This window comes from Cantharellus anzutake (assembly GCF_015039405.1).
Source record: "Cantharellus anzutake strain C23 chromosome Unknown EI90scaffold_53, whole genome shotgun sequence".
Classification (NCBI taxonomy): domain Eukaryota; kingdom Fungi; phylum Basidiomycota; class Agaricomycetes; order Cantharellales; family Hydnaceae; genus Cantharellus; species Cantharellus anzutake.
Genome location: NW_024067003.1, coordinates 247,158 through 317,769, shown reverse-complemented (window position 1 = coordinate 317,769; position 70,612 = coordinate 247,158). Strand labels below are relative to the sequence as shown.

The window sequence follows — 70,612 nt, the reverse complement described above, 5'->3', positions numbered from 1 at the left end:
CCCCCAGTGCTTGACAGATGACATCATATCACAATCTTGGAGATCGTGAATACTCTGAGGTCCACATTCCTGTGATGCTGGCATGTTCGCTATGCGAACACCAAGTAGCCATCCATCCATCATCTGTTCCCTCCCTCGTCAGTCATCGTATCATGATATCAACCCGCTACTGGTACGTTCGTGCTGCGAACGCCAAGTAACCGATGGCAGTTATATGAAGTTCTCACCCACCTCACGAGTCACGACTGTGCACATGGTACGCTCCATTGAGGAGTGCCAAGTACCCATGGCTGACCCGTCCATCCTGACGTCTCCGACTACCTGCCATCAATTCCTTAATAGCTCACTACATCACCAACCATGATCGATGGGAATTCGATCATCCACTCCCATGCAAGACTGGGATCACTCATTGATTACATATCCCATTATGGTACAGACTAAATACAACGTTCGTCATCCTGCTATAAGAACGGATTGAGGAATGGGGATTTCCCCCCATCCCCATAACATTGGTGCCCCAACCCCGGTGCGAGAAACTCGCACCATGCCACCAAAGACGGTGTCCCTGTTGGGAGACGAACCAGTCACCCCGGTCCAAGTGACACACAAATTGTATCCTCCTTCCTGCCCCACGAGGATCAGTCAGTCAGATTGTAGATTCAACTCAAGAGATACCTCGCCAGTAGGCGAAGATGTGCATTCCTTGCCCAGCGCATTCCTAAGACAACAAGCTCTCAGGCAAGTCATCGAAGCTCTTGGAGAGTTTGAAGGTGGAATTTTTGAGGATTCGAATAACTACATGAAACGTATACGAAATTGGTGTCATCTCGCTCCTGCTGATCTCGAGAAAGAGCCTGTTGGAGCCAGTCTTGAAGGAGAGCCTTTGAGATATCGACTAGGGACTGTCTGGCAGGTCAAGCTAACCAACCTGCTCATGAAAATTACCAAGTTCACCCAGCTAGCCACCAAGGCCAACTTAGCTGCAGGTGATTTCATAGTGGATCCCCGAGGCAACCTCACCCTGATATTCACCATAAGAGGATGGTCATCGCCCAAGGAGTTCAGCATTGCATGGAACTTCCTAGACCAGCGTTTCAACTCCTTCGAAAAACATTTCGATGCCATCAAGAAAGTTGCTTGTCCTTCATGGGAATTTGACGAGTCGTGCATGAGTGGACTCAGGTTGGCGAATGTCTTGCCTGCCAAGTTTACGGATCCTGGGCAAGTCAAGGAGGCATGGTCGACTGAAATGCGACCCACTCGTCAACCTGAAGCCCTCCCGTCAGGATGGACCACATTTGAGGATCTCATATCTCCCGCTGAAGAGACCACCTTCGTTCGTAAACGCACTCAACCGTCCAGAGCCTTCCCGGTGCCTAGACCTAGTATTAATGTCACTGCAGGGATGCTACCCAGAGACGAACCCTCAATGCCGTTCATCACAATTCGTCGAGAGACCAATGCTTTCGAGAACCCCAAGGAGAACGTGGGTTACACGGAATTTGTGAGAGGCTTGAAGGTCGGAAGGAAGACAGAGCTGGGACCTGTCGAGGAGAGACTTGATCCTGACAATCGTGGACCCGAACCCCCTTGTGTTCCTCACCATCCGGCGAATGAAGGACCCATTGGATCCAGAGATCCAGATCACGATCCAAGACAACCGCCTCTCGACCCCTGGCAGCCGCCACCACGAGGTGTGGGTCCACCACCCCCATCAGGACCACCACCTCCACCAGGACCACCTGGACCACCTCCTCCGCCCGGTGGGGCTCCATACCCGGGGCACATTCTACCCGTCAGATACACTGGGGCACCACCCCCTCCCCTGCCTCCCGGACCTGGAGCGTTGGCAGCGCCTCAGCAGAATCCTGGATACAGACCTCCCCCTCTCAACCACACGCAACCTTATGTGGATCGCAAATATACTACGTCAGACTTCCCTGAGTTCGATGGTTCGATCGACAGTTATATAATGTGGTGCAGTATATGTCGGAACCTGGCCAGGCACTCGCCTGCTTTCGCCCAACAAATGACCCGCATACTTCCTGATCATTTCAAGGGTGCTCTGGCAGACTGGTGGTCAACTGTACCGGTTGCCGACAAATTGTATTTTACCACCAATTGGGAAGATCTACACAGATATTTGCTACATTTCTTCTTAACACCCACCTTCCTTGACAAGATTCGAGATCGATTCCACGCCTGCAGGTACTGTAAGGGTGAAAGGTATTCTAAGGAGTCCCCACACGACTTCACGACATGCAAGCTACGACTTTTACGCATCTTATATCCACTTGCCAATGTTCCCAGACCAGAGGTCTTGAGGGGCAAGGCCCAAAGACTTCTAGAAGACATCCCAAAAGGATTGTGGGCCCATCTCAACATCGATCAGGTCAACACAGCCGAAGAACTCTTACGGCTGACTAAACTTAAGCATGACAAATTAGTAGCTAGTGACGAGTTCAGTATCGACGCTTTAGCAAACCGAGTCGCTGAAAGAGGGCTCGCGGCTCTCTATGCTGACACAGCTCGTGGGGGACAACTCTCCCTAAACTCTACTTTCTCCACTAAACTCGCTACATTCTCGATCCTTAACTCCGTGGTGAGTTCTCCGGGATTTCCGCAAGGTCCGGGCTCAGCGTCCACTACTCACTCGTTGTGAGCTAGATCACTGCCCTTATTCCTACTGTTGGAATTCCACACACTCACACCCTCTCTAGCGCGTCCTAGCACCTTAGAGAAAATGGGGGAGGGGAGAACTTCTATTCCAAAATCCGGTATGTACAGGATTATAAGAAATAATTATTTTTAGAAATAATAGATGGGGAATATTGGTACCATATGGCACCTGGATACCTTATTAGGCGAAATAATAGAAAAGGGTAACAGTATCAATAAAAGAATATCAATCAATAACTGAAATGATGGTGAAATATGAAAATAAGAGAAAATAAGCGATATCTCAATGGATTTACGGAATTAAGAGCCTAAATTGGAAATGTAGCCGGAGATAACTCTCACGCAGCCAATGAGCATTTTTACCAATTTATTAGACGCCGTGGGAACGAGTGAGGCTGGAATTCTGGGTTGCCGCTTGAGATTCCCATGCCTGCACATGCCCGTGACCTGCTGTGCCTAACTTGCCCAACATTGAACTCCGTCAAATCTCCACCGATTGGGACGTTCTTGGTATCGTCAGAATCGTACGAATTAGGACTATTTTTGGATACCAAATTCGTATCGAGTTGTCGCGTGAATGGAAGTGGTTTCTGAATGTTGGAAGCGGGTATCTGAGCCGGCTCTGTGCGTGGGCGATTATCCCACCTACATCGCCCGTATTAATATGGAGAGGAATAAATGCGGAGGAGACTGTGTCGAGACCAGAAGCGTCGCCATTGCGTCCGGGAGCCAGACCTACCCTATGAGCGACTTTAAGTCGCAGAAGAAACCGCCCAGACCTTGTCGACACTGTGGAAGTGCGAACCATTGGGACAACGACTGTCCCCCTAGGAAGGCTGATCGAGCCAGGAACGACCGTAAGGAGCGTGACAACTCGTCCAAGCTGGAAAGTACCTACCAACGGGCTTATGCTGCCTTAGTGGAAGGTCAGGAAGCAGAATTCGCAGTGGCCTACACAGAGTTTTGTACCCTGTCTGATTCTGAATCATTGGATGTACCTGACATAGATAATGCCGAAGATTCTTCCTTTTCTTACATTGCGGCCTGTACATGGAGGGAGATCCTGCCTGACGAGAGACTCATTGGGGCCGCCCTAGTCCTGGGTGAGATATATGAAGCCCATAAGATATTCGAGCGACCCCCAGATCAGCAGTCCTTAGGATCTGATGCTTGTTGGGTCCGTTGCCGCATCAACACAATAGACGGGATCGAGATAGAAGCATTGGCCAACTCTGGGGCAGCCTGCATGCTAATATCGACCGACTTGTACAACCATATTAAAGGAGAAGGTACCTGCATAAGGCAAGGATTGAAATTGAATTTGGTTCAGCTAACAGGGAAGGCTAAATCCCAAGGCTACACGACGATCGACTTATACCTGCCCTCACAACGAGGTCATGTCCTGTTGCGGGGGGTGGAGGCTTACATACTCAAGGGGATGACCATCCCTCTGTTGATAGCCGAAGACATGCAGACAGCGTTCCAGCTGCATACTTTGCATCCACCTGAACAAAATTCTGGCAAGTGGCAGACTCAGACCACCAGGTTCCACTCAAGAGCCAGATTCATCACGCACCCACCTATCCAGTTATAGCCGGTCCTTCTCATTCTCAAGAACCTAAACGAGTGAACGTCTCGGGTACAGGTCGACTAAAAATTATGGAGGATGTGACCTTAGAACTGTACACAGTCCGCCTGGTTGGGGTCACTGGTAACTTCGACCACAACTCGGGAGTATGCCTTGTCGAAGGATGGAAGATGGGATGGAAGCAGGGTGACTGTCTGCCACCTCCAACCATGCTCGTAAACACTGCCCATCCCCTTAGGCTTCCCTTGACCAATCTGAACCTGAACCCATACCCAATCAAAGTCCAGAGCAGGACAACGATAGCATCCATGTGCAATCCCAACAAGGATCTGGATGGCGCTGAACTAGACGAGCCTCAGATCCATGAATTCCAGAGTAAAGGACTATTAATACAGGCTGTTGCAGCGGGAGCCAATGCCCTGGGACAACCTGAAGAAGTCCCTGATATTGACGGCACTTTGGTCGGACCGAAGACAGCAGAGATGATACCCGGAGACGAAGTCCTCCCTGAAACCTTGGTGGATGTGGTAGACATAAACCCAGAGTTATCGCCCGAGGAAAAGGAACAGCTCCGAGCCTTGGTGCGGAAGCATGAGAAGGCCTTCACTATGGCTGGGAACCTGGGACGATATGATGCCCACATGCATATATCATTAAAAGAAGGTGTGAGACCCATCTCGCTTCCGCCATACCACGCCTCCCCTTTGAAGAGAGAGATCATCGATAAACAGTTAGATGCCTGGTTAGAGATGGGAGTGATCAGGCCATCCCAGAGTCCCTGGGGCACCCTGGCTATAATCGTCAGCCAAAGAGGGAAGAATAGGCTCCACGTGGATTGGCGAAAACTGAATGAGGTCACTATCCCTGTTACAAAAATGGGGCCGGAGACGCCCATTTTCGTCCGTTCTTGGCACAGGAAAGTGGAAAAGGGTAGAAGTTGAGCTCATATGATTTTACAATAGATATGGCAGGTGTTGTTATAGATGTTTTCACAGAGACATTACTCTCGGGTTTTTGGTTAATTATTGATTGGATGAACTATATTACTATATAAATCACGTGATACAGAACCCATAAGAGTCTAAAATGGAAATTCCCATTTCCATAACAATCCCGGACGAGTTCCCCATTCCAAGACAAACAAATATTCTACAGGCCCTTTCCGGCTCCCAATATATGTCAACCTTCAACATGCTATCAGGGTTTACGCAATTAGAGTTTGATCAAGAATCGAGAGATAAGATGGCCTTTTGTACCCATCGCAGATTGTTTCAATTTATGAGGATGCCCTTCGGGTGGCGAAACGGCCCACCCGTGTTCCAAAGAGTCATGCAGGAAGTCCTAGCTCCTTTCCTGTGGCAATTCGCCCTAGTGTACATCGATGGCATCGTAGTATACTCCACGTCCTTCGCCCAACACTTGGCACATATAGATCGAGTTCTTGACGCTATAAAAAGGGCTAACCTTACGCTTTTGCTGCCCAAGTGTCATTTAGGATACCAGAGTTTGTTGCTACTGGGTCAAAAGGTATCTCGCCTGGGGCTCTCCACTCACAGGGAAAAGGTGCAAGACTTACTGGAGATCGAAGAACCCCAAAACAGGAAGGCACTGCGCACCTTCCTTGGAATAGCGGTTTACTTCTCCTCGTTCATACCTCAATATTCACTCATTGCCAGACCCCTCTTCGATTTATTGAAAGATGGGGCTCCCTGGATCTGGCACGAGCTGTGCAAACAAGCCTTCTCATTGCTGAAATACACCCTAGCCACGGCTCCGGTCAGGGGACACCCCATGAAAGGGTTGGGTTATAGGCTCTATACTGACGCATCTGATGTAGCTTTGGCGGGTACATTACAGCAGATACAGCTGATGACTATTAAGGACCTCAAGGGGATGTGCGCCTACGAGAAGTTGAAACTCGCATATGATCGACAGGAGCAGGTCCCTGAGTTGGTAAAGAAGTTGAATGCCAGGCAAGATGATCGCCCCCTACCTGCACAGTGGGTGTCTGCTTTCGAAGAATCTACCGTCCAGGTGGAAAGAGTTGTCGTGTATTGGAGTTGAACGTGCAAGGGTCCTGAGACCCGATACTCGGCAACCGAGAGAGAAGCCTTAGCAGCTAAGGAATCATTAGTCAGGTTCATGCCGTTCATCGAAGGCGAGGACCTACTCCTAATCACAGACCACGCAGCACTGCAATGGGCGAGAACCTTTGAAAACTACAATCATCGCCTAGTGGCATGGGGTCTAGTCTTCGCAGCATTCCCGAAGATGACCATAGTCCACCGTCCAGGCCTTGCACATTCTAATGTAGACCCCTTATCTTGCCTGGCCCGGACCCCGGAAACGATATCCCCGAATGTGGAAAAGCTACTCAGTCTAGAAACCAGCCTGGCTCAGGGGGACCTTATCCAAAGTTGGAGCACATATCTGCGCAAGGACCCAGCGAAAGGAACCTTTGTGGTTACCAGAGCACGGTCTAACGCCATAGATAAGTTAGACCTATCGTGTAGCATAGACATAGTGGACAAAGATCAAGTGAAAGAGCACGACTAGTTTATGGTTGGGTTTAGCCCCAAGAACAGCCGAGGAATTCTGTCTGGCCTACTACACGGACAAGGAATTCAGGGACATATACCACAAAACTCTTGATGGCGGTGTAGCAGGAGGTGCCTACCAAGTGTCGGAGGAAGGGTTGCTACTTTGGGACGACCCGCAAACCAACTGATGCCTATGTGTCCCGAGAAGTCTGAGGACCACGATCCTCAAGGAAATTCATGACACCCCTCACAAGGCCGCTCACGCAGGTATAGAAAGGATGCTCAAGTGCCTGAAATCTAAGTGTCATTGGAAGGACCTTGGAAAGGATGCTCGACAGTATGTGGGAACTTGCGACATCTGCCAGAAGATCAAGCATGACAGCGGCAAAACACCGGGTCTGCTGAAGCCCTTGCCTGTCCCAGACTTGCCATACCACACGATAACCTTGGATTTTGTGACGGGATTACCCCCTCCTAAAGGAACCATGCAGCCAGATGCCATCTTGGTAGTGGTAGACAAGTTCACAAGATATGGGCATTTTATCCCATGCTCCTCCACCACAGATGCGATGGGCGCTGCAGACTTATTATGGCGCCATGTGATTAAACATGTGGGGTTGCCTGCAGTAATAGTCAGCGACTGGGATCCTCATTTTCTCTCGATGTTCTGGTCATCCTTAGTGCATCACTTTAACACTAAGCTGGCGATGTCTTCAGCTGCACACCTGCAAACAGACTGACAGACGGAGATAATGAACCAGCAATTGGAAGTCATGTTACGAGCTTATGTCGATAAGGACAGGGATGACTGGCATGAATTCTTGGAGTTTCTGATGTTAGCGTACAATAATAGTCCTCACACTACTATGGGAGAAGCTCCTGCTACACTACTGATGGGTTTCCGACCCCGTCTGCCCAGCTCATTCCTAGTTCCTGAGGAGTCCCTCAATGTCAAAGCAGAGGAAAGAGTGGACGTGTTGAACGTATGCAGAAGATGGGCATGAGAAGCGATCCATCTGGCACAACTGCATCAAGTTAGAGCGCACAACACCAAACACAGGAGAGTAACATACGAAGTGGGAGACTTAGTACTGATCGATCCTCATAAACTCAACCTCCTGGAAGTAAAGGGTACAGGGAGGAAGCCAATGCAGAGATGCATTGGACCATTCGAGGTGACAGAGGTGATAAACGAGAATGCCTACCGATTAAAACTTCCCGACTCCTACCCTATGCATAACGTGGTGAATGTAGCGCACCTGAGGCCTTATAGTTCACCTGGTGACGTCTCAAGACCGTTACTGTCCAACCCCAGGGATGATATAAAAGCCTTGGAAGAGTTTGAGGTAGAAGAGGTGGTGGGGCACAGGAAGCGGAAAGGGAAACTCCTGTACAGAGTGAGGTGGAAAGGATATGGGGCACAAGAAGACACCTGGGTAACCGAAAGAGACCTCTGAAACGCCCCTGAGATCCTCAGAAGGTACAGATCGAAGGCGGGCCTGAGCAGACGTGAATAAGCATCCACTTCCCAATCGGGTATTCACACGAAGTCGATTAACGGCACGTGATCAGGGTACACTTCGATCACCTTCCATCTCCATCGTTTTCCTCTTGCGATCCCATCAACGAACCTAACTGACAATGTCTCTCGGACTGGCAAGTATGAGCTGCAGGCCCACCCCATGTAACTCTGTTGTGATCACAGACGAACACAGACAGGACTGCCCAGGTCTCAAGGCAGCCAAAGTATCGTCCATGCCCTTCAAGAGAGCCCCATCCGACCCTATGTGGTTAAACAGGCAGCTGGGACCTCTCGACCCGACCTTCTTGTATGTCGCCTTGCACCACGTAAGACCTGGTGTTTGATCTCTGGATCGATTGTGGCTCTTGCTACCTGAGAATCACCACCTCAACGAGGCCGAAGTGCTGAGAGAAAATGGGAACCAGAACGTTCCACCTCAATCTCTAACCCCATTGCTGGAACACTGGGAGTCTTCAAAGGCTGCTGCGCTCAAGGCTGAGACCCTCACGAAATTGCGATTGCCTAACGAATTGAGGGAAGTGATATACAAAGTCGAGTCCAAGTCAGGCAGCAAGCACGAGTTAGACAGTCACATCTTTGCCTTCCAGTTCGCTCCCTGGCAACACCCCTTCACCATAATATCTTGATATACCTACATACTCCAGATCATTTCCCTCCTTACCACTTTCGTCAATTACACCCGGATCCATGAACACCTGATGGAAGTAGAAGTCCAAGAGGGACGTAAGATATCCTGGTTGGAACCCCCGAAAGGAATTTTTCTCAAAGAAAGTTCGACCAATGATCGATTGATGGCAAGTTCACCCGAGTTCGCTGTATACCTAGCTTGTCAGCTGCCATGTCATGTAATCAAGAATGGATTGTTCAAAGAACTGGACCTGAGCGAACATGCCAAGGCTGCTCGTAATTATCGACTCCTGTTGGCTCAAGGGACTGAAGTTCCTTGGTTCCTTGACTGGCCCAGATGGGAAGACGTGCCCAGACCATTGCAGACAGGGAGGCCTATGAATTCCGACTCATGTGGCCTGGCCCTCCCCCATCCAACAAGGACCCATCCACCCTCAAGTTGGTGGAGAAATGTCGTCTAAGCCGGACATTCTACTACCCAGATACCGGACGCTTCATGACTCGCGCCGAGGCACAAGAGGTGGTCATGGATGACGCTGAGCGACAACTGGCACAGCCAGATTCACCAACTCCCTTTGACGAGGGCTCAGACGAGCTGACATCAGGAACGTTGGGTTTAAACCTAGGAGGTGCTTCCATACTGCCTCCATCTCCCAACTGGCCAGGTGCAGGGAGTTCGGTCTTCCTACCCCCTCCAGATGTGGTGGTGCCGCAACCAAGCGTTCATCCTACCAACACCCCATCCACCCTTTCCACTGACAACTCTTCCGCCTCATCCTCTCCCTCAGGTTCGTTGAACCAAAACTGCTGGAGGAAATTGCCTCGAGAAGAGAGAAGGTCCCATCCATATCCTGGCTGAAGAGAGGGATCAGTCTTGGGTCATTCGGGACAGGCTCATTGGCAAATGGGGAACGAAACCCATCGAACCCGGATGGACTCATATCACCCCGAACCTAGTCGATCCAACTATGACAGGGATGTGGATAGAAGGTGGTCTTCTCGACTGACATCTCAGGATTCAATTGCTCAAAGGGACAGCCACCCTAACCCAAGAGACCCAAATCCTGATCCTTCCCCATCTAGTATGGTACCGTATAGCGCTGGAGGGCCACAGTCAATTCCGCGGATGCCAACTTTCGTGATGCCGGTCAATCCTATGTGGGTGGTGGATAGCAACACCAACACTGCCGTGCCTGCATTCATCATCAACCTGGCAGCTCCTCCAATGACTGTTCATCCTCCTTCTATGAGCCAGTCCTACCCCCTGCCCGTGCAGTACCCGGGATCGGACCCACACCCATCCTCCTCCTCCAGTGGAGCTCAGTATGAGACTCCCCCCATCCGGATTCCTATCACGAGCGTTTGAGAAGCTGGTCGCCCTGGAGAGATGACCCACAGAGATATGCCCCTTGGGGACCACGTCATGGTCGTTAGGAGACTGGGGGGTGATGTTACAGATACGGAGTCTCCAACGACCATATCCGTCGCATAGTCAAAGACTTCTCCTCTCTATCACTCCTCCTCTTTCTCCCTTTCGCCCTCTATCCCAATACCCTACCCTCCTTACTCGTTCTACCCCTTCCCCCCCCCTTGTGCAAAGCTTTCCCCATTGGGGTTTTGGTGCTGGCCAAGGTTACTTGTGTTTCACGGGATTTTCCACGACCCTTCCATTTGTAGATAGTCATGCGTCTTATATGGAAACCGCCAAAGGTGGTTCCCGCTAACTAACTACTACTCTCTACAACCATCTTGTGTGTTGTCTTCTGTAACAACCCTTTCCTGTGACTCAACTGAACCTGTGTGATTGGACAACTCACAACATGTCTTATAAGTCTGGTTATGTCAAGTCCTCTAGCGGTCCTTGCCATGAGAACTCGAGGTCACGAGTTGAAGACTCTTGACATGTATATCATCCTATGGAATCTGTACCCTATGGGACTTCATCACTCAGCTCTCCCCCCAGCGCTCGATGGATGACATCATATCACAATCTTGGAGATCATGAATACTCTGAGGTCCACATTCCCATGATGCCAGCATGTTCGCTATGCAAACACCAAGTAGCCGTCCATCCATCGTCTGTTCCCTCCCTCATCAGTCATTGTATTCCCCTGCCAACGGTACGTTCCCTTTGGGAATGCCAAGTCACCGAAGGCCCTGCTAGTCAATCCTCATTGCATGCTCATGATATCAACCCACTACCAGTATGTTTGTGCTGCAAACACCAAGTAACCAATGGCAGTTATACAAAGTTCTCACCCACCCCACGAGTTGCGACTGCACACATGGTACACTCCATTGAGGAGCGCCAAGTACCTGTGGCTGACCCATCCATCCTGACGTCTCCGACTACCTGCCATCAATTCCTTAATAGCTCACTACATCACCAACCACGATCGATGGGAATTTGATTGTCCACTCCCATGCAAGACTGGGATCACTCATCGATTACATATCCTGTTATGGTACAGACTAAATACAACGTTCGTCATCCTGCTATAAGAATGGATCGAGGAATGGGGATTTCCCCCCATCCCCATAACATGCAGAGCCCTGAAGGCTTCCAGAAAGCTCCAACGTCCACTAGCGCACTCCTGCCTACGCTGGGCAATACACTCACTTGCCCTGCAAGCCCACCTTTGGGCCTATCCCTCCTTTCCGTTTCTGGGTTATCGCCTACCATTCTGCTAACCCCGCAACCCGACTTGTTGGTAATATTCAATCAGCTAATGTTTAACCCTGTTAGCTCCACTCTGCTCGACCCCATTTTATGGGCCCACCCTCGCTGTAACTATATATACTTGACTTGTAAATAGGTTACACCTCAGTAATAAAATCAACTAGAGTTTACCCCCTTTAGTTCTGGTTGCCAGTTAGTAAGTTAGGGCACAGATGTGTTACTTGGCACAGCGCTCCTGGCATAAGTCGCTGAGGCTGAAGCCCTCCGCCACAGAGACACTCCTTCATCTCGATCTGGTCTCTAACACATCGGTTGCCTACCACTCTCCCTCTTCCCCTCAACATGGGTTTGCCCTTCTGAGGGGGGCCCTTATGCAACCCGGACAGGGTCGCCTGCCCATGGGGTGGTGGGATGTTGGTGCCCCAGCACCGTATCCCCTCCCCCTGACCTGGGAGGCCCCTGTCATGATGGGTTTGGCAGCGAGGTCTGCCAGTGCACGTGCCTCTTTGAGCTTGCATTTTAGTAATTCAATCTCCCTCTTTTGGAGATCGACCTCTCTCTCTGTGTCTTTCAGAGAGTTGAAGATGCCCTCAGCATCTCTTCGTGCTCTGTTGTATTTGCGCCTCCAATGGGTGCAATTGTCACAGGCATCATCTGATGCCCTCGAGTTATCAGACCGTGCCTGTTTGGACAGTCTGGATGAGGAGCCGCTGTCGCTCCCTCATCTCCCTCCTATGAGGGACTTCATCTCTTTCAGCTCCTGGAAGAGCTGACCTGTCTGAGCAGCTACCGCTGATGCGATAGCTGATTCCCAGCCTGCATTTGGCTGAGGTGTTGTTGAACCTGGGCCGAATCGGCCGATCCAGGGAAGTTCCCTGGGGAGTATGCCTGGGGCTGCAGCAGCAAATGCTGCCCCTGGAATGGCACTTGTTGCACCATCAGTGCAGTTTGCACCGTGTATGGTTGGAGGCCCCTTTGGGGAGGCTGTGGGTATGCAGTGCCTGTTGGCAACATGGATGGTTGTTGGTTTGCAGCACTCATTTGTGCCGCATGCATCGTGTAGTCCATGGTGCTTATCTGCACCTGGTGTTGTTGTTGTTCCAGGGAGCCTTGCTCCCCAGGTTGTCATATCTCAATGTCCAGTGGCTTGTTTGGGTCAAATCGAGGGTTGCCTCCCCCAAGAATGACATTTTGTCGTTTTGTTTCTCGTGGTGGTGGGAGGAGTTTAGGTTCTTGCATGCATGGGATTCGCTGCAAGTGTGTGTGGTTTTACATGTTGTAATGGGGATTTGCTGGTGTACCATAAACAAGCCAAATCCTGTGATTCTACCACCTTTAGCCAATGTTCTCTCCTGCATATTTCTTATTTTTCCTGATTCTTCTGATTCCATTTCTAGTCACTAGAGCCCGATGTTTCCCTTTCTTATTGTTCTTTCCTTATTTGTCATTTTCGGATTCTTCCGTGATACCGTGACCAGCTGTATAGTTAGCTAGACAGTGAGGAGTAGCGAAATCCACTCCCAGTCAATGAACCTGTGCATGCAACCACTCCAACCCTCCCCCTCTCTTCTGTCTCAAGTCTAGTGGTGATAGACCCATTACAACGTGAGCCTGTGGTTCACATGATCTGGGTAGGTTACTCCTAGCCCATGTGATGTCTAACACATGGTGTGGCTGTCCAGGCAAGTTGCTCACCCAGAATTTTCTGGCTGTGGGCAATCACCCCTTGGCTTTGCTTCTTCTGCCTCCATTTTTGGGGGTGTAGTGATGCTGAGAGTTCCTTATCTTCTTTGATGGGGAGGTTTTCTGGTTCCCTCACATTTTGTAATGTGAGGTACTCATCCAGGTGGACGAGGTTGTTGCAATTTCCTAGGGGTTCCCATGTGGTGTCCCCTAGCTCCCATTTAACCTTAAACCAGAGTTCGTTGTGAACCCACATGTGGTCTTCCCTGAAATCGTAAAATATGTTTACTTCCCTATTTGGGAAGGTTTCTTGGTCATTCAGCTTGTGAGGCGCGAGCTGGGATATGTGAAATCTTGGGTGGATTCCACATTGTTCAAGTTGTGGTGGCAACTTGAGGATGTAGTTTGACATCTCTGGGAATGTTTCCAGAATTTCATAAGGCCCTATATACAGGGGCTTTAGTTTGCCTTCCCTTTGGGTAGGTTCAGCTTATCTGTGGATAAGTATGCAAGCTCACCTTTTCTCAAAGGCGGGTCCAGGCATCTTTTCTTATTTGCCTGGATTATTTGAGCAACGTGATTGTGTATTATCGCGTTGTGTGCTGCCATAAGGTTTTCCTTCACCTTTTGGGCAAAGTTGTTTACTCCCAAGTCCGAGGGTGGTGCTGTTAGGCACATCTTTGGCATGTGGCCATAGATTAATTTGAATGGGTCAAATCCTGTTGATGTGTTCGAGCTCGCATTGATCGCGAATTCTGCCATCAACAGCTTCACTGCCCAGTCACATTGATCTGGTCTGACCATCGTGCATAGTATCTGTACTACTTTTTGTATCATTCTTTCTGCTTGGCCATTGCCTTGTGGGTGGAATGCAGTTGTGAATTTCAACTGCACACCGAGTATTCGGTGTAGTTCATGCCAAAATTTTGATGTGAATTTCAAGTCTCGATCTGATATGATTGAGTGTGGTAGACCATGAAGTCTTACAACTTCGCAAAGGAATACAAATGCTAGTTCTAGTGCGTTCGTTGTTGTTTTTATTGGAATTAGGTGGACGTTGGACATCAACCTGCAGATGATTCCCCAGAGGTAATCATATCCCAAGCTTGTTGGGAATGGACCTGTGAAGTCCATGGCTATTGATGACCATGGTGTTTCCAGGGTCGGGAGTGGGTGAAGCAGTCCGGGATTTCTCCTGGTGCTTTTCTTTGTTGTTTGACAAGTTCCACAAGACCTGCAGAACTTGTGGGTGTCCTTCCTCATTGACTTCCACCAGAAGTATCGATGGAGGGTTTCCACTGTTTTCTTGGATCCTAAGTGTCCAAGTGTTTTGTGGATGTTTTCAAGGATTATTCCTCAAATGGACTTCCTTACATAGTTCCCTTTCAGGACTACTATTTGGGTCGTTCCTCCTTCTCCAAGTCGGGTTATCAGTCCATCTTTTATGGAGAAGTTTTTGAAATTCCCTGGGTTCTCTAGGATTTCCCAGTGGATCTGGCTTTGTGAGTATCCAGATTCTATTGCCTCAATGAGGTCTTTTCCTTTGAATTGTTTTCAAAGGTTCTCTTCTGGAATTAGCTTCCAGGTTTTGGGCGCTCCCCCCTAGAGCTTCCTCTAGGGTATTTCTTGCATGTATTGCTGCGAGTCTCTTTTTCTCTGAGTTTTTGCTCAGGGTACTGCTTAGCAGCAGTTCTTCGTATTCCTTGATTCTGTCGGGGATAATATCTTCTGCATTTTTATCCAGATGGATATCCACTGACATGTAGTCATCGAAATGCAGATCCTCATCAGTTGATGAGTCATAGTACCGTGAAAGTGCATCTGCCACTTTGTTCTTGTGGCCTTCCACATATTTTATTTCGCAATTAAAGCTTGCGAAGAAGGCTTGCCATCTCAGGTGTCTACCTGAGTTGTTGTTTTTCGCTTTGAAATATTCCAAAGCTTTGTGGTCCATGATTACTGTGAATTCATGGCCTCCCATGAGATCGTCTTGCCATCTCATGAGTGCCTCAAGGACGCCCAGTGCCTCGAGCTCGTAGGCAAAGTACCTACATTGTGTGTTGGTGAACTTTTTGGACATGAATGTGGCCGGTGCCACTTTTCACCTTGTCCAATTAGTACACCCATTTCCGGTGGATTCCACTGGACAGGCTTCAGGATCAGAGCCCTGCATGCTAGATGTTTGATCTCGTCAAAGCATTTCCGGTGGAGTGGTGTCCACCTGAATGTCTGCTTGTTTGAGCAGATTGTTTGCAGTGGCCCTGTGTAGCCACTGACGTTCGGCATGAATATCGATAGATATTCTACCATTCCAAGGAATCTTAGGACTCCTGTGTGGTCTACTGGCTCTCGCTAGTTGCAGATTTTTTCCATTTTATCCACTTGAGCATGGATGCCTTGTTCGTCCATGCAGCTTCCTAGAATGTCTAGGATTGGAGCGAGTGGCTGGAATTTCTTCCAGCTTATATAAAACTTTGCCCCCTTGAGGCAAGTGAACAACCACAATAATGCTCCATTGTGGTTCTCCACCGAGCTTGTGCTGGTGAATATGTTGTCAAACCAGGCGTGTAGGCATCTGCCTACTTCTCCTCATAGTTCCCAGGTCAACATGTGCTGGAAAGTACAGGGAGTGTTGCAGTCTCCTTGCTGCATTGTGTTTGAGTTGTATGTCCTGTGGGGCATAGAGAATGTCGTCCTATGGATGTTGTCTGGATCTACATGTCAGAGACCAGACTCGAGACGAAGGAATGTCTCCGTAACGGAGGGCTTTGGCCTCAGCGACTTCTGCCAAGAGCGCTGTGCCTAGTGACACGTCCGTGCCCTAACTTACTGACTGGCACTTAGAACCTAGGGGGGTAACTCTAGTTGATTTTTCTACTGGGGCGTAACCTATGTACAAGTGGGAGATATATATATGGTTACAGCGGAGACAGTTCCGCAATTGGCGGAGCCAAATGGAGCGGAGCTAACGGGGTTAAAACATTAGCCGACTGAATATTACCAACGAGTCGGTTCGCGGGGTTAGCAGAAAGGCAGGCGTTAACCCAGAAACGGAAAGGAGGGATAGGCCCGAAGGTGGGCTCTGCAGGGCAGGCGAGTGTATTGCTCAGCAGAGGCGGGGGTGCGCTAGCGGACGTCAGAGCTGTCCGGAAGTCTTCGGGGCTCCGTACTTAGGGAGGCATAGGTAATAAATTGAAATGAGGGGGTGGTGGCCATCGAGGGGTACCGAGAGGTTTGCGGAATACGGGGGGCTCCGAGGTTGGTGAGAGAGGAGCGGAGTAGAACGGAGGGAACAGAGGGACCAGAAGTCGATGGCCGGGGATGGATATGACACTACACGTATTTGTTCATACACATCCAACATATCAATCTTGGATCAGTATGTTGCTCTGGTGACTGATTCTTAAATCAGTCACATGTCTGGCATTGGTGTGACATTGAGAATCGTGTTTGAATTACGGTTCCTTGCATCGATTACCATGTGCAGAGATCCATCTGCTTTGCAGATGCACAGTAGCAGGCATGCTCACTCACTGCTTGTGGGATACCACCATCCTGCTTTTACATAGCGATCTATTTTGGTCGCTAGTGCTTCCTGCAGTGCTGCAGGACATCTCGGGGTGTTTTCCCAAAATTTCTTGTTCAGATCCTTTAGTGGGATTCGATGGTTCACCTCCCTTAAGGGAGGCATCTCTAATGGCACTGGCACCATTACAGTTTCAAATTTCTCTCTCCACCACTCCCTGAGTATTTCAAACTCAGGGCTGTTCATGGAGAGTCCTTCCAGATGTGGTACATCTGGAAGTTCCAGTCCTTCTGGACTAGGATTGGGCCAACCTTCAGGGTACTTTCTTTTTATTACCCTGAGGTGTGTTTTTGTCTCGCCTCCCTGTCAGGGGGGCTTCTTTTTTGGCTGTTCTTGAGCTCTTGCTTGAGTTTTCCATCCATGTGATCTTGTCACATGGTCTTCACTGACTCCAAGGGTATCTATGTTACCCTTGTTTACCATTCTCACTTTGTGGGACCAGAAGTCTAAACCTGGTTTTTGTTTAACCAGGGGGTGCCAAATATGGTGTTGTATCTATCGATGTTAATTACATCGAAGTAGTGTTTTTCTATGTGGCCATTGATCTCAATGTCCATGTTTGTTCCAAACAGGATCTGTGATCTTGTTCCTTTCGTCCCCATTTGAAGGATGACTGGGACCTCCAATTGGAGAATTGGGATATGGACCGTGCAGACGAAGTCCGGTGATATAGCATCCATTTCAGCTCCACTGTCAAATGGCACATAGGCTTTTACCCCTGCTATTTTTATATGGGCCATCAGCATTCTCTTTGTTGAGAGTGGTCTGTTTGCGGGGTATTTTCCTGTGTCTTTGAGATGTGGAATTTCACATCAAACAAGGGGGTCTGGGTTTTGATGGACTTTTGGTCCTTCTTCCCTTTCTCCTTGTTTTCCTTGGGTACTTTGGTGTATTTCCCCAAGGCATCTCTTGGTGCTTCCACCAAGGCTTCAGCGACTTTCTCATCTGCCATGTTTTCTAACTTGCACGCTACAGCCAGTTTGATTTTATAATTTATGTCATTGTAATCGACAACTGACATTGGGCCCATCCTCATGGTCCCAACGTTAATTTCCTCACCCTCTGAGTTGGGTGAGTATTGAGGTCCCTTGTATGGGTCCTCCACTTCGAAGCTTGATGCTCCGGAGTCACCAGAGTTGTCCTCTGGTTTTGTGTCTGATGAGTCTTCCGATTCTTCTTCTGATGTGTTCGCGATCTCCATGGCAGCTATGTGCCTTGGTTTTTCATCGCTTGTTGCATTGTGTTTTGGCCCATCTTTTGTTTGCTGTATTTTGCCACATTTGCCACAAATTGGGACTCACTTTTGGTGAATTTTTCAAGGATGTATCCTCTTTCCATGGATTTTGGCTCTTCAGCCTTCTTTCCTGATGGGAGGGCTCTACCATGGCCTGTGGTTGCCATGGTGGTTGTTCGGGTATAATATCCCAATTTGTAGGCTGAAGACATCTTCAGCCCATTGATTATCTTGTCTACATGAGATATTGCTTGTAACATCTCCTCATTTGAGGAGAAGTCTGCTCTGATTCTGTCATGAGCGATCATTTCCCTCTTCCATTCGAGGGGAATGTTGTTTAGAAACCTGGCATTAAAAGATGCCTGGTCTGGCAGCATCACCATCTGGGACACTGCTTTAGACAGTTCTAAGTAGAACTGTTTTAAGCCTTTTTCCACTTCATATTTAACATTGCAGTACTTCTTTGTCATGTTCAACATGGCAGAGGCTTTGATGAAGGTTCTCATCAGTATGTTGAGAACTTTGAGGGACATCCCCTCATCTCCTCTGAGGAGAGTTTCATCTTGGAGTCTTATTCCGAGGTCAAATGCGGGTCCCCCTAATCTGCGAATCAGGCAGTCCAGATGGACTTTGTTGAATTGGGGACCTTTGCATCCTCATGAGGTGAGGAATCCCAGTAGTTCTGTGAACCACTGCCAGAACGATTCCATGTCGTTCTCCCCTGACCATTTCTTGTCAGGGAAAGCTGGTCCATTTTTTAGAGCTTCAGGCTTCACTCCCTCTGGGTAGGGAGTGAGTATTCTCACTTTGGCACCATTTCTCCAGGTACTCCTCTTGCTCCCCTGCCTTCACGGGGTCGCTGTTAGAACTGGGCGAGGGCAGACAATTCTGGAGGGGGACCGGAGACTTAGCAAGGAGGGACCTTGGCCTCAGCGACTCAAGCGGAGCACTGTGCCATTGCTGTTTGTCCATTTGGTCCTTAATTTCATAGGAGGCAAGCAGGAAGTCTCTAGGGGGCATTTCAAGTCGATTTTAGACTAAAGGCCTAAAACGAGTATGTACAAGTGCCGATATATATAATGGAGAGGGCAAAAGCACAAGGGAAACAAAGGGGGTCCGAATTGGAACAACGGCATCTGAACGGGAACAAAGGGATGACAGAAGTGGAGTGGTACCAAAGGTCATAGGGCAGAACCTGTGGTACAACCGAAAGGAGGTAAGCAGGGCGAAGCCCAGAGGGGCAGGAGGATGAGGGAAGTGGGGATGATGACTAACTGGCTAGAATGGGAAGAAGCAGCAGTCCAAATAGGGATGAGGGGAAAATGCGAAAGATACATTACAAGCAGCGAAAGTGCTGAAGATGATCCGTGGAGCTCAGAGGTTGTGGAGCTTACGGAGGTTATGGAGGCGGGGTTGAAAGTCTGAGGAATATTGGCAATGGTGTTTACGTAGTATGAGGTCACCAATGCAATGGACTAAAGCCGAGGTGGGGTCAAAGTCCGAGGTAGGAACTATGATGGAGTCTTGGAGTGAAGGTACTAGCGGTGTTTGAGTACAGGGTGCGGGACAGCGGTGGAAGATTGTAACATGGTGGAGGGTCGGCGGAAGAGGGTCAGAGGGAAGAGAGAGGAGAGAGGAAAGGGGTGAGGAGTGGAGGAGAGGAAAGGTGTCGGGTCCGAAGGTGAATATCGGAACAGACAGCAGTAGGGTAGGACTCCAGAGGTGGTGAAGATGGAGGTCCGGGAGTCGGTTCGGGATCGAGTATGTATGGATATGACAGTCACTATCCAATGGAGATCTCTCCTTTGGGGGGGTTTTCGCTGGGGGGAATCTTCCTTGCAGCATTTCTTTGGTTTCGGGTGAACTCGCCTGAAGTTGTATCTGGATTCTCTCATTGTTTTGAGAGAGTGTGGTTGTGTTACCTCTCTGTTTGAGGTTTGTTGAAGGTGGATGTTTGGCTGAACCTTTGGTACATGCCAATTCTCCTGATTTCTGAATGGTGCCTTCTTTCAGCATCATCTTCGGGTATTTTTTTGTTTCCTCACTATTTTGTGAGAAGTTTATCTCCTTCAGCAAGTCCGTCTGCTCACTGATTTTGTCAGTCAACGTGTTGATTGTGTTGGCCATTCTTTCTAGAGTTATCTCTGTCATATCCATCCCTGGCCATCGACTTCCACTCCCTCTGAGCCCTCCGGTCTACCTCCGCTCCTTCTTCACTAACCTCGGAGCTCCCGTATTCCGCAATCCCCTCGGTACCCCTCGATGGTCACCACCCCCTCCTTTCAATTTATTACCTATGCCTCCCTAAGTACAGAGCCCCGAAGGCTTCCAGACAGCTCCGATGTCCACTAGCACACTCCCACCTCCGCTGGGCAATACACTCACTTGCCCTGCAAGCCCACCTTCAGGCCTATCCCTCCATTCTGTTTTGGGTTAACACCTACCATTCCATTAAACCCATAACCTGACTCATCAGTAATATTCAATTGGCTAATGTCTAACCTGTTAGCTCCACTCTGCCATTTGCAGGCCCGCCCTCATTGTAACTATATATACCCAACTTGTACATAGGTTACACCTCAGTGATAAAATCAACTAGAGTTTACCCCCCTTCAGTTCTGGTTGCCAGTTTAGTAAGTTAGGGCACGGACGTGTTACTTGGCACAGCACTCCTGGCATAAGTCGCTGAGGCCGAAGCCCTCCGCCACAGAGACACTCCTTCATCTCAACCTGGTCTGTGACAGTATTTTATTACTCCCTGACTAGTACATGTCTTGTATGGCACCAAAAGCCCCTCGCACTCGTTCGCAACTATGCACATTAGTTCCCAACTCTGCCTCACCATCCCCAGAACCCTCACAGCCTGGTCCTAGTCGATTGGCAAGAAACCCAGTTGAGTTTTGTAGCTTTTCTAATCTAGAAACCCCTCTCCCATCGACTCCGATCATGTGTCCCATTAGGAATCGATCACCAGTTGCAGATTCCGACTTCGGAGACACCATGGAACAACCCATAGACCCCATTCACTTCTTTGGACTCGGTTCCGAGGTCCCCGACTTCGTCGACCCTCCTCCTGCTGATCCTCCCATCCCCACTGTCCCAACCACCGACGATGCCAAACCCATCCCCAACGTGGCTATTGCACAATTAGCCCAAGCCATCGCCAGCTTGGCTCATCACACCAGACGTCGTAGGCAGGCACAGCCGGTACTGCACAAACGAACCGAATATCGCGATTTCCCCATCCCTGCACACCCCCACTTCACGAAACACATCACACACGTCTTCATATACCATTCCTACTCTTTCACGATTTTTCCCCATTTTTCAGACACATTTCCAGTCCCCACAGACCAAATTCCCATGCCCACCCAGCAGCGTGGCCACACTCACACTGGATTTCACTTATCTCAGCAACCACTGCACCGATTTGGACGATATTGGTACCGTTGGAAACGCGTCATTTAGGAGTATTAGGATCCATGATTAGCGGGAGTTCATTGGCGATGGATAGAGTTGGATATTTTTTGGCTGGAAATCATTTATTGCTTTATTGTTTTCTTGATTATTGTTTTCCCTTCTTTTTTCCGATATTGTTTGTTGCCCATATGATCCACCTAAGCACATGGGGCACATCGGATATTTTTTATCATTTTTATTTGATCATTTCTCATATATACCTGTACATGAGGATGTATCTACTTTTCCCCTTGGACTAGAAACCACCGAGTTTGCCCCTCCCAAGCTAGTAGGGAGTAGTACAACATAGAAGACGACTAAGAAGACCTCTGGATCAGTCCTCGCCTTAGTGTCACCCAGAGAGGTGGGGTGAGAGATTGATTGGAGTACACCACGCACCGTACCACACCGGACCATACCAAATTACCATTACCACCTTTTCCCTGACCTGCTGGATACCAATCCGGTCCCTGTCCTTTCCTGTTTTCCTAGTGGGTTAGATCCCTAGCCCGCTTACAACGTCCACCATCACCACCATCCTCTGCTGTCCGGACCAAGGTCCGTGAGCCCGAACAGTTCGATGGGAAAGATCCCCGAGAACTCCGAGTATTTCTGGTCCAATGCGAACTCAATTTCCAGGACCGTCCCCTCGCTTGTGCTAGTGACCATGCTAAGGTCATCTTCACGCAGTCCTACCTCAAGGGGATGGCCCTCAATTGGTTTGAGCTGGATCTATTATTCGATCAAAATTCTACACTTCATCCACGATGGATGAATAACTATCAAGAGTTCGTCAATGAACTTCAAACCAACTTCGGTCCTCATGATCCTGTGGGTGATGCCGAAGTTCAACTAATGACCCTGGACATGAAGGATGTCATATCAGTGCATACCAGATCCCGACCTGACTTCCAGACCTCCTCCTTCACCACCTCCGGAGTCCTACCCTACCACTGTCCATTCCGATATTCACCTTCGGTCCTGGCACCACACCTCCCTTCACCTCCCATGCCACCTCCACTCCTCCATCACTCTCCTGTCCTATCTCCATCTGCTCCAATACCCACCTCGGACCGAACACCACCCCTCTCGCCACCCTCCTACTACTCCTCCTCCTACTCCTCCGCTCCCTCCTCACAACACCTCCACCCTTCCGTCATCCTCCTACTCTTCTGCCGTCCACTCCGATACTCACCTTCGGACCTGACACCTCACCTCTCCTCCTTCCTTGTGAGGTCTCTGGGTAGCTCAGCACACAGGGCCATTGTCATATCCATCCCCGGCCATCGACTTCCAGTTCCTCCGATCCCTCCAGTCTAACTCCGCTCCTCCCTCACTAACCTCGGAGCCCCTGTATTCTGCAATCCTCTCGGTACCCCTCGATGGTCACCACCCCCTCATTTCAATTTATTACCTATGCCTCCCTAAGTATGGAGCCCCGAAGACTTCCGGACAGCTCCGACATCCGCTAGCGCACCCCCGCCTCCGCTGGGCAATACACTCGCCTGCCCTGCAGAGCCCACCTTCGGGCCTATCCCTCCTTTCCGTTTCTGGGTTAACGCCTGCCTTTCCACTAACCCCGCGACCCGACTCGTCGGTAATATTCAGTCGGCTAATGTTTAAACTCCGTTAGCTCCGCTCCGTTCGGCTCCGCCAATTGCGGACCCGTCTTCGCTGTAACCATATATATATCCCACTTGTACATAGGTTACACCCCAGTAGTAAAATCAACTAGAGTTACCCCCCCTAGGTTCTAATTGCCAGTCAGTAAGTTAGGGCATGGACGTGTCACTAGGCACAGCGCTCTTGGCAGAAGTCGCTGAGGCCGAAGCCCTCCGCTACGGAGACATTCCTTCGTCTCGAATCTGGTCTCTGACAGCCATAAGTGATACAAGTATGTGTATTTTATGGTGGTGTGTAAGCAGTTACCCGGAGGTTCCCGCTTACCCATGTGACTGTTAAAACGTGTGGATTCGGACGACTTCGGAGTGGAATCGGAGACTTAGCATGGAAGGACCTCGGCCTCAGCGACTCAGGTGGAGCGCTGTGCCATTGCTGGTTGTCCTAGGGGTCCCTAATTTCGGATCTAGCAGAGGGAAAGTCTCTTGGGGGAGTTCATGTCGATTTCGGACTAAACCAAAACAAGTATGTACAAGCGCCGATATATATAATGGAAGGGGCAAAAGCACAAGGAGAACAAAGGGTAACTGAATCGGAATGAAGACGTCCGAACGGGAACAAAGGGTAGAAGGAGCGGAGCGGTACCGAAGGTCATAAGGCAGGACCTGTGATACATCTGAAAGGAGGTAGGAAGGGCGAGGCCCAGAGGGGCAGGAGGATGAGGGGAAGTGGGGATGATGACTAACTGGCTAGAATAGGAAGAAGCAGTAGTCCAAATAGGGGTGAGGGGAAAACGCGAGAAATACATTACAAGCGGCGAGAGTGCCGAAGGCAATCCGTGAAGCTCGGGGGTTGCGGAGCTTATGGAGGTTACAGAGGCGGGGTTGAAAGTCTGAGGGATATTGGCAATGGTGTTTACGTAGTATGAGGTTACCAATGCAATGGACTAAGACCGAGGTGGAGTCAAAGTCCAAGGTAGGGACTATGACAGAGGCTCGGAGTAAGGTACGAGCGGTGTCCGAGTGCGAAGTATGGAACAGCAGTGGAAGGTCGTAACTTGGCGGAAGGGTGGTGGAGGAGTAACAGAGGGAGGAGAGAGGGGAAGGGTAAGGAAGAAGGAGTGGCGGAAAGGAGAGTAGTCAGGTCTAAAGGTGAGTATCAGAACGGACGGGGGAAGCGTAGGGGATGACGGGAGGGTGGAGGTGTTGTGAAGGGGGAGCGGAGTAGTAGGAGGGTGGTGTGAGGGGCGGTGTTCGGTCCGAGATGAGTATCGGAGCGGACAGAGGTAAGGTCGGAGAGGTAAGGAGGAGGTGTGTTGCCCGGACCGAAGGTGAGTATCGGAACGGCAGCGGTAGGTTATGACTCCGGAGGTGAAGAGGGTGGAGGTCCGGAAGTCGGGTCGGGGTCGGGTATGCACGGATATGACAGTGACTATATGTATCTAATTACATGTGGCTTGGGGTTCAGGGCTATTGCCCTGACATTCCTCCTCCCTCTCTCTTCCCTCTGGCCCTCTTCTGTTGGCCTCCTGCCTAGTTACGACCTTCTGCCACTGTCCCATACCCTGTACTCGGACACCGCTCATACTTTAGCCCTGAGACTCCGTCATAGCTCCTACCTCAGACTGTGACTCCACCTCGGTCTTAGTCCATTGCATTGGTGACCTCATACTACATAAACACCATTGCCAATATTCCTCGGACTTTCAACCCTGCCTCCGTAACCTCCGCAACCTCCGAGCTTCATGGATCATCTTCGGCACTTTCGCCACTTGTAATGTATCTCTCACGTTTTCCCCTCACCCCTATTTGGACTGCTGCTTCTTCCCATTCTAGCCGGTTGGTCATCATCCCCACTTCCCCTCATCCTCCTGCCCCTCTGGGCCTCGCCCTCCTTACCTCCTTTCGGACATATCACAGGTTCTGCCTTATGACCTTCGGTACCACTCCACTTCTGTCATCCCTTTGTTCCCATTCGGATGCCTTCGTTCCAATTCAGTTCCCCTTTATTTCCTTGTGCTTTCGCCCCCTCCATTATATATATCGGCGCTTGTACATACTCGTTGGAGGCTTAGTCCGAAACCGACCTGAAATGCCCCCTAGAGACTTCCTGCTCGCCTACTGTGAAATTAAGGACCAAATGGACAAACAGCAATGGCACAGCACTCCACCTGAGTTGCTGAGGCCGAGGTCCTCCCATGATAAGTCTCCGATTCCACTCCGGAGTCGTCCGAATCTGCCTGTTCTAACACAGGATGGACACCACATCAATAAGTATGTCATCGAGTTCAACCAACATGCCTCTCAACTTCATGGTTATGGGGAAGCTGTGCTCCATCATTTGTTCTATAATGGATTGCCAGAATGTATCAAGGACGATATTGCCAGAGTAGGTAAACCTTCTACTCTTTCAGAACTTCACACCTTGTCGCAAACTTTCAATGCACACTATTGGGAGCGTAAATCCGAAGTGACATGTCACGCGAAACCCTCCTCCTCTAATGTTTTCGACAAGTCCACCACCGCTTCTCGTTCCGACCCCATTCCTTCCTCCTCCTCTTTCAACTCCACTTCTGTTAGCAAGCCTCCAAAGGACAATAAGAAGTCTGAGGCCAGCTCCAAGGTTAGTGGAGAAGGAGCGGAGGTACACCAGAGGGATTGGAGGGATCGGAAGTCAATGGCCAGGGATGGATCCCTCCATCTTTGCATTGACTTCTGAGGGCTGAACAAGATCACCAAAAAGGATCACTACCCACTTCCCCACATTTCAGACCTCCTTGATGCCCCTAGCCATGCCACAGTCTATACCAGACTCAACCTCCGGCATGCTTACCACCTGGTTCACATTGCAGCAGGTGACGAATGGGAGACTTCCTTCTGCATGCGCTATGGTTCTTACAAGTGGCTCGTCATGCCATTCGGTCTCATGAATGCACCTGCAGCCTTCCAGCGATTTGTCAACACGATCTTTGCCGACCTCTTGGACGTTTCTGTGGTAGTCTACCTAGACGACATCCTTACCTACTTGGAAGACATGGCTTCACATCAGGAGCATGTCCAAGAAGTTCTTAGGAGACTCCGCAAACACAGCCTATACACCAATCCGAAGAAATGTGAATTTCATACGGACACCACAGAATATCTCGGATACTGCCTTTCTCCCTCCGGACTCACCATGTCCATCGAGAAGGTTAAAGCCATCCAAGATTGGCCTGAGCCTCGTAAAGTCAAGGATGTCCAGTCCTTCCTTGGCTTCACTAACTTCTATTGGTGTTTCATCCACCAATACTCCGACATCGTGGTCCCCTTGACACACCTTACATGCAAAGGAGCCCCCTGGCTATTCTCTGACGACTGTCGCTCTGCTTTCAACACCTTGAAAGAAGCCTTCACTTCTGCTCCTACCCTGACTCACTGGGTACCCGATGCCCCCCTCATTGTCGAAACTGACACCTCCAATTACGCAATCTCCGGAATCCTGTCCATCTGTTGTGATGACAGAGAGATTCGCCCCATCACTTTCCACTCTAGAACACTCTCGGTGCTGGAGCTCAATTACGACACCCATGATAAGGAACTGCTTGCCATCCACGATGCATTCCAATTGTGGCATCACTACCTTGAAGGTTCAGGGACTCCAATCAACATCGTTACTGACCACAAGAACCTCAAGTATTTTTCCACCACCAAACTCTTGACCCAGCGGCAAGCCCACTGGTCAGAGTTCCTCTCCCAGTTCCACATGACTGTCCAATTCCGTCCCAGAAGACTCAGAGTGAAACCAGATGCGTTGACTAGATGCTGGGACATCTATCCCAAAGAAGGAGATATGGACTACGCTTGCATCAATCCACAGAACTTCTGACCGGTCTTCACTTTGGAGCAGCTCACTGTGTCCTTACGAGCCACATTTCTAGCTGCCACAGCAGCTGTACTCGTTGACACAGAGGCTCTCCATCAGGACATTCTAGCCTCCCTCTCCTCTGATACCACAATCTCTTCTCATCTCACTTCCCCCAACCTCCCCAATTCCCGCTGGTCCATTGATGCCGAAGGCCTGTTAAGGCTGGACAACCGCATCTATGTTCCGGATTCCAATGATCTTCATCTCCGCATTTTGCGAGACAAACACGACCACCAACTTTCTGGACACTTGGTCAAAACCAGACTCTGGATCTAGTACGTCATGAGTATACCTGGCCAGGCATCCATAACTTCGTCAAGAGCTACATCTCCTCCTGTACTTCTTGTGCCTGTGCCAAAGTCCCCCGTCATAAGCCTTACAGCTTACTCAAACAACTCCCCATCCCTGAATGTCCTTGGAACTCCATCTCCATGGATTTCATTGAACAGCTACCCTCCTCTTCCGGATTCACTTCCATCTTGGTCATCATGGACCACCTGTCCAAACAGTGCATTTTCATTCCTACCCACGATACCATCACCTCTCCAGAACTGGCCAAGCTCTTCCTCCTCCATGTGTTCTCCAAGCACAGGGTTCCTTCCCACATCACCTCCCACAGGGGTCCGGAGTTTGTTTCTCATTTCTTCCATTCACTTGGTAAGGCCCTTGACATCCACCTCCACTTCACCTCCAGTTATCATCCAGAAGGAGACAGACAGACCAAACGGATGAACCAGACACTCGAGCAGTACCTGTGCATCTACAGTAACTACCAGCAGGACAATTGGTCCAGACCCCTACCTCTCGTGGAGTTCGCATACAACAATGCTCCGAATGCCACCACAGGTGTCTCTCCATTCTTCGCCAACAAAGGCTACCATCCAAACATCACCGTTCACCTGGAGCGAGACCTAACATCAGTACATGCCCAGGAGTACTCTGTAGATCTCAACTCCCTCCATCACTTCCTCTGCAAGGAAATGCACCTTGCTCAGATCCGTTATCAGGGCCCGGCAGACTCCCATTGGAGTCCTGCCCCAGCTTTTGGGGTAGGAACTTCAGTCTATGTAAAGGCCAAGTATTTCTGCTCCACCCAACCTTCCAAAAAGCTCTCTGAAAAAAAACCTCGGCCCATTCAAGATCATTGCCCACATTGGAACCCACTCCCTCACTCTCCACCTGCTGGAAAACATGTGAGCCATTCACCCAGTATTCCATGTCTCGCAGATCAAACCCTCCATCCCAAACGTCATTCCGAACCGCCACCAGCTGCCTCTGCCTCCCATAGAAATCGAAGGCGAGTTCGAGTTCAAGATCGAAGAGATACTCAACTCCAAGATCGACCGACATAGATGCAACAAGTTGCTCTACCCGGTCAAGTGGCTAGGCTATAAAGGGACCGATGAGGAGACACAATGGCTCCTTTCCGGCGAACTCAATCACACCTCCAACCTCGTCAAAGCATTCCACTCTCGGTACCCAGACAAGCCTGGTCCCAAAGCTCCTTAGGAACCCCAATTCCTCTCCTATCTCTCCCTTTCTCTCCACTCCTCACTTCCGTTTTCATTTTTCTTCTTTCTGTAAGTACAGCTCCCCTCACCTTACTAATTCTGGGCCTTCAAGGGTTCAGGCCTAAGAAGGGGATACTGTCATATTCATCCACAGCCCCATCAACTTCCACTACCTCCAATCTCTCCGGACTACCTCTGCTCCTTCACTAACCTTGGAGCTCCCATATTCCACAATCACCTCGGTATCCCTGATGGTCACCACCCCCTCTTTTCAATTTATTACCTACACCTCCCTAAGTACAGAGCCCCGAAGGCTTCCAGACAGCTCCGACGTCTGCTAGCACACTCCCACCTCCACTGGGCAATTCACTCGCTTGCCCTGCAAGCCCACCTTCGGGCCTATCCCTCCTTTCCATTTCTGGGTTATTGCTTGCCATTCCACTAACCCCATAACCTGACTTTTCGGTAATATTCAATCAGCTAATGTTTAACTCCGTCAGCTCCACTCCGCTCGGCCCTGCCATTTATGGGCCCACCCTCGCTGTAACTATATATACTCAACTGTACATAGGTTACACCTCAGTAATAAAATTGACTAGAGTTGACCCCCTTTAGTTCTCGTTGCCAGTAAGTAAATTAGGGCACAGACGTGTAACTTGGCACAGCGCTCCTGGCATAAGTCGCTGAGGCCGAAGCCCTCCGCCATGGAGACATTCCTTCATCTCGATCTGGTCTCTGACACGTACCCTCTCCTTCATCATCCATCTCAACCTCAACCTCACTCGCACTCTCATCCCTGCTTCCTTCTCGATCTACCATGTGCATTGCAGGGTCCCCATCAGGGACCTCAAATGTGACATGCTCAGAATCCTTGCCCACTTGCTCAAAGAAGTGGACATCACAAGATTCCAAATTTTTTCGGGTTGTAGATGAGGAAGGCTTTCTTACCAATCGCTTGGCCAAGGTGTATGCCAGCAGTGGACTGACTCTCCAGCTTGTTGCATTGTCTCTTGGGAATGGCTACTGAGGCTTTGCAGCCAAAAGTGCAGATAGTGGATATGGACAGCTTGTTACCAGTCCAGAGTTCATGAGGGGATACGCCATCGGGTAACATGGAGTGGGGAATGATGTTTTTAATGAGGGTAGAATGACGGAGTGCATACAGCCACATGGTACGTCCCACCAGAGACTTGACACCTTCCAACATCGCAATCAACATGGTTACTAATTGTCAGGGCACATACCCTGACTTAGCCCGGACCCAGACCCGCATCCGGACCCACTCCACTTCCCACACACTTCCTGCACCGCACGCTCTGCGTGCTGCATGATCCGACCCCGGATCCCACCTCATGTGACTTCCGGGTATCCCCGGAAGTTTTCGCCATATTGGGGCCACTGTGGGAAAGTGAGAAGTTAACCTTCTTCTCACTTTCTTACCCACAGTAGGCAAGTGTATCTACTTGCCCCTTTGTTTATATCACTTTCTTACCCACAGTAGCTATGCCCTGAGATGGGCTGTGTTTACAGGCCAGACTGTGGACTGTAGAGAGGAGTCATGGGGACCCGGGGTCCGTCCCCTGACACTAATGTCCTATTCAGCCACACTGTTCTGTGTATGGGGGTTTGTCTTCTTGTGCAAGATTCTTTTACAAATTGGATGAATTCTGAGGAGAAGTATTTGCCACCACAAATGTTGAACGCTGTGCTGTCAGACTCTTCAAACTAACAATATGAGGGAGAAGTGATCCTGTTTTACAATGCCCAATGTTGTAAACACACGCCAAATGCCTCTAAGAGAATAAGGCTGAAAAGGAGGGTTGAACAAGAAAACTCAGTCATTCAATGACAATGTCAAAGACGTGGCCGAGAATCCCTGAAATGAAGGCCTAGAACAAAGCTGCAATGATAGTCTGAAATATGGCTTAGCACATCCTTAGTGATGATGCTGCAGCTTGCATACCTTGTTCAACCAAGCCAGTGTGATGTGGAATGATGTGGAAACATTCTTGGCACTGAACTAAACAAATATGCACAAACATGATTGCCAAGAATGGAAGGAAATTTATGTATAATAAAAAACAGGATTACATGCCCAAAGGTCTCAAGAACTCGCCAACAGAGCACTCAGCATCAATCTGCAAAGTCCAAATTCCTTTTTTGAATCGAAGCTCCTCTTTCTCCGATCCATGACTGCCAATAGTGACCTCTGTATGATATTCCCTCACCATGTAGCAATACACTGAATGAGAGCATTCATTTCACCACTTTCAACCAGCCAAATTTCTGCCACAAAGTTGATGCTGCCGAATGTGTTACGATCAATAGCAGCACTGTAGTACAACTGAATAGCGCAACATATCATCTCAAAACGCCGGAGCTGGATTGTCTGCTGTTCATTTGGCAACGTGGCAATGCACTCTGAAAGCCATGGCATGTGAATGAATAAGATTGAAGTGTCTGCCTCTGAAGGACTTGATGAGGACTGGCAGCAATGGGTGGGTAGCTCCAATAGTCCAGCAAGACATCGGGGATCACCTCATGACGAAGTGGAGGAGGGGCTAATTGATGAAGTAGAGCTAGCTCATATTTGTCAACAGCATGCTTGAAGGCACACGAGGTGCAGACCAAGTCGTCAATGGAAGCGAAAGCTGCGATCCCCTTCACATCCAGGAGAGGTATGCTGCTGGTGTGATCATCAAAGAAATGGCCTGTGGCGAAAATAAACTGCTTGAAAGAATCCATGAGGATGGATTCCTTCAGCAAGAACATGTGTCTCCACACATGAGTAGTGCTATTCCCTTGCAAATCCTTCCTAAAGGAAGGTCTAAGAATGTTTGCTTTAATGCCCCAAACACTATGCAACCAATACTGAGCAGCAAGGCTTGCTGGCTCGAGGTGATGCAGCAGTGTTGCAACCCAGCATTGAGTGGAGATTTCAATCTTGTACCACTTGTGTGTGGGAATCTGTACAAAGGGGGCCAAGGAAGGCAACCCACTAGTGAATTGCTGCTCCTGTGGATGCCTTGCTGGACTGCTGTGGGGGTGGGGGCTAGAACATGGGCGAGCACGAGACTGAGACCTGCATGGAGGCTGGGAACCAGAAAAAGAATGAGGACGAGAGCGAGGACTAGGGTGAGAACGAGAACGAGAGCAAGAGCGATGGTGTGCGCTGAGAGAAAAGAATCCATGATAAAGTCAGGTTAAATGTGGACAGAGTTTTCCCCATAAACCAGGAGTTTATCTTGACCCCAAGCATTCATAAATCTCCGTTTTGTCACCAATTTGACCAGAATCATGGCCAAAAATCCTGACTTGCTGGGGATTTAATCAATTTATCTGTATAAATTCACGATTGGGTCCTCAATACATCAACCCAGAAGTGGACTAATCCCCAGATCGAATCATTAACTACAGCAAACATAATCGGATTGAGCTTGGTATGAGTGCTACAATATTGTTTGTGGGATATGAAACGAATGAAAGGTGGAGAGCAACTTCTGGTAGCAGAGGATCGAGATAATGAACAAATGGTACAAGAAAATCATAAGCAGAAAAGAAAAGCCATGATGTTGGCCGAGATCACGATGTGAAGAAGCATGAAGTCTGTTAACCTGGGAGACCTGGAGTGAGTCAGGCACAATGAAGTGACCAATGGTTGGCATTACCTCATCTCTCACTGGAGCTCCTCAGGCTCGCACATCTGCACTTTCCCTGTTCCTCATCGCCTCCTTTCACACCCAAGCTCCTCAGACTCATGCATCTACCACTGTGTAGTGGATCATCCCTATGAGTACCTGGAAATTATTCATGAGCATTGAGTCAAGAAGGAAAAGCTTGAATGCCTCTTTTCCCAGTTTGGCATGAGTGCAATTGCTGTCCAATCGGTTACCATGGATTTGCAAGCGAGTGCTGTTGGGTTCCACTCTGTTCTCCCCAACGATAGGTGTGGTTCTTTTCAGAAGGGCACGAGCTATTCGAAATGAGTGTGCTGAACGAGTGGGTGAAAAATTTACTTGCTGTCAGGGCACACCCCACCTGACCCAGCACCGCGCCACCCTACTCCACTCCCCCCGCTACCATGCCTCATTCCTCCTCTCCCTTTTTCCTTCTTTGTCTCTATTTCTATTCCACGGTCGATTTCCCTTTTCTCTACACCTAATACCACTCCCCTGATCGCTGCACCCACCATGCACATCCCCACCTACAGAGCGGCACACCTTCAGGATCTCCTGTGGAGACACCCAGAGAGGTCCAGCTGTGTGCAGAGATGATGTGGCTCCCCCCATGTGACCCTGACCGCATGTATATAATAGCACCTGGGGTGGGAACAGAAGAAGCAGCCTTCTTCTCAACTTCCCACTTCAGGCTAAGTGGTCGGGGACACTCCCCCATGATGGGATCACCGCTACACACAGCCGACATCTGTCCCATCAGGTCCCTCATGCCAGGACTTTGCCGCTTTCAGAGCTGTCCCTGACACTTGCATTTTGGTCGCTGCACTACAATGAGAGTTGGCGAACTGCAGATGGAAAGAAGACCAATGACTTACTTTTGGCTTGAAGTGCGATAGATGTAGGCATGTCCTCAGTCTCATCTCCACTATGTGTACTTTGTTGACCATTATCATCATTGTTGCTGCCATTGTTGTCCTCGCTGTTGTTGTCATCAATGTTGTTGCTGTGATGGCTTATGCGACGATGGCCTATCCATCCCAAAAGAGTCTGAGTTAGTCATCGAACACAAACAGGCATTACTTGCGCTTAGGAAGAGTGTCAGAGACCGGATTGAGATGAAGGATTGTCTCCATGGCAGAGGGCTTCGGCCTCAGCAACTCAAGCCAGGAGCGCTGTGCCAAGTTACACGTCTGTGCCCTAATTTACTTACTGGCAACGAGAACTAAAAGGGGGTCAACTCCAGTCGATTTTATTACTGAGGTGTAACCTATGTACAAGTTGAGTATATATAGTTACAGCAAGGGTGGGCCTGTAAATGGCGGGGCTGAGCAGAGCAGAGCTAATGGAGTTAATTAGCTGATTGAATATTACCAACAAGTCGGGTTACGGGGTTAGCAGAATGGTAGGCAATAACCCAGAAATGGAAAGGAGGGATAGGCCCAAAGGTGGGCTTGCAGGGCAAGTGAGTGAATTGCCCAGCAGAGGCAGGAGTGTGCTAGCAGATGTCAGAGCTGTCTGGAAGCCTTCAGGGCTCTGTACTTAGGGAGGCATAGGTAATATATTGAAAAGAGGGGTGGTGACCATCGAGGGAAGTGGAGGTGATTGTGGAATACAGGAGCTCCGAGGTTAGTGAAGAAGGAGCAGAGGTAGTCCAGAGGGACCAGAGGTAGTGAAGGACAATGGCTGTGGATGGATATGACAAAGAGGATCGATGTCTACAAGATGTTAGAAATTGCAACAAATTGAGAACAAGTCAACTTCGCTCACCTTCATCCATGAGAGCATCATCAATGTATTTGTTCTTTGAAGGGAGATGCAAGCGGATTCTTGATGGAATTTTGCATTCTGAACAAAGGTGTTAGCATGGACATCGTGAATGCATTGATTGATCAAGGAAATACTCTTGGCCTGATGGTTGTCTTGGGTGCGATGTCTCATCAGACTGGTCATGGATGACCCTATCCTTGTCATCCCTATTTGGTTTGCTGCATGAATGCCAGATAAAGAGGAAATGTTGGTGATACTCACCTTTCCCTCACACTTTTCCAGTAATCCCTTGGTTTCCCACACCCTTAGCATGGTAATCATCTGATTCAATTTGGTCATCATCTGATTCAGTGTGGCCCCCATCAAATTTAGTGCAGCTGTCATCTGATTCTTCGTCTGATTTGGTGGGGTCATTTCCGCAGTTGCCCAGTTCAGTGTCACTCTTGATGGCGACATTATCTATGGCAGTATTATTCTGGGAGACATGATGAGCTATGCGCTGTAGTCCTGGGATCCATTTAACATTTTCACCTGCATGGGACAGCGGAATAGTTGTTTAGCATTGGTCCAGCAAGCGTATTGATCACCTTTTTGTTTGGCCTTTTGTCGAAGAACTGTTTTACAATTCTCTATTGCTGTCTTGATTAGTGCTGGAATAGGCCAGCTTTCTTCATAATTCTGTTTGATCCAGGCATGCTTGATAAGGATCTGCATGATGCAAATAATCAGTGTGCTATAATGATGAGGAAAGTGGATTAAATAGGCTCACTTCATCTTGAATTATTTTGAGCATTTCAATGTCAATGGCATTGTATCTTATCGTGCCTTTAAGGTATGGCCCCCCAATATTTGTGCATAGGGCAGATTGAATGGATTCCTGATATTTGGTTGTCACACTGCAGTATCACGTGAATTAGAAGGCCTCAGTACTCACTCGTACAGTGTTCATATCTTCTTTCATAATGCTCAGTTCCTCCATCAGACAGAAGCCACAATTAAGACGATCCGTGTGACCCTGTGGCCATGGAATTTGCTCTTGGACATGGTTTTGACACACTGAGTGCAACAAAATATATCAGAGTAGCCAATGCAGAGAGGCTACTGCACTTACACGTGTCAGCATCCTTCTGGAGGCCTGGAGGACACGGTCGTAGATCGATGCATTTGAATGTGAAAATAGAGGGAGACTTGCCTTCTAGCACCTTCTCGAGCTGTTCTTTTTCACATCTGAGGGAAGAAATCATGCGTTTTTGAGTTACAGAATGGCATGAGAAATGGTGCGATGGTGGAGCATAAGAGGCTGGTCACCTGGGCAGATTGTGTTTGGTCCAAGTTGAATTCGTTCTCATCTCAAACAGAACCAAATATGCCAAAATAACATGTCTCAAGCGCCTGCAGCTTCCATTGGTGTAATTTCCCCTCTCACTCAACCGTTTAGCTCTCTGAGAGGTGGGACACATCTGGGTACTTTGATCAAACATTTTGAGACTGCCTTAAGCTATGGTTTGCGATTGCCACACAAGTGACACAACCAAAGCTTGGAAGCCAAGGTACTCGACTAGCATGGCTCGCAGACACCATGAAGTCAAAAGGTCACATCTTTTTGGATGTCCGGCTCCCCATAGCTATTACAAAAGGCAAAAAGGAACTCTCAATCCTGCTATGGAATCAGAACTCAACACAATGGGGAATTCACCATGGGAAGATCCATTCAAATATGAGCACTGGGCCTCAGAAGTGGAAATGGCACACTTTGACGATGATTGCAAAATTTTGTATGCTTCCAGTCAGCTATGAATACAGTTTGGTGCTAACATCTGCTCCTAATGCTAATGGAAGCAATGATCGGAATGATGATGGATCCCAGAGTGATGATGGATCGGGGGAATTCTCAGGGCCTAACCAGGCATCTCTGGAAGAGTGGATGGAGGCTGTTGAGGAATATAAAGCAGGCATGAACTTACGGCGCTATAACCAATTTTGTGTGTCGTAATTTCTCTCACTTTGTCATCAGCTAACCTACAAATGCAGACAACCAGCCCCTTTCCAGTGTAGACTACACAAACCTGAAGATGTTCAACATTATGATTCGCAGCAATATGTCTGGTTTGACATATAGCATTATTCAGTCACGCTTTGAAGACCTTCAACTGAAGTCGCTTCATCAACTTCACTCATACATCTCCAGGCTTTCCCATGTCATAGAGCATTCATATGACTGCTGCATTAACAGCTGCTGCTGTTTTTCTGGTGAACTTGCCAATCTCAATACTTGTCCATACTGCAAGCAATCACACTTCAAACCAAATTGTCGTCGTCCCTTCAAGACCTTCCATTATCTCCCAATGGGACCTCGCCTCAAAGCGCTCTACACAAACAAGAGCTTTGCTGAACATCTAAAATACCGTGGGGCTCTATACTGGGACTATTGACGATGTCTTTCATGGAATCCACTACCATCATCTACAGCAACAACAAGTTTGTCTTGATGGGCAGCGATATCAGCACTATTTATTCGGTGATCACTGGGACATTGCACTGGGGATCATGATGGATGGATTTCAGATCTTTAAATGCCAACACGATGGCAGCATGACTTACTGGCCCATTATCACAATCAACTTCAACCTGCCACCCAAGGAACGTACTAAACTATCAAATATAATCCCACTTGCTATAATCCAGGGGCCAAAGGCACCAAAAGACTTCAATTCCTTCTTGCAGACAGTTGTTGATGACTGCAAGCAGCTGGCTCTGGGAGAATGGGTATTGGATATAACTTCAAATGAAACTTTCAAGCTTCAAGCTTATCTGATTTCTTTTCATGGCGATATGGTTGCTGTGAAGCACATATTGAATTTTAAGGGTCCTAATGGGATTTCCCCATGCTCAGTCTGCCACATTAAGGGAATTAGGAATCTTGATGGTGCGACAACATACTATGCCCTCACACACCTCCTCTTGACCAGCCCAAAACATGTGATACATACTGGGATATTCGGGACAACTTGCTCCGTTCCAAATCTGATTATCAACACACACTCTCAGAGGTCGCTTCCCTCCTAGGCAGTTCCAGAGGCTCAAAATCGAAGCTTTCTAAAATCCAACAACAGTCTGGGATCAAGGGAAACTGTGTGCTCACTGAACTTCCATCCATTTCAATTACTAGGTCTTTCCCCCATGATTGGATGCATCTTTGCCTAGAAAATCACTCAAAAAATCTGGTTGCACTATGGCAAGGTAAATATAAAGGCTTGGATGAGGGGAAGGAAAGCTATCAGCTTTCCGAAGCTCTCTGGGAAAGAATCGGACAAGAAACTGCTCAAGCTGGGGACACGGTACCCTCATCCTTCAGATGTCATACCCCAAACATTTGGATGGAAAAGCACATCTTCACAGCTGAAGATTGGGCTTTCTGGATGATTCACATAGTGCCGTATGTTCTCAGGAACAGGTTCAACCGCCCCAAATATTACAAACATTTCATGAAATTCAATTCAATCCTCAAATGCACCATTCAATATTCTTTCACAGAGAAAGACCTGGATGAGTTGGAGCAAGATATCGTTGATTATGTGAAAGAATATGAAATGTGAGTTCATTTTATCACTTGAGTTTTGTGTGTGAAACAATATATTGCGTGGCTTTTCTAGTATTTACTACCAGTTTTCGGCTCAGCATTTATCTGCATGCCCCCTCACTGTGCATGCACTCCTTCATATCCCATATGACATTCGAAACAATGGGCCACCATGTAACAATTGGACCTTCATCATGGAGCGTTGGTGTGGTTCGCTTTTACCCACCATCAAATCTCGGAAACAACCATTCACGTGCCTCGTATCAGGCAGCACAATTATTTGAGGTTGTAAACCGCTACAACGTAACTCAGCTGATGCCACTGAGACATGATATGAATGCAACCCCGTCAAACACAACCATACTCCTGACCTGACAATTCGAAAGAAGATTGCAAAACATTTGACGACATCTTTCGGTGGCTCGATCAGAGCCTGGTTGGACATCCTTCCACAAATAATGGAGCGCTGGGCGAAAGTTCGCATTGGTAATGGGGGCGATCTTATTCGAGGGGCCATTGCGCAGATGAGCAGTCGGCAGAGTTTCCGCGATGCCTCTTTTGTCCGTGTGAGTGATCGCAATTCTGGTTTACATAATCCAATATGTTATTTGATAGTATGAGTTGATTGCTGACGCGAATGCACACCGCCCACGAGCCAAAGAAGATTTTGTTCGTACTGTCTACTATGGGCGGCTCGAGTATATCCTTCACTGCACCATCCCATCAAACGTCATATCCGAGCCCGAAACCATTCTTTTTGGTGTTAATACCACTTGTGATACCCAGGGACACGATGCTACACTAGAGCTGACCTATTTTAGAAGTTTGACGTCGTACATTGAAATCGTGGACTTGGCTGCAATCTGCGCAGTGGTGGGTCGCATCCAAATTGGCACCACGAATCCTCAATGGGCGATTGTTGACCGGAGCGGTTCCTGGGCCCGCACCGCCTTCACGGATGACTCACTGACTGTAGACGCTCCCCAACAAGACGAACTCTGACAAAAATCCATTGTGTATGCTTAGGATACCTAGCTACGAATCAAATTTACATCTAGCTTCCGAATTGCGACTTTGTCTGGTCTACCATGAGATAAAAATCCGGCTCTGTTCCGCCTCCAGCAAACAGTGAAACCGGTCTGTAAAAGATCAGGATAAAAATCCTATTCCACTGGGCCTGAAGGTAGCAGTCCGCGAAGTTACATGATAACGGACAACGTCTTGTTTCCAATAATCGCACAATGGTCAGGACTTTTCGCAAAATCTTGGCCTATCACGTTACAATATCATGGAATCGCTTCTCTCAGTGCGTGAAGGAGAGTAGGAACGAGGACGAGGACGAGAACGAGAACGAGAACGAGAACGAGAACGAGAACGAGGGCGAGGGCGAGGGCGAGAGCGAGAGCGAGGACGAGAACGAAGGCGGGAGTGGGAATAAGAAGGGGAGCGAGAACGGAGAGGATAACGGGAATGAGAGCAAAAACGCATTCCCATGGGCGAGCGCGAGTGCAGACTTCTGGAAGGGGAAGGCGAACGGGAACGAGAACGCGAACGGGAACGAGAACGCGAACGCAATGGTGAACGTCCACGAACAGGCAACACTGGGCGACGTGGTGCTCGTGCCCGACGTGGATATGGAAGTTCCCCTCTCGGATGAGGCCGTGCGGAGGCAGGGTGACTCGAAAAAGTCCCTCTACGGCCTCTTCCACGTTCCAGCGCTGTGGCCCCCACCCCACCCAGGCCACGCCCAGTCCCCAGCACATTCATTTCTCCTTCGTCCTGAGAAATACTCAGCCCCGAGGTGAGACGTGCGGACAATGAAATCCTTACCGGATTTAACCGCTCAAGCAATGACTTCGAACCTGACGGGCCAATCTTGGAGACGGGTGTAGGGGGCGATGTAGGCGACCGAACTGCAGGCCGAGGGCGCTTCATGAAGCTCGATGGCGGCGGCGTCTGAGGCCTCTCCGAAGCACCGCCTACCTGGACCTTGCTTGATGGCTGAGGTTCAACAAGATCCATAGGGATTACTTCAGCCTCCATCGTATTTGGCGGCTCCATGTCCAATCCCGATCGAGTTCGTTGTTCCCCACCACCTAGATGCGGATCCGACTCCTTTTCGCCCAACCTCACCCCCTTCGCCATCGAGCTGCCCATAGAGGGCTCTGCGATGCTTGGGGTTGTCGAAGGTACCACCTCCATCGGCCCCGTTAGCCCCCCTGGCTCCATCATACCTCCTGGTGCATCAATCTCCATCGCAGGCGGCCGTGAGACGCCAAGCTCAGACAGAACATCTGGGGGCAGGTCCTCAAAGTTAGTCTTTGAGTCCCGAAGTATAGCTAAGCTACCCTGCCGACACTGTTTTAACTGGATTTCGGACATCCTCGCTCGTCGCTTTGCTGGGCCACGAGCTGTCAAGATACAGACGTAGAGTAGTTGTCCGTACCCCTCTGCCAGCTTTGTTTCCCAATGTCGGCTTTGCTTGCTCCTCCGATATCCGCTTTAGGCAGATCTCGCTCCCGAGGTACGCACCAGCTATCAACAGTCGCCCCTCCGGATGATTACGTGTTTCTTCCACTCGTTGAAGCTCTTTGTAGATTCGCCTCGAATAGTCCCGCCTGCTTTCATTCTGCCGTTGGGGATATTTCTGCTGCATCGCCATGGTTTTATCTATATCAAGTTCGCACCCACTGTCCGAACTGCTGGAGCTGCTGTCGGAAACTGAAGGGGCACTTGAGGCAGGAGGCGCTGGAATGGGGGGAGAGAACGTGGGTAACGGAACGCTGGAGTTGTGGTCGTGGAGCTACACTTCCTACGATCAATGGAGGCGCGGGTGGCGGGGGAAAAGGTGGAGGATGACGAGGAAGGTCAGTCGAGGGCTGAGCGCGGAAACCTCTTGGTTGATGGACAGCGTCCGACTTCGCGACAGCTTCAACATTAACGCCTCTACCAAAGCATTTTTCGAGCACCATGAACGTATTTTCAGGGAGGGCAATGGGTCGAGGGTGTGTGCACAGGCCCAGCTCATTTGCAACAATCCACGTAAGGCTTTGCTTCATTTTCATCTCTGTCAACGGATAGACAATCCAGGGGAAAGCCCGACGGATACTTGATGTGCTTTCCTCGAGGAAGAGATTGACTCTAACATCCTGCCCCACCCCGACTAGGGGGCTTGTTGCGGCGTGTGCGTATATTTGAGATGAGGGTCTGTGTGCTGTTTTCTGACCGTCCCACACCCGTACCTGGAAAATAGGGACGCCATGACGATGAAGAGTCGATATGTTGGGATCAGACAAATCAAGGTCATCGAAGAAGGTGGCGCCAATCATATTTTCGTCGACTGGATGATGCAACAGTGGCCGGGTGACAGATCGATGAACTACGTCAAGCATGGTAAACATAACGTATGTACACCAAGCTCTCATTTCATATATGCCACAGCAGAAGTTCGCAAGAAGGAGGGGATCTGGATTATGGCCTTCATGGGCACGAAAGGGATAGAGAGCCGCAAATTGATGGGACGGTATAGGCCAGTAAGGCTTAAAGGAGACAATTTGGGTGTAGCATACAAGGTGATGCCAGGCCAAGTATAATTCGAAGACGGACTCGAACCAATCATCAAGCTTCTGGCGAAGGCCCGGACTCAGCATCCATGGGTCGATATTACGACGATCGTCTTGTATTATATGGTGATAATCGAGAGGGGGGTCATCAGCATAGCGTGTCAGGTAGGGATAGTGGGGACGGTTCAGATGGTAGATGACGGAGTTCTCGACAAAATCATTTGGATCAATCCTGGGGTATTTCCATGAATGGCCATCATCGAGGGGGCGAGCACCTTCCCGATCATATGGATCCGCAGCTGAGAAACCTTTTGGGTACCCCTGAAAGCGATATACTTTCGCCTTCATACTGTTCGACGCAATCAATCGCCAATTTGTAACACAGTATAAGTCGACAGACACTAAGGAACGATCCAAAAAATGCCAACAAATAGATGAGCAACGCGACATAAGAAAAGACGAACACAAACGCACCGGAAAGTCTATTCTCCTCCTTAATCATGTCCTCGAGATGATTTAGTCGAGATTCAGTCATGGGCCACTGATCTTGCAGCCAACGGACTGTAGTACGCTGTAAATGACCAGAGACACGATCATAATTAAAAGGATCGAGAACAGGATGTTGTTCCGAATGCGTCGAAGGCGCTGGAGTGCTACCTTCAAATTCAACCATAACCCACCCGGGTCGATTGGGCAAGGAGGGTCGTTGCACTCCGTCACAAGCAGCAAACCCATGATCAGGGGCGTCTGGGACAACCACTGGCTAATGGGAGAGGCTAGGCTGAAGAGCTGAGCCTGACAAAGTACCGGCGGCGGATGACGTCGTCTTTTTAGTAAAACCCAAGTTACGAGGTATTGGCTGTGAACGATGAACATTGAGAACCAAGTTCGACGCGCGAGGTTATGGTAAAAACACGCCAACCTTATTGATTGAGGGGCCAGGCAAGGCGGCAGATTCATCCGTAGCTCGTTTCTGCGCCGTGACCTCAGCTGCGCCAGAAAGGAGAGACGGGGGTGGGACGCGACGTTGAGGTTGTCGTCTCCAACACTCCCACTGCCCTTGAATGCACTGGAAGCCCGAGCACCCTCAGCAGCCCCACGGTTCATGGAAGGGTGATTTTTTTGCGACATGGTCTTGGGGAGTAAACAACGATGAGCTAACGAAAATGAGTTGGTCCAAGTGTCAGACAGGTTCGCGGTGTGAGCCGAAAAATGGCCAACTGCGAACTAATCTCACGGGTTCCGGAAACTCTCGGACGGTGCAAACGAACGACAGTCCTCTTCTATGAGTGTCATGGGACAAGAGAATAACAAGGATTTCATGAAGGACGAGTGGTTCGTCGAATTTCCATGTTATGGTACATGTATATTCCACCATATTATAATACAATAGATATTGAGCATCAAGGTTCACGGCTTGTGGTAGAATAAGAATTAGTGTTCGCGAGTTAAGTACACTAGGGCAAGCTAATTAGTGCTATCACTGGTCAACGATTCACGTTTCATATCACCGGGAATATATGACATGGACGCTATTGCGATAATTTCCATACTTAAATTTCTCTTGAGCTTTTAGTTTAGTGATAGATGGGTAGGCAAACAAGCTTGGCTTCGCGTGGGAAATAAAGCCTTTCAACCCACCTGGAATAAGTACATCAGGCATTGAATAATGCGTACAGATGACGGCAAACCTAGCAAAGGGCACGGCAGATACCCCAAGAACGACTGAGACGCTGAGGCCAGCGTATAAGACGAAATGTCGGACTAGCGATGTTGTCGCTCAGTCCGCTATGCGTGAGCTTGAAATATATTGGAAATATTCACCTAGCGATGTTGTCGCTGGTGTACGAATATTAGATACAAGTTGTTAAACACATAAGTGAAGGAGAAAACTTAGACTCACCTCAGTCCGCTATGCGTGAACTGAGGAGAAGTCGTAAGGTCCAAAAATTGGTGTTTTATAGTCAGGCGCTATCAATGCGCACTGACTTTAGTAACAACTGATCCAAAAAAAGGAAACAAAGTAAATCTTAGCGCTGCAAGACTCAACATCAACAACGTGAGTTGGCCTCAGCGTACGCTTGTATCCCAAGAAATTTAACACAGCGCACATTAATCTCGTGCCTCCATTACAGCAAGGTGCAAAACAAACGGCGCAACAGATTTGGATGAATGGTCGATCAGATCATGTGACCAACCCTATTTAGGAAACTGCAAGTCGATCATCATTTATTTTCTGCCATTTGTGGATAATCACATGACCTGCACGGACATTCATTCACATTGGGCGCGTCGATTTTTTTGCACCTTGCTGTAAGCGTAGCAGTTCACAAAGTCCCGAGTCACGACCATAATCGAAAGTTCAACCTGGCCCTGCTGAGTAACCGTAGTACTGTGTTTGTCGCATTCCCATTTTCCTCGTTTGTCTTCGATGGCTTCGGTTGACGTCTGGGACCATGACTGGGTGCCTCCACAACTTTCCCAAATCAAACTGTACTTAGAAAGCCATCGAAATGTCTCATTCCCTCCACTGGAAGAGCTAACCGCCGGAATCGTCCATGCTTGCGAATCCGGAATCCATGAGTGGCAGGAATATTGCACGCACCTTACAGAGAAGAAAGACAAAGAATATGCTGGGATGTCCGAACGCTCTCCGTCCCTCGAATCATCCAACAGGTTCCGAGGAACTCCTGCACGGATGATGTTCCACGCTGTCTTCTTCGGACTCCTTAAGACTCGCTTGGCAGTGATGTGGATGCAGCACTCACCTAGAGGCGCATACCCCACCCCAATCACCATGCCCATTAGTCCACAAGAAAACTCTTTGGCTGATGAACATAAGCGCAACATCTCCTATTGGAAGCTGCGGTCCCGTCTCGCGTTCTTCGATGACTCGCTTGAAAATGACATCCAGAGCTCGGTCCCTGCTCAGACAGCGCAGGAACCATCCAGCAGCAGCAATGCTGCGAGTCTTCTAAAGGAGGCAGAATCGCGTCAGGATGCCTCCAGATGGCATCAAATTGCAGCCAACGTTCTCTATGCTGCATGGGGCCTCCGTCGCATTCTGGACTCCTCGGAATTTCTGGTAAGTCTCTCTCTGGCTGCTATCATTTCCGTTTTCTCAGAGATGACGGTTTCCTAGAATGAAAGTATCACATGGGAGAAAAAATCCTCTGGGTAAGGAGGGCATTTGCCACCTGCCACTCTCTAACTCACAAAGTGCCTGCAGTTCTGCCATAATCGGACCGTTGGCCCTTGCCGTCTGCATTTCCCCCCTCACCCTTTTAATCGGCACAACGATGACGAAACCTGGCTGTCTGCCAACATGGACGTCGTTAGCCAACCACATCTGCAAGGGGGCCAGCTTCCCTTCCATGTCTGATGCAGAGGTGGTGATGGAAAGTGCCATCCTTCACGTGGTAGTGGAGACGTGTAAGCGAGGTCAGCTAGTGTTACAGGATTTCGAAGTCCTCAAACATGCACGGATGCATGTCAAGATCGCTGCAAGTCCTCCCCCATCCTCCCCCATTCCCAATCCTCATCAACAGACTGCTGCAGAACTGGGCCCAAGATCCTGCAAGCGTTCCCAGCAGCAGCAGTCCAGCAAGCAGAGCAAAAAGCCCAGGACAGCGAACAAACACCGCACTGGGAAAGGGAAGGGGAAACACTCGACTGGCGGGGAAGGCCCTGAGGGGGGGAGCTCTATTCCGGAACCGGAGGGTGACGGTGATTTGCGCAACTTCATATCTGAGTTCCGCATCCCTGATCTTGAGGACCTCCAAGAACACTGGCCTAAACTCATCGCTCCGCCTTCCTCTTCCTCTCTCTCCCCCTCCTACCATTCTCCCTCCTTTTCCTCCCCTTCCCCCTCCTACAACCTTCCCCCACGACTGAAGGTGCGTCTAGCATCCCACTGATTCCTCTCTCGTTCTCATCATACATCTAAAGGCCCTCAACACAATGTGTCTCCCATGCACCTCCACTGAAAGTCACAACACATACAAATGGGTATTGGACGACTTCGGCTTCCCCCACTATCCTGATTCGGTGAGTTTAAAACATCTCCCCCTTTGGTTGGCCAACTATCAGCCCTTATATTCCCAGGAGCCCATCAAGAAACTCTCACGTTTACTGGAGTCTGAGGCATTGGATACCGACTGGCGCCCACGCACTATGATGGAGGCTGAAGCCTTCACCATGCCTTCAAGTACTTTCCAATCCATCGTCAACAACGAGGGCCTGGTTCTGATGGTTGGCCCCCCTGGAAATACGCCCAAGTTGGATCTCTACGACCTCCTCTCCCTCAAGAGCAAAGGTGGGGTTGTCGAATGCTTCAGTAAGTTACTTTTACTTTTACCAGATCATGCCGGCACTGTCAACCCTCCAGATTCGGATCACTCTCGAACCGGTGAGGACGACGAGAAGACCACATGGGAGCCACTGGACAAAGTTGTACATGAAATCTCCAATTGGAAGACGTCCCGGCCATTGGTGGTGCATCACCTTAAGGGGGTTATACGTCTTCCAGTGGAAAGGTAGGGAGGTGCCTGCCTTGTGTACTTATTTCTCATTTCAAATTCTCAGCCTCCTCAACACTTTTGACGACCTCATGTTCAACAGCATGGATGAGGGACATCTTCCAGAAGATTACCCGACTTGGAGGACTCCGATGTTGGCCGCAGCGGGATCTTATACAGCACCCCATCAAGATCCGGATGGGGTTGGCACAATCCTGCACTGCTATGCAGGGTACAAGCTCCTTTTCTTCCCAGTGAATATGCATCCAGATCCCTTGATCGTGAAGTTCGACGACATCGACTTTGGAGGAGCCATCGGTTTGGAGTACCTATTCCACCTCCCATATCGGTATGGGTATTTCGTTCTTTGTCCAGGACAAACGCTGTAAGGCTCTCTTCCCCCTTGGACGATCTCACATTCCTGACGTCTGGCGATAGCATTATGGCTCCAGGTCAAATTCATTTCGTGTTCACGCTCTCGAAATGCGAAGTGCACGAGGAGCCAAGCATTGGGGCACTCATGCATGGATCGTTTTTCCTCTCCTCTCGGTGCATGACACGGTCTTTCCACTCCAGTTGGGTGGATCGCCTCCTCCAGTCGCAACGGGAAGGAGCCTCTGATAGGTGCGACACAGTGGCCGCTCTGCTTTCGGCGTTCGTGCACGACTCGCAAGAACGTGTGCACTCTGGGCATCCAATAAGGGGAGACCCCGAGCCCAAAGAAATCTTTTCCGCGATGTTCATGGCGTTGATGTACCACCCACGTCCAGATAGAAAGGACACAGCAGGTGTTGCGAAGTCCATCATCCTGCATTATGCAGAGACTCACCGCAAGGAGTTCGAAGACTTCCGGAATGATTTTAACAAGGTGCAGGCTGCAAACTTGGCCAATCCTGCGTGTTATCCCGGAGAGGTGGCAGAGCTTCGTCGTCGCATGAAGTTGGCAGTCCAGAGCCTAATCAGTAGTATGGAACCCAGCCAGCATTGAGAGTAGCTTGTTTCGTACATTTATTTATCATTTCCAGTACAAATAAATAATCCTAGTTCTCAGACCAATGGCTTCCTAACGACTGCATCATGGATGCTTATCACTCGGTAGTGCTTGAACTCGCCTGCCACTCAGACCCGGGCATGTATTACTTGTAATCCATGTCGATCGTCCATCATTCGCCTGCTCTAGAACCAACGGACCAGCATGAAAGTCCTTCAACTTTGACGTAGACAGAGGCCCGCCAGATGGTCTAATACTATGAACCTGAGTGATGAATGGAACGGCGGATAATAGAGGGAAGCGCAGAATCCGAAACTCAGTTGCTACTGACAGTATTAAGTGCGGTCCCAATCATGTTTCAACGCGAGTTGAGGGCTTTGCTGCTTCAGGTAGACCACTTGCTGACATTCACTGACGAATACAACCGTTATACACGCGTCAGTTTTACGAAGTCGAAAGATGAGACCCCAGAGCTCTTCCGGAGGTGGAAAGCCGAGCTGAGAAGATTGGCCGAAAACCCAAAGTGTTCCGGACCAACGGTGGCAGAAAGTACGAGTCCAAAGCGTTTGAGGAACTCTTTGCCGAAGAAGGGATCAAACATAAAATCGTGAACACGCATTCCGCAAAAGACGGTGTTGCGGAGTGAGCAAGCCGCACTTTGGACAATCGCACCCGATCCATGCTCGAAGATGCCAGAGTAGCGCTGAAAGGCAAGTAACTTTCGCAAAACCTCTGGAATTTCGCCATCCGACATGCAGCCTGGATCAAGAACCGAGTCCTGACCCGTGCTCCTGAGGGAGAAAAGACCCCACGTAGGGTCTACTTCAGAAAGAGGCCAACTTTGCGTCTCTCCGACTTTTCGAATACACCGTGCATGCCCGCGTCCCGGAAAAATTCCAGGAAAGGATGGGAGCGCTGCCCGGAGAGGGAGTTCACATCGGGTTCACAGACGAGGAGCTTGGGTTCTCTGTGACCAGGAGAAGTGCCACCTTATGGAATCGCGCGAGGTCGAGTTTATTGAGGCCGACAATAGCGAGCGAGTTTGGGGAGATGTGGGTGATAGGAGGGGACAAAGGTGCGAAAGTGGAAAGAATAAGGCAAGCGCACCGAAAATCACCAAATCGGCCTATCCAACTCCAAATCCACCGAAATTGACGTCAAGGGCTCGCACGGAGCGGCCCGTCACCACATAACTCATTCCTCACCGATCGAATCGCTCAAACGCCAGTGAATCGTCCATTGGCTCGGATGAAGTCCCAGGTATCGCGCAATCAAATGTGACAACTCAGGGTCCACCGAGATCGCCTGAACCCCATGCTAGGTGGGCTTCAAAGCGGGGCATTTCAAATGACTGGGGCCGTTTTTGGTCCAGCGCCACAGCGTCGGCCGAAACATCTGTCTTACGCGAGCGAGTTCCACCAACCCCAGATCCGATTAAGCCACACACACCTAGACAGCGAGAAAGCTTGATCACGAGGACGAAGACCGTATGCTGCGAGAGCGTCTAAGGAAGATATGCGGCTAAATGGAATTACAAGAGTTTCCTGCAAACACACCTAAAACAGAACCGTCGGATTACCGAACAGGGCGAAAACGACCCAGAGGATCATGTAAACAGGGCTAGCATGAAGCAGCCACGACCACTGAGTCCACCCATCATCCATCAAATCGCAAAAACCGATCAGAGTCGACCATAAAGCTGCGAGATAGATCTAAGCGCTGCTAGCCCATCGGACCAATCAGATGTGCCAAACTGAGGCTAAATGTGTGCACAACGCGACCCGCCACCATAGGTCTCGCGCCCCGTCGATCCAACCGTTAGAAAACCCAGAAAATTGTCCAATAAATCGGATGTGGACACTGGAACGGAGTCAAGCCCGAAGCGCCCATCATATCCCCAGAAGCACCTGATATGGTGACTTCAGTGGGCGATATAGAAGACGATGACGAGCCATTAATTTCACCTCCGACGGCAAAGGATGGTGATAATATGGAATCATCCAGCTCGGAATCGCTGCCCTCATATTGGACGCGAGCCATCACGAGGATTGAGATGGAGACGCAGGGAAACCAAGCCCTAGTAGGAATGGAGAAAGCAGTCAGCGTGACGCTTCCAGCGGATCAAAGGCCCAGCAGGGCCAAATTAATTGCTACCCCCTGATTAGTCTCATGAAATGAGAACACCAAAGCAGCCCTATTGCCATTAGGCCGTCTTTGTTCATAGGAAGAATTATATCAGGAGACCAATCTCATTCCAACAATGCCAAATTGCCGTTCCGAACAATGGGGCAGGGAATTATATAGATCGGTAAGACGTTATATACAAATATCAAGCAAACAGTTTTTTGATAGCATGCAGCTTAGTCATCAAGCGTTGTTCCGGGTCTCCCGCACATGAGCGATATTGTAGCGGAGTTGACAGAATTTATTTGTTCATTTGATCCGCTTTTGTAGTATTATTACGAAGTGGCTGGAGGCCTGCCTACGTGTTTTCCCACTTTCTCAGCGCTCATGCCTTCGCGTCGGCACCTTCCAGACTGGCGAATCCTACTTCGCTGCAGCAGGACGGAACTTACGTGTGCACTTCAGACTACCCGTCGGCACCTAAGTTTCTTCTTGCTCTCGCATCGCGCTGCTTTTTCCCAGCCTTTATGTCGTCCTCCCACCTCCTCCCCCGTGTTGCGCCGTCCCATTGCATCCTGTTCTTTTCGTTGTATTACCCTCTGAGCCAACCTCCCTCAGTATCCTCTCGATAAAGTTCTTCCATCATAAGCTTGATCTGGAAGTCCAGATGTGCATCCGCCAAGTAACTCAGCCGCCGATCGATCTCCTTGGGGTCGTACCAATCATGGAGATACAGGCAAGGCCAGGCCAGGGAACTTGGCATATATCCGTTCCAGTAGCGATGTCGCTGTATGCTCCATGCATCCTGTATCCTTTGCAACCATGAGGGAGATACCAGTCGGTCCTCCGATGGGGGATGATGGCAGGCGTGGAGTCCCGTTGAAAAGAAAATTCATTCCATCCATGGCATAGGCTCAAACGAATGCGCGATGAATCATGTCGTGGACGGAATAATTGTGGTAAGCGAATGAGGGGTCTGCTAGGATCTCGGGGTACATTGTATGGTATAATATTGGTGCGCGGTAATTGAGGACTATAAGCGTGAAGCTCAGTCACAGCCAATATGCGTGAAGAATTGAGGAAAAAGAAATGAATTCAAATGAATGAATATATCCGTGGCCTGGCACGGATTAGTCTGAAGTAATAGGTGGCTGTCCGGGCGAGTTCCTCACTCGGATGTGGGAATGTGGCTGTGCGAAAACTCGTCCGGCCTCTTTCCCATAGCACACGGTTTCTCCAACACATAATACTAAATCCTCCAAACTGTTGATGCGCGACTATTGACTTCAGAGCTGGACTAGAAGCGTGAAGCTCAGTCTCAGCCGATATGCGTGAAGAACTGAGGGGAAAAGAATTCAATTCAAATGAATGTGGCCTGGCACGGATTAGTCCGAAACAATAGGTGGCTGTCCGGGCGAGTTCGTCGCTCGGACGTGGGAATGTGGCTGTACGAAAACTCGTCCGGCCTACCACTCCAACACAAATGAATCGCCCTATTCGTGAGTACCTCACAAGAAGATTGCTCGTCTGGTGATGATGATGATAACTCTATCTTAATGCCCCGCGGCCTCGTGATGACGTGGCAGTGCGGCTTTCCCATCCTGACACCGTAGCGTACATGGGGGGAATGTCTATACATGATGGATATTCTGGTTGGTATCTTCGGGTGTCATTGTTCCTCGGGGTTTGTGGTGTCCGTGGGTATTGTCGTGTTGTTAAAAGTGAGAAATAAAATAAAAAGCAGTTATGTCTGTCCGTCTATCCCCAGCATCTCCTACTCCGCGTCTGTTCTATGTGCCGCGCGGCCGGGAGTGGTATCCCTTTTCATGTGTCCGTCATCGTTGGTTTTCCGTTTGTCGCCTGTCTTGAACTTTTTAATGAAAAACGTGAGTCTCTCTATGCCTTTCACTTTGCCAATTAGCATGTTGAACTTCGTCTGGTTCGCATCCTAGTAGGTGTTTATGTCTCTTCGACCTGGGGCGTTCCGTCAGAATGTGTGTCCTCGTCTGTGTCGGTTTCCTGCATTGGCAGGCTCTGCTCTCCGACGTGAGGCTGAAGCGGTGGTAGTATTCTCCTATGTGGGCGTGTCCTGTTCGAAATTGGAGGACTCGGCTGAAGGTTTTTCGGTCGAGTTTTCTGAACCGTTTCGTGGGTCTGAGTTTGGGTGCTAGCTGGTTCGCCGCATAGAAACCCGACCTCGGAGGGTTCGGTGTGTTCGTCGTGTGTCCAGGCTTCTTCCATCTCTCTCTGCGTAGACTTTCTACGTATGAGAGGGATTTAAAGTTCGGTCAAGCTGGTCTGAGTTTGGCCCCTTCCTTTGCTAGTTGGTCGGCTTTCTCGTTCCCTGGTATACCGAGGTGGCCTGGGCACCAGTGCAGTGCGATTTTCGACTCCTCGAAGTCTGTTAGGACTTTGCACATGGTTTTCCTGAAGTCCCTGGCTAACTCCTGTGCCTTACGCGGCTTACTCTGAACGACGCGTTTTAGTGCACCAGTGTTGTCTGCATAAATGACAATGCGGGTGGGTTTAGACGACTTTGCCATATGCGTGGCCTATGGCGCCGAAGCCCGTTTTTATCTTGCCATCTTCCTTGTATCGGGATCCGTCCGAGTATACGAAGAGGGTGTTTGGGTCGTCGAGCTTGAATGAGTTTCTGGGGATTGCTTGTCCGGTAGTAAGGAGAGACGACGGGAGGAAAGGTGCGATGGTCACCATATTGCGTTTTTGCGATGACTGGGATCGTTTGTTCGCTACGATCCCAGGTAACACGGAAGTGGTAGTTATGGACCTGAGTTGGCCTGAGTCAGTCATAACGTCGGCGCTATCTCTTATACATACCTGTACTGAGAAGGTCATGCAGGCGCTTCGAGCTTCCACAAAACAATGGAGAAGGTCTGCTCAGCACGATGCAACCAGGCTCCCTGAGCTGGTGGCTGCATGGCCAAGTACAGCCCCCCTGGGGTGTACCTGTTTGAGCAGAGCGAGACAAGCGCTCAGCACGGCACTGGATCGCCCAATGAATGGTCTGCCGCGACCTTTTTTGTTTTTCTAATAGCGCGGGTCGTGCCGGGCGACCGCTTCTCGCTCTCTGATTGGCTCATTCCAGGGGGATCACGTTAACACCGAGTTTTTTCGGTTCGATGGATACGTAGTGCTTTCGACAAGTTTTCGACAACTGGGAGCAGTGACCACGGCATTGACCACACTCATCACCGTGGGAACCAATACAACCAAAGTTCAAACGGTCGTCCGGCCAAAGCCGAGGCACGTGATGTGCGCGTCGATCAACGCCAGTGTTCCGAATTTATTGTCATATTGTTATACTATATAACATATATTACATTACAGATACGACTTCAACCCCTGATCGCGGCTCTACGTCCACACGTCCCGGTAAGCGCCCAAAATCTATCGATCCCACCCAGCTTTAACATCGTGTGTAAACGTCGTACTCCATTCCACAGCTCAGGGTTGCCACACACAATCCTTTCCAGCTCTGTCGGCCCCAAAACTCCATTTCCAGTACGTGTTCTCCCTGTTTGCTCTCGGCGTTGCAGCTAACAAAAACTTTCTAGACATCATTGAGGGCTCTTCTCTTCATCTTTAACCGCAGACGACTAGAGGTGCTTCGCGCGTCGCTAGTGAATCACGGTTACCGTGAAGATATCCGACTGACGAGGGCCAGAGGTTGTATTCAACACCGCTGGCGATCACGGTTATTTTGGTCTTCTGGCCCACCCTCTGCAACGCCAACCTCCCGTTCTGATCCCGCGTAGTACACTCGACATTCATACACCCCCCAATCAGCTCTCCTACCCAAACGGTGTATTACATCACGCGGCCGATACTAGAGACTAGAGGGGCACCCAACAATGACTGCGAGGGTACAGGACCCCCACCGATTTTATTGTTATCATTAAAAATCAATTCGACAATTTTTTCAATTAGCATTTTGATTGACGCGGTGAACAAGCGCTTAAGTTATATACTTAAAAGTCAGGCTCCCTCAGAATCGTAGTACGACGAATCTGCGGCATTTGAGGAACAGTCCCAATCACTTGAATGGTGTGAACCCATTGTCGCGAGATTGGCTTGGCGTGCGCAGCGTGTCCTACCCTTGAGCCGAGTATGACCAACCCCGCTGTGTTCATCCCTATGCATAACTCGTAAAAATTCTTCGACAATGGGCATTGCTTTCATCGTCAGGTCATGGTGGGTCATTCCTCGCATCCAAATCCCTCGGTCCTTCCCCACCTGCTGAAGGACCAATTCTCCAGCTTCCACCAAAGACCGGCCAATGCTTTCGAAGCGCGCTTGTAAATCTGCGATCTGGAGAGAGTTAGATGTCGGCGTTTATTTGATGGAGTTATTCATCTTAAACTCACTTCTTCCTCATCCGATCCTTCGTTGAGCCAAAGGTCTATGGGTTGCTCATTGTCAGGGAGGCGCCCAACCTCTGCATTGTCTATGCCTGTTCGGGTCTGGAAAGGAGTCCAAATGGTCATTATAGGTCAAGTATACTAGACAAAATGAATATAACCTTCTTACTGATGTGACTCAGTGGATCGAGTTCTGCGGATGAGTGGGTGCGCTTCAGGTTCATGAATTGACTGAGCGCCAATCTTGTCGTTTCACGGTCTTGATCATCGCCGTCTGAGGTGTTCCCTGTGCCGTGGTCTTGGTTTCCAAGATGAGAATGCCGATATAAAGGCATAGTGCGCCTACGGTGAATTTCTTCCCAGAACGCCATAGGTGGCTTCTTAGAATAGTGCACCAAGTGCTTACAAAGATGAAAAGTATGTGTATCTTGTGTCCCACATCGGCAGGTCCAGCTGAGAACATCCGTGTGATAGTCACGACTGCTGAGCTGCTTTTTTGACAAATCATTCCATGCAGTCTTGAAGGCACGTTGCCAGCTGGTAAGAGCACGGCTCCGTCCAATTCGATAATCGGGTTCTAGCACATTAGATGAATAAATGTAGGAATTTATTGTCGAGTATGTGATAATGAATACTGTCTGGTCAAGAGGGGAGCGAGTTTTGAACCGAAGATATCCGTGCTTGAGACGTTTCCAATGATTTTCGGTGATCATTGTTGTGCGCACACGTGAAAGATGAGTCCCACTGGATGAGCGTGCCCAGAGATCCCAACAAGAGTACCAAGAGTTCCACAAGTATGCCCAAACCTCGGCAAGGCCACGTTCACGGCAGAATGTATACATTTGATATACAGAGGCACGTTGGATTTCTTCCTTGGTTTGAAATGAGCCAGAAGTCATTGGGAAGAAGGGATGTCGGCACAGATGATGAATGAATAACCTGAGAATCTGACGGCGATGAGCCTCCGGACAAAACACATAGTTGGGGTCCATCATGCGCTTTTCCCCTACATCCAACTGATATGAAGGGGCATCATCATGCTCACTTTCTTCAGCATCCCCATTAAACTCATTACTTTCGTCTTCCTCCCCTTCTCGATCAACACGTGCCATATTCTGGAGAACCGGGAGCGCCTTCTCAAACTCGTCCAACAAGAACCCATCCTCACCCTCTGACTCGACTCCTTGACCCTCAGCACACTTATCCGTTGCCTCATTCTGATCTGGTCCAGGAGTGTTCAGTATTTGTATACAAGTTTGCACCGAAATAGTAAAACTCACTTCTCAACAGCTGCACATCTTGATTTCCTGGCACCACCACCATCCTTTTTATTTTGAGTGTTAGAGATGGTTTAGGAGGCACCTTGCGCCCAATCAGTGAGTCTCCGAGGCGAATTCTGAGTATGGGAATAGTTTCTTGTGCAACTTTTATTTGATCTGCACGCTCACGCTACAATAGTAAGTCCTCAACAATCTATCCATATACCGGCTAGAGAGTCTGATACTCACATCTATATTTGGGGGTCCATGCCTCTGTCCAATAGGCATGAACCATTGGTCAATAAACTCGAACTGACTCCGTGCTTGGACTATGGAATATGGGGCAGGTGCACGCTTTCGAATAGCAAGTCGTTTTCTCAATGCGCGAAGTACATGCCAATAACATAGCTGATAATCAGCATTGGGCCAAACTGAATGGAGGGCATTGATTTCTGAGAGGTCCTTGTCTGAAAGCGTGAAGTGTGGCCAAATATCACACTCTTCCCGAAAATACTTGAACCATTCGATTAGGACATCTCGCTTTGCATGTAGTGGTGGGTTCTTTCGCTTTGGACGGACAAATAGCCACCCTAGAGGTAACCCAGATCCACTTACTTCGCCCATTAGGACAAAGAGCTCCCAGTCCCCACCAGCACACTTCCCTGCCAGTATGTGAATTTTATTGATGCCATTCATTCAAGTGATCTACTCACAACTTGAGTCAGTCAGAACCTCCCTAATGCGTGAGCCCCATTTCCAAATAATATGAGGGACCGCAAACGCAAGTGCTTCATAATTATCTTGGCCCTTGATCGGTATGATTGATGCTCGCGGCCACCCTGAGGCAACTTCCTCCTCTGCAGCATGCTGGAGTACTTTCTGTGCCGATGTGACTGGATCATCATCAAGATGCCACTTGTGCTGGTCAGCTAATTTCCATATAGCAAAAGCCGACTTTCTTGTGAACTGGATCGGATGGTAGTTTGCGAGGATCTTTGTCCATATCTGTATGTACAAATTAGTCCCTTGGCCAATAAAAACTAAACTGTTATTTGCACTAACATCTTCAAAAGTTCGGGAATCATCGGCCTCGATCATTTTTCGTACACTGGTTGGGACTTCTACCCACTCATATGGGATATGGTTTAGTTTGTGGACAATCTGGATACTGGCATAAGCATTTGCATCAATATCCTCGATACTAATAGTGAGCCACCCTTGGCAGGCAAAGGTGTCCATTCGTCGGGTGTCATGCTGTTTTTCGGGATCTTCATGCTTTTGGTGGATTTTCTGGGTGGATGCAAGTTGCGCACAGTGGAACTTATACTGGTGCTGGTTCCCACTGAACCCTTGTCTGCCCTTATGAACATGATAACTAGGAATTGGTGAGTCGTCTATTTAGCCTAGTGTTATAGCCCAGCTCACCACCACTGATATAAAGTTTTCTCAGATATTGTGCCGGCAAGATAATTTGCATACAAGCAAAAATAAGATTCTCTATCATTTGCACTTGGGTCCTCCACAAGCGTTGGTGATGTGGGTTGTTCTGGGTTGGGGGAAAAATCCTTTGGAGGCAGTAAGATGTCTCCCTGGATTATGGTTTTGGGTGGGCAGTCATGGCGGAAAACCTCGGCACCATCAGCTAGAGCAAGCGTGTTTAAGAATTGAGAGAGTGGGATGACCCCATTCAGGAACTTGGACACCCGCTCTTGTTGCCATCCTCTTTTCTTGTGGGAGGACTTGTGTGCATTGCAGTGGTGGCAATTTTTTTGTAGTTCAGCAGTATGTGGAATGTAGTTGAAATTGTCGATGGTTTTGGTTTCCTTGCATATACCACAAGTTTTCACCTCTTGCACCGTGGACATGGGAGGAGGTTGTGAAAAGGAGTTAAAGTTTAGTTCTCCGGACTTAGTTACATTTTTGGAATATTAGTGATGATATTATAAACAAATAAACGTGTCAGGAGGTCCTCTGAAAAATTCCATCACATGTGCATGCTAGTTGCCAGGAGTCAATTTTGGGTGCCCCTCTTGGTCAGAGTCACGGCCGATACCCAACAGCGTTACTCATGCATGGGCCTGTAAGTCTCACTGCCTGTGGTTAGGCATTCCTGGCACAGCAGCCAACTTTTTTGCATCGCCTATTAACATCAAATGGCACTAACAATCCCACTTGGTGGACATTGTCACGACCCCTGCCCCGGATTGTGTACTGTCAATTCGTCCAATCCCTATTAGTGGTCTTGTACTCAGGTTCAGCTTTCTGGACATCATGCACCAAGCAGTGCATACATGACGTGCAAAACGGTGCAATCAGACACGAACCTCAACTTTACCCTTCTGCCACCCTCGACCTTCTGCACCCCCCAGTTGCATGCTACCCTTTCATCCAATCCGTGTTAGTGGACTTGTATTCACATTCACCTGAAACCCTGCGCTTGAGCAACTTGAGAAACGGTGGTGCAATTAGACAAGAACACCATGCGCTCACCATGGGCCCACACCTTGTACTCCATACCCCAATCTCACCCAGTTAAATTCCTTGCCACCCTTTGTCCAGTCTGTCTTAGCGAGCCCATATTTGCATTTCATCAGGATACTACGTGCACCCCATCTGGCGCCCAAGTACTGAGAAAAATGGTACAATTCGACTGGGGCTCCCACCCGACCGGCATGTGCACCACTGCATATTTGATAGTTCCAGCACCATACCACTGCTCCACTACCCCCCAATTGCCCTGTTTTTTGTTTTGGTGGAACCCAACCCCAGTAGCTTTTGCGATACAATGAATGTATTTGGAGTTAGTTTGGGAAATACAAGTTCCCGGTAGGATTAGACCGGATCTGCCACCATGAGGAAATGCATTATGCACTGGATGTTTTGTCACTGTGTGTTAGACACTGGTCCGGGGTCGGCACCGAAGGTTGCCGTTAGCGGGCTGCTATAGGCCGTGATGGCCGTGATGCTGTGAACAAGGCCTGAGGGTAGGGCATTTGGCCTCAGCGACTCTAAAGGAGCGCTGTGCCCCCTAGCTGTCTCTTGGCCCTCATTTCAGACTTACTGGGGTTGCCTTGTTGGGGTCAGGACTTAGAGGTCGTGGTCAAATTGATATTAGAGCTAAAGTACTATAATGTAGTATACAGGCTATATATAGGAGGAAGGAATGAATGGAAGCGGACCCGGGCCGAAGGCCGGAAGCAAACATGAATAAGGAGTGGGGTTGGCCACACAGTGGCTGGCAATGACCGAGGGTCAAAACAAACAATAACAGATAAATAAAGGAAGGAGCGTAGGGCTGCGATAGCAGCGATGGTATCATAGCGGCGCCAGACTCGGAGTTGGGCCAGAGTCGGGCACAGTAATGGTAGCGGCCCTGTAGGGGCCAAGTGGGCAGGGTAGAGGAGTCGTGCTGGGCACAGTGCCAGAGGCGGACTCAGGGTGGGAAGGTTGGTGTGGCTGTGGGGGAGTCGCCCAGGTGCAGGGGAGCCTAGGGGCAAGCAGGGGAGTGAGCAGGGAATCCTCAGGGAGGATAGGGCTGAGGTTGGGGCTTGTGCTCACACTTGCATAGCAGGAATGGGCTTGGGCGGCATCGGGACGGGTGGCTAACAGGCCGGAATGCATGGCCATGACAGCTCCTTCCTTTATTTATCTGTTATTGTTTGTTTTGACCCTCAGTCATTGCCAGCCGCTGTGCAGCCAACCCCGCTCCTTATTCATGTTTGCTTCCAGACCCTTCGGCCTTTGGCCTGGGTCCGCTTCCATTCATTCTTTCTCCCTATATATATCCTGTATGCTACTTTATTGTACCTTAGCTCTAATATTGATTTGACCACGACTCCCAAGTCCTGACCCCAGCAAGGCAACCCCAGTAAGTCTGAAATGAGGGCCAAGAGACAGCTAGGGGGCACAGCGCTCCTTTAGAGTCGCTGAGGCCAAATGCCCTACCCTCAGGCCTTGTTCGTGGCATCATGGCCATCGCAACCTATAGCAGCCTGCAACAGCGACCCTCAGTGCCGACCCCGGACCAGTGTCTAACACTCCGTTACGTCTCAGTCAGTCCTTGTATTTCATGGGTCTGAGGTATCTTGTAGAAAGGGGTTGGGATTCACTCAGAGGGACTTGGGGTAACATTTTAGTCGAGATTAGAACTAGGGAAAACTACAGGTTCTAATCTACAGGTATTTATATGGAGGAATGGAAAGGACTTTAGTCAAAGTCCGAATGATAATAGAAAACTGTCAGAGACCAGATTGAGACAAAGGAATGTCTCCGTGGTGGAGGGCTTCGGCCTCAGCAACTTATTCCAGGAGCGCTGTGCCAAGTTACATGTCCATGCCCTAATTTAACTTACTGGCAACGTGTCAGGTCACGGTCCATGTATGTAGGGGGTCACGTGACCCAGGGAGGTCACTATCATCCTACCCACTGTGAATCATACATATTTGATACTCACAGCTGGGTTCTAGGACACCCACCTTACACAACAAGAACTAAAGGGGGTCAACTCTAGTCGATTTTATTACTGGGGTGTAACCTATGTACAAGTTTAGTATATATAGTTACAACAAGGGTGGGCCCGTAAATGGTGGGGCCAAGCAGAGTGGGGCTAATGGAGTTAAACATTAGCCAATTGAATATTACCGACAAGTTGGGTTATGGGGTTAGCAGGACAGTAGGCAATAACCCAGAAATGGAAAGGAGGGATAGGCCTGAAGGTGGGCTTGCAGGGCAAGCAAGTGAATTGCCCAGCGGAGGTGGGAGTGTGCTAGCAGACATTGGAGCTGTCTGGAAACCTTTGGGGCTCTGTACTTAGGGAGGCGTAGGTAATATATTGAAAAGAGGGGGTGGTGACCATCGAGGGAAGCGGAGGTGATTGTGGAATACAGGGGCTCCGAGGTTAGTGAAGAAGGAGCAGATGTAGTCTGGAGAGTTTGGAGGTAGTGGAAGTTGATGGCTGTGGATGGATATGACAAAAACACTGAAAGGTGCCAAATGATGGTACCGAAAGGTCCTGAACAATATCCTTAATGGGGAACTGAGGTGTTGGGTCAAGGAGGGCAGAGTAAGAGGCCGGAGGATGAATGGGAACGAGAAATGGGTAAGAGGGGGTTAGCCGACTGAATGGAAAGAAGAAGATAGTCGTGCTATAAATGGAAGGTGACTAATAAGTGATGACATGAGTGGGGTCACTGAAGGATGCAGGTAGCTCCGAAGGTGGAGTTACGTATCTGAAGGATGTTGGGTGACTCCAATAAATGAAATGGGTGGGGGAACAGTTTAGGGGTATGTCACAGGATGTCGGAGATCTGTTGGGAGATCGGAGCAAATCTGGAGTCTCCAAATGTTCCGACTTGGGACCGAGCTTCCGGGATGGGAGTGGCCAAGGTTTGGTGTGCTGCAACCAGGCCAGAGCTAAGACAGTTAGGAAGGAAGGTGACTTGGGGAGTGGGGAGTTATGGTGTAGGGGATGGTGAAGTTGTTAGGAAGGTGTGGTGTGGTGGGAGAGCGTGGGGTCGGGATTCCGGGATATGACAGTGGTATTGTAGCAGCGCTGGACTCAGAGTTGGGCTGGAGTCGGGTGTGGGAATGGTAGTGGCCCAGTGAGGGCCAAGTGGGTGGAGTAGAGGAGTCACACTTGGTGTGGTGCCGGAAGCGGACTCAGGGTGGGGAGGTTGGTGTGGCAGTGGGGGAGTTGGTCTAGCATTGGGGGGCCATGGGCAAGTGGGGAGTGAGTGGGGAGTCCTCAAGGAGAATAGGGATGAGGGTTGGGGCTTGTGCTCACACTTGTGCAGCAGGAATGGGCCAGAATGCATGGCCATGACACTGTGTGGGACTCCTGGCTGTCAGGGCACAGCCCCTGACCCCACACACCCTCAGGTACCCTTCCCCCATTTTCTCCTATTTTTCCCTTCACTGTTCCACAATCCTGCACACATACAGACCATGGGAACGTTCTGGGGGAGTTACTCGCCCAGAAACCATCACAGCCACAACCGTGGGAACTTTCTGGGCGAGCAGCTCACCCAGAATCTTCCCATGGGGGGGGGGGTGCCAATTATGGAAAGTCGGCAAAGAGCCAAAAACTGTATAGTTCCCAGCTCCCATTTGTAGCAGCTTCACAGGAGGTTGAGAAGGTTACCCTTCTTCTCAACTCATTTCCTGTGAAGGCTGGGGCTAGCCCCCTCAGTGAGTTTGAAGATCTCAGGCTGGGACTAGATACCCCAGCGACTAGGAGGATCCCCTGGGCCCATCACGGAGCGAGGGCCGGTGTCATATCCATCCCTGGCCATCGACTTCTGGTCCCTCCGTTCCCTCCGTTCTACTCTGCTCCTCTCTCACCAACCTCGGAGCCCCCCGTATTCTGCAAACCTCTCGGTACCCCTCGATGGCCACCACCCCCTCATTTCAATTTATTACCTATGCCTCCCTAAGTATGGAGCCCCGAAGACTTCCGGACAGCTCCGACGTCCGCTAGCGCACCCCCACCTCCGCTGGGCAATACACTCGCCTGCCCTGCAGAGCCCACCTTCGGGCCTATCCCTCCTTTCCGTTTCTGGGTTAACGCCTGCCTTTCCGCTAACCCCGCGAACCGACTCGTCGGTAATATTCAGTCGGCTAATGTCTTAACCCCGTTAGCTCCGCTCCGTTCGGCTCCGCCAATTGCGGAACCGTCTCCGCTGTAACCATATATATATCTCCCACTTGTACATAGGTTACGCCCCAGTAGAAAAATCAACTAGAGTTACCCCCTAGGTTCTAAGTGCCAGTCAGTAAGTTAGGGCACGGACATGTCACTAGGCACAGCGCTCTTGGCAGAAGTCGCTGAGGCCAAAGCCCTCCATTACGGAGACATTCCTTCGTCTCGAGTCTGGTCTCTGACAGCCGGGCCCTGACACTGGCCCTGATCATGGGGGGTCCGGTATACCCACTAAAAGCCTAATTACTGTTTAGCTAGTTGTCTGGTAGTTTGTATTCTTCATGTAGGTTTCCACTCCAGGTATGGAGGACCAGTTTGGCTGGAAGGGCCATATCTCTTCTGGTTTGTCAGCATGATGTCTAGTTGGAGCTTGTTGTTGAGGCCTGCTTTCAGGGCATTGTATGCATTGTTTGGAGAGGTGGGGGGGGGGGTTGTCCAGGTTCATGACTCTATGGCATTTCACTTTCCAAATTTGCCAGGACATCATCAACAACTGAAGAATGACCCTCACATGCATGGACGCTTGACCCTTGTATGATAGAAGGTCATGTGACAAGTTAAACACTTTGACTGGTAAGAGTGAATTTCAGCCTCAGTCCATTAGATCAGGCAGATTCGGATGACTCTGGAATGGAATCGGAGACTTAGTGTGGAAGGACCTCGGCCTCAGTGACTCAGGCAGAGTGCTGTGCCATTGCTGGTTGTCCTGGGGATCCCTAATTTCAGATCTAGCAGAGGGGAAGTCTCTTAAGGGGGAATCAAGTCAATTTCGGACTGAGGTTACAAGTTACTAAGTACATTGTATATAAGGAGGGGTCTGGAATCAAAAGGAGCAAGGGTACTCTGAAAGGAGACAAAGGGAGCTGGAAGGAGGAACAACACTGAGGGTCAAGGGTTTGACTCAATGGTATTTCCCAAAGGAGTGAAGGGCCAATGTTAGAACTGGGTGAGGGCAGACGATTCCGGAGGGGAACTGGAGACTGTCAGGGACAGCTCTGAAAGCAGCGAGGTCCTGGTGTGTGGGACTCGATGGGATGAATACCAGCTATGCATAGCGGCAATCCCATTGCAGGGTGAGCGTCCCTGACCACTTAGTCTGAAGTGGGAAGTTGAGAAGAAGGCTGCTTCTTCTGTTCTCACCCCAGGTGCTATTATATACATGTGGCTAGGGTCACATGGAGGAAGCCACATCATCTCTGCACACAGCCACACCTCCCTGGGTGTCTCTGCAGGAGATCCCAGAGGTGGCTGCTCAGTAGGCAGGAGTGTGCGCGGTGTGTGTGGCAATCAGGGGGGCAGGGTTAGGTATGTAGTGGTACATGGAGAAAGGGAAATTGACCATAGAATAGAAATAGAGAGAAAGGGGGAAAATGGGAAAGGAGGGATGGGGAGTGATAGTGGGGGAAGTGCAGTAGTGCAGTACAGCACGGGGTGCAGCATGGGGTCATGTGGGTGTGCCCTGACAGAGACTTAGCAAGGAGGGACCTTGGCCTCAGTGACTCATGCGAAGTGCTGTGCCATTGCTGTTGGTCCATTTGGTCCTTAATTTCAGAGGCAGTGAGCAGGAAGTCTCTAGGGGGCATTTCAGGTCGATTTTAGACTGAAGGTCCAAAATGAGTATGTACAAGTGCCTGTATATAATAGAGAGACGAAAGCACAAGGAAATCAAAGGGGGTCCAAAATGGAACAAAGGCATCCAAACAGGAACAAAGGGATGACAGAAGCAGAGTGGCACCAAAAGGTCATAGGTTAGAACCTGTGGTACATCCAAAAGGAGATAGGGAGGGCAAAGCCCAGAGGGGCAGGAGGATGAGGTGAAGTGGGATGATGACTAACTGGCTAGAATGGGAAGAAGCAGCAGTCCAAATAAGGATGAGGGGAAAACGCAAAAGATACATTACAGATGGTGAAAGTGCCAAATATGATCCATGGAGCTTGGAGGTTATGGAGGTTATGGAGGTGGGGTTAGAAGTCTGAGGAATATTGGCAATGGTGTTTACATAGTATGAGGTCACCAATGCAATGGACTTAAGCTGAGGTGGAGTCAAAGTCCGAGGTTGGAACTATGACAGAATCTTGGAGCGAAGGTACAAGCAGTGTCTGAGTACAGGGTACTGGGCAGCAGCGGAAGGTTGTAACTTGGCAGAGGTTCGGTGAAAGAGGGTCAGAGGGAAGAGAGAGAAGAGAGGAGCAGGGTGAGGAGTGGAGGAGAGGAAAGGTGTCAGGTCCGAAGGTGAGTATTGGAGCGGATGGGGGAAGGGTAGGAGAGTGATGGAAGAGTGGAGGTATCGTGAGGAGTAAGAGGAGGCGAGAGGAGTGGTGTTCAGTCCAAGGTGAGTATTGGAATGGACAGAGATAGGGTAGGAGAAGGATGGAAGGGTGGAGGTGGCATGAGGGGTGAGAGGAGGAGTGGTGTCAGGTCTGAAGGTGAATATCAGAATGGATGGTGGTAGGGTAGGAACCTGGAGGTGGTGAAGATGGGGGTCCAGGAGTTGGATCGGGATCAGGTATGTATGGATATGACAGTTGGGAACCAAGTAATATATAAACTGTTAAACTTCGTGCACACCTGGATATTGACTACAAAACCTTGGATGTGCTCCCTTAGTCTCCACAGGTTGCAATGACTGCATGCATAAATACTAAAAATTATATTCTGCAGCCTATGTACAACTCATTACTGTCAGGGGATGACTCCCAGGTCCCCATGACCCTCCCCTATGGTCCACAGTCTCTGGTCTGGCCAGCCCTATCCAGGGCACAATCCTACTGTGGGTAAGGAGATGAATAGATAAAGCAGTAGGTAAGGTACACTTGCCTACTGTGGGTAAGGAGATGAGAAGGAAGCTAACTTCTCATCTTCCCACAGTGGCCACAATATCAAGCAAACTTCCAGGGATACCTGGAAGTCACATGAAGGGATAGGAACCGGGCCTGGAGCATGCAGTGCGTGGAGCATGCACGCATGTGGGAAGCGCAGTGGGCAGATGCGGGTCTGGATGGAGGTCTGGGTTCGGGCTAGTCAGGGTGTGTGCCCTGACAATTACAACTTAGCATGGGAACACGTGTTGCAAGTGTACCAGTCGCTTGACAGATTTCGGAGGCAATGTAAGTTGCAGCTAAACCTTGGAGAAATCATGTGAGTGACTGAGAAGGAGTCTGGCTCTGACACCACCTTTGGTTTGACTCCAGAACATTCTGGGTCCAACCTCAACCTCAACACCTTCCAGACAAGTATGCAACTACACTCCTGACTCTGGACCTTCACTCTGGAATCCCATTCACATCTCCATCTTGGAACTCTGGTTTTAGCTCTGACCTTGGACTTTGACCCCACCTCCACTTATACCCATTGTATTGGTTAGCTCATTCCATTTATTTACCTTTGCCAATGTTCTGGAGTTTGACTTCTGAGTTTGGACTTTCTGGACTTATGTCGGACCCTGCAACTATTGCATTGCTCCATTCAATTCCACTATTCTCCCTCATTCCTATTTGGGCTGCTGCTTCCTTTCTATTCAGTCAGCTAGCCATTCCCCACTCCCATCCTCCTCCTTCCTCCTTGGGCCTTGGCCCTTCACTCCTCCTTTGGGAAACACCATTGAGTCAAACCCTTGACCCTCGGTGTTGTTCCTCCTTTCAGCTCCCTTTGTCTCCTTTCGGAGTGCCCTTGCTCCTTTTGATTCCAGACCCCTCCTTATATACAATGTACATAGTAACTTGTAACCTCAGTCCGAAATTGACCTGAAATGCCCCCAAGAGACTTTCCCTCTGCTAGATCCAAAATTAGGGACCCCTAGGACAACCAGCAATGGCACAGCACTCCACCTGAGTTGCTGAGGCCAAGGTCCTTCCACGCTAAGTCTCCAATTCCACTCTGGAGTTGTGAGGTCTTAGGGTGGCTCAGCACACAAGGCCATAAGTGATACAAGATAGTGTATTTTACAGTGGTGTGTAAGCAGTTACCCGGAGGTTCCCGCTTGCCCACATGACTATATGTATCTAATTTACATGTGACTCGGGGTTCGGGGCTATTGCCCTGACATTCTCCCCCCTTGCGTTGCATTTGCGACGCATACAAGGTTGATAGTGAATAAAACAGAGTTTTAATAGTTGATTTACATTGAGTTTGGAATTATCAATGAGTGTTTTGTTGTCGCCACTTTAAAGTGGGCGATTTTGTACATGTCAGTGAAGAAAAGAGAGGGGGTTTAAGGAATGAATGAGTGTGGGCCGTTACTTTGAAGTGAACGGTGAAGGAGAGAACGAAGGAAGGTCAGTTGGGAGGTTCAAACGAGACCACCACCAAGCTGTTCCCTGGTTCTTTAGTTAGGATGGGGAAGTGTACTAGTGTTATTTATTGTAAATATAGTACCAATCTGAGTGTTTTGGCTAATTCTATTTTTATGGGTTAGTTTTAAAGTTCCTGGGAATTGACTTACAGATAAACCGAGCCCTGCGGAGCTGTATCTTTATTGAAATTTCTTAATTTGTCTAGGTGTAATTCTGTGTAGCGTTGTTTTAATTTGGATTTAATCTTCTACTTGGTGAAGTTTCAAAGATTCTAATCAGTTAATGGATTTGGATTGTGTCTGGAGTGTCCCTTGAGTTTGTTTTATTTTTGTCTTATTTTATTGCTTGTTTTAACAGTAGCAAAATAACTGTTTTGTGTTTACACTTTGAAATCTGGAGTGTTAACCAGCTCTCCTGTTGAAATATCTACTTAATACAGTGCCCCAAAAAACCGTTGCAATGTTTTGCACCTTTGACTTCAAGAGCTTATTAAGCAATGGGAAAGGGTTCTAAATTTTTAAATAAATATGTGAAACATGTGTTAGTATCTTGTCCATAACTCTACCAATTACATAAGCAATATGTCCATTTTTGGTAAAGTTATCCAATTCACAAGGGACCCATGTCATTGCAACGGTTTTTTGGTGTGCTGCCAGAATGGACTAAAACTGGAAATATCATCTGATAGGTCATGTGATATTGTTTATAATACACACTAGTAAACAAATAAACATTTCTGGAGCATAAATACACATGGATTTTAAGCTGTAATCCCCAATTCTAGAATGTGTCAATTGGCTGCTTTGAAAATTGAACAAGTGCTTTCTCTCATTGTTTCTGGCCACAGTGCTCACCAGATCTCATCAATTACTGCTGTCCACCATTCCACTGTTACCCATATTTGGTCTAAACATTGTCCTGACACTCCTAAGCCCAGTGGTGGTTGCCCATCTATACTGTCAGACACCAATATCCATCATGCAATGCATCTTATCAACTCTGGTAAAGCCAACAATGCTGCACAAGTCACCCAAATTCTTCAAAAAGTCACCAGCACCAGCCTCTCAACTGAGGCTGTTTGTCTGCAACTAAAGGAGGCTGGTTGGAAAGCAGTGGTGAAGAAGAAGCAGCCCATGCTCAGCAGACATCATAAGATGGAGAGAATGGACTTCGCAATCAGCCACAAAGAGTGGACTCCAGAGGATTGGAAGAGAGTGGTGTGGTCTGGTGAGACTAAGGTGAATTGCCTGGGCTCAGATGGGAGGAAATGTGGAAATGGGGGGATGAACCTCTTACAGACAGGCTGGTGCAAGGCACAAAAAGTTTGGTGGTGGTTTTGTCATGGTTTGAGGATGTATGACATCAGATGGAGTTGGAATGGCATGCAAGATTGATGGGAAGATGGATGCAGAGCTCTACTGCCAAATCCTGGAAGAGGACTTCCAGCAAACCCCCTCCTATTATGACAAAACCCAGCCCACATCCTCTTCCAACAGGACAATGACCCAAAACACACCAGCAAAAGGGCCCAGAACTGGTTCAATAACCATGGTATCAGGGTCATGGAGTGGCCCTCTCAGTCCCCAGACCTTAATCCAATCAAACATTCATGGAACCATGTAAAGAGGAAGCTTGGGGAGTATGAAGAACCTCCAAGTAGTGTTCATGAGCTGTGGGATCAGTTTCAGGAGGAGTGGGAGAGGATAGGACCAAGTGTCTGCCAGGATTTAATCGAGAGTATGCCTAGGAGGATTGAGGCACTACTTAGGGCAAAAGGTAGTTATACTAAATACTAGTTAATGTGATTTTCCTGTCTCCAAAATGCACACCAAAAAACCGTTGCAATGACATGGGTCCTTTGTAAAGTGAATAATTTTACCGAAAATGGACACATTTATTAGAGAATTGGTGGAGCTATTAATGAGCTACTAGCGCATTATTTTCATATTTTCATGCAATTTTAGGATCCCTTCCCAGGGTGCAATAAGCTTGTGAAGTGAAAAGTGCAAAACATTGCAACAGTTTTTTGGGGCACTGTATTTCTCTCCTTTATTGCTGCCTTTTACTACAGTGGCAATCTTAACTGTATATCACTTTTTCGCACTGGAGTGACAACCAGAAATGCTTGAGAAAAATAATACTCTATTTTCTTACTTCTCTAAGGGGGGTGAAAAGTCGCAGAAAGGGTCTCCCTTTTATACTCCTTGGGTCGCCTTCCTTTTTCACGCTCTACCTTCTATTTACAGGATTTATTTACAGTGTATTTTTCTCAAACTGAATAAAAATGGAATTTTCATGCTATAGTTCTACTGGGCTTTTGCTGCGCTGAACTGCGGTTCTACTGCAGTCAGACTGCGCCTAGAATTCTTATTGTCCTCCCTCACCTAAGCTATTTTAATGGTTAATTGGAACTTGGCTGCGCTGCATTTGCCGCAGTTACCTATTTCAAATTCCCTATATATACCATTAAATTTGCTATGACTCGATGATTCTGAATTCAAACTTCGCATTACTATGCGTACGGCTGTGCTGAGACCTTCAGCTGATTTATTCCATTTTTATTTAGTGACATTTAGTTAAAATGAGACTAAAATGGTAAATGAGTGAATTATTCAGGTTTAAAACTGAAAGAAAAAGTTGCTAGTAATCAAGAATTACTCAAACGAATGTGTTATAGCTCTCCTCCTCATTAGAATATCGTTCCCTAAAATTCCCACCATGGTCCGTCGTAGTTTAGTGGTTTTCGTGAATTTCGTTCATATTCCCTGATTCCCTTTTGTATTATCACATCCTAATCCTCCATATGTATTGTTCGTTGTTATAGTAGGTCGTCCTTGAAGATTTCATATTTTTATGTATTTTATTTAGGACTCTGGACCTCTTGAAGCTGTTTTCCCACGCATTTTCAGGTTTCTAACTTCATGTCCCTATATCTCATTCATTTCTGGATGTTTTCTCACGTTCTTGGTATCATAAATTTTCATTTATTCCCACCTTTCCAATGGTACCAAGGTTGTGTCCTATTTCCTGGTATTCGTTGAGTTAGCAAAAGTTTGCGCGCACATTCGGTAATCACGTGCGTCATTCCCATAGTCGTTCGTATGCGGGCGCCGTTTCCATTTAATTGTTCGGGATTTATGATATGCATGGGTGTTTACTTCTTTCACATGGGCTTCTGTGATTTATTTCAGATTTTTCCCTCATGATTTAAGGTTGTTTTGCACTTTCCGTGCTTTGTTTTGACCGGGCTCTTCCTTATTTGGACGGAAATTGGTCTTCGCGATCTGCCGAAGTGCGGATCTCGGTTCCGATGGCCGGTTCCCTGCGCATCGCCACCCTCACGTGTCATTACACATGATGCGGATTTCTATATTCCCGTCATGGGTATAACTTCACAACGGCTGGACTGTTTGGGCTGAAAATTTGCATAACTATAGTTCCCCATTTTTAATAATTTCCGTGTAAATTTCGTTGTATGTTTTAATTATGGATCCTACGCAAACATCGTCTTTTCCCTAAGCTCGGACTTTTGATGTCACTATTCCTGTTATTGGATATCTCATTAACGCATGATCCTTTTATTATGAAAATTTGGGAGGATTAAGATTGGATCCCTTCCTTTCTAATGGGCTATCAAGCTTGTCTCGGTCGTTACTGGTTAATCTTTGCGCTTCCCTTTTAGGCATTGTCCTCGTTTTGCAGGAGTTTTAGTCATATCTCCATTGTTTATAGGTAGTTTCCCCTGTAATTACTCTCATTGGTTCCATTTGGAGGACATCTACATTTCCTATTGTAAACACAACTCTGACTTTTGCATTAGTTCCTGAGGAATCTTCGTTCCGTGGTACTTCCATCCTTGGCTACGTGTTCGGACGTGGGAGAGTAGTTTCCATGGAGGTTCTCTGATTATTTTTATAGTCAAATCTTGGTCGATTGTCCTAATTCTTGGTTTAGTATTTGCTATAAATTCCCCCGAGAATTCCGTCTCGTTGATAGTAAGCTTGAAGTATTTTTGCTATTTTTCTTTCTTTCGATTTATCATGTATAGTCATAATAATTCGTAAAAATTCGTAAAATTCGTTAAAATTCAGGTCCTTCTATTTTCTCATATCTACTTGTCGTATGAGGTTTTTGTGATTTATCTGGCATATTTCCATAATGGGTTTCCATAGTGTGGCCGTTATTTCTCCTACAACGGCGATACATTGGTATCGCAGGGAGAGAAGGGAAAAAATGGTGGAGTTTGTCGAAAATGAATTTCGACCCAAAGGTTGTATGTCTTTGGTGTTCCTCACTTGTTCTGTGAGGGTTCATGTGTAAGTGGTGTTTACACATGAGCGGTGGTGGATGTGGGTCTTTTGACGGAGTGGAGATTTCCGCAATTGTTACTTGCGGTTCCTCGCATACAGTATTGTGTGCAGGGCCTCGAGTTGGGGGAAGGTGTTTTCATGGGCACCTCGATGGTGTATTACCGTGTCACTTTCCCTTCTCTCAAGGGTGGATTCATTGCCCTGGAGGAGGGTTTTCCTCCGGGTTGTTCATCTGGACATCCGATTGCTGCGTCGGATGCGATGACGTAGCCTGGGCTACATTGTTGGGCTGTGGGCTTGACGAAGTGGGTGCTCCCTGGGTGGGAGCAGGTTGTTGTGTTCCTGAGCTGCTTGGCTCAGGTGTAGAGTACGGTAGGTCTACCGTTCTTCCTGTGGGGAAGGATGGTCGTTGGGCTGGTTGTCCAGCACAGAGACTTGCGTCTCTTTCCCGGTATTTGGAAGCTTTCGCTTCCCGTTCCGCAGTTCTTGCGGCACGTTCCTCAGGAGTCCTGAGTGGTTTGAACTGGGACTTGAAGTAGGCAGCTTTGCCTAGACTTTCCCAGGAGATTTTTCCCTTATTCTCTGGGGAATTATATTCCTCCGCGAGTCTTGCGATACTTGGGAGTCCCAAGAAGTATTTCTCGGTTTCCTTCGCTTTTTTGCAAAGGGTTCTGTGTACCTTGCCGCTTTTGAAGGCAGCTTCGGCCTGTTCGTACCAGTGTATGAATTCTTTCCCACTCACGCTTGTCCACCAAGTGTATGTGCTGTCATGTGCCGCTTCTGACCCCACTATTCTCCT

General features: G+C 48.9%; 7 protein-coding genes across 7 annotated transcripts; 2 read left to right on the top strand and 5 right to left on the bottom strand.

Annotated features, from left to right (window-relative positions):
- Positions 1-30,880: 30,880 nt before the first annotated feature.
- On the bottom strand, positions 30,881-31,847 carry EI90DRAFT_3019121 (uncharacterized protein; the record flags this gene model as incomplete). Its single annotated transcript, XM_039057314.1, has 3 exons — positions 30,881-31,000; positions 31,132-31,623; positions 31,656-31,847. The coding sequence occupies 3 exons, from the start codon at positions 31,845-31,847 to the stop codon at positions 30,881-30,883; spliced, it is 804 nt and encodes a 267-aa protein (XP_038912223.1).
- Positions 31,848-34,368: 2,521 nt separating this feature from the next.
- On the bottom strand, positions 34,369-35,581 carry EI90DRAFT_3019120 (uncharacterized protein; the record flags this gene model as incomplete). Its single annotated transcript, XM_039057313.1, has 6 exons — positions 34,369-34,631; positions 34,688-34,808; positions 34,870-34,977; positions 35,035-35,156; positions 35,212-35,327; positions 35,409-35,581. The coding sequence occupies 6 exons, from the start codon at positions 35,579-35,581 to the stop codon at positions 34,369-34,371; spliced, it is 903 nt and encodes a 300-aa protein (XP_038912222.1).
- A 2,557-nt stretch (positions 35,582-38,138) lies between these two features.
- EI90DRAFT_3237175 (uncharacterized protein) lies at positions 38,139-38,820 on the top strand (the record flags this gene model as incomplete). The annotated part of the gene is made up of 2 exons (XM_039066518.1): positions 38,139-38,246; positions 38,296-38,820. 2 exons carry the CDS (start codon positions 38,139-38,141, stop codon positions 38,680-38,682), a joined length of 495 nt encoding a protein of 164 aa, XP_038912221.1. The 3' UTR covers positions 38,683-38,820.
- EI90DRAFT_2158098 (uncharacterized protein) lies at positions 38,821-40,208 on the bottom strand. The gene is made up of 2 exons (XM_039052639.1): positions 39,511-40,208; positions 38,821-39,459 (listed from the first exon to the last, which is right to left on the bottom strand). The coding sequence occupies exons 1-2, from the start codon at positions 40,060-40,062 to the stop codon at positions 38,959-38,961; spliced, it is 1,053 nt and encodes a 350-aa protein (XP_038912220.1). The 5' UTR covers positions 40,063-40,208; the 3' UTR covers positions 38,821-38,958.
- EI90DRAFT_2158107 (uncharacterized protein) lies at positions 40,209-42,111 on the bottom strand. The gene is made up of 2 exons (XM_039052640.1): positions 41,718-42,111; positions 40,209-41,644 (listed from the first exon to the last, which is right to left on the bottom strand). The coding sequence occupies exons 1-2, from the start codon at positions 41,914-41,916 to the stop codon at positions 40,356-40,358; spliced, it is 1,488 nt and encodes a 495-aa protein (XP_038912219.1). The 5' UTR covers positions 41,917-42,111; the 3' UTR covers positions 40,209-40,355.
- A 1,563-nt stretch (positions 42,112-43,674) lies between these two features.
- On the top strand, positions 43,675-46,748 carry EI90DRAFT_3291772 (uncharacterized protein; the record flags this gene model as incomplete). The annotated part of the gene is made up of 8 exons (XM_039067299.1): positions 43,675-44,328; positions 44,386-44,420; positions 44,473-45,139; positions 45,192-45,290; positions 45,333-45,579; positions 45,604-45,778; positions 45,828-46,109; positions 46,136-46,748. 8 exons carry the CDS (start codon positions 43,675-43,677, stop codon positions 46,746-46,748), a joined length of 2,772 nt encoding a protein of 923 aa, XP_038912218.1.
- Positions 46,749-53,260: 6,512 nt separating this feature from the next.
- On the bottom strand, positions 53,261-54,456 carry EI90DRAFT_3072993 (uncharacterized protein). The gene is made up of 2 exons (XM_039061411.1): positions 53,424-54,456; positions 53,261-53,356 (listed from the first exon to the last, which is right to left on the bottom strand). Exons 1-2 carry the CDS (start codon positions 54,364-54,366, stop codon positions 53,313-53,315), a joined length of 987 nt encoding a protein of 328 aa, XP_038912217.1. The 5' UTR covers positions 54,367-54,456; the 3' UTR covers positions 53,261-53,312.
- Between the last annotated feature and the right edge of the window lie 16,156 nt (positions 54,457-70,612).

What these genes read in the sequence shown, in the direction of transcription:
- EI90DRAFT_3072993 (XM_039061411.1), bottom strand. Translation starts at nt 54,366, where the DNA reads ATGGCACGTGTTGATCGAGAAGGGGAGGAAGACGAAAGTAATGAGTTT. An exon ending in CGATCCACTGAGTCACATCA is followed by an intron (nt 53,357 to 53,423) that starts GTAAGAAGGTTA and finishes ACTCCTTTCCAG; the next exon opens with ACCCGAACAGGCATAGACAA.
- EI90DRAFT_2158107 (XM_039052640.1), bottom strand. Translation starts at nt 41,916, where the DNA reads ATGGTTGAATTTGAAGGTAGCACTCCAGCGCCTTCGACGCATTCGGAA. An exon ending in GGAGGAGAATAGACTTTCCG is followed by an intron (nt 41,645 to 41,717) that starts GTGCGTTTGTGT and finishes ATCGTTCCTTAG; the next exon opens with TGTCTGTCGACTTATACTGT.
- EI90DRAFT_2158098 (XM_039052639.1), bottom strand. Translation starts at nt 40,062, where the DNA reads ATGTCCGAAATCCAGTTAAAACAGTGTCGGCAGGGTAGCTTAGCTATA. An exon ending in TGCTTGAGCGGTTAAATCCG is followed by an intron (nt 39,460 to 39,510) that starts GTAAGGATTTCA and finishes AGTATTTCTCAG; the next exon opens with GACGAAGGAGAAATGAATGT.